The sequence below is a fragment of the Salvelinus sp. IW2-2015 genome, linkage group LG2, assembly GCF_002910315.2.
Source record: "Salvelinus sp. IW2-2015 linkage group LG2, ASM291031v2, whole genome shotgun sequence".
In the NCBI taxonomy this organism is placed as follows: domain Eukaryota; kingdom Metazoa; phylum Chordata; class Actinopteri; order Salmoniformes; family Salmonidae; genus Salvelinus; species Salvelinus sp. IW2-2015.
Window position 1 is genome coordinate 29,334,098 of NC_036839.1, and position 72,089 is coordinate 29,406,186.

At 42.8% G+C, this 72,089-nt stretch overlaps 3 protein-coding genes across 3 annotated transcripts; 2 read left to right on the forward strand and 1 right to left on the reverse strand.

The window, feature by feature from the left end:
- Positions 1-4,181: 4,181 nt before the first annotated feature.
- LOC111977876 (integral membrane protein 2B) lies at positions 4,182-22,975 on the reverse strand. Its single transcript, XM_024007639.2, has 6 exons — positions 22,674-22,975; positions 7,591-7,722; positions 7,137-7,373; positions 6,868-6,978; positions 6,502-6,652; positions 4,182-4,911 (listed from the first exon to the last, which is right to left on the reverse strand). Exons 1-6 carry the CDS (start codon positions 22,752-22,754, stop codon positions 4,823-4,825), a joined length of 801 nt encoding a protein of 266 aa, XP_023863407.1. The 5' UTR covers positions 22,755-22,975; the 3' UTR covers positions 4,182-4,822.
- Positions 22,976-23,041: 66 nt separating this feature from the next.
- med4 (mediator complex subunit 4) lies at positions 23,042-30,812 on the forward strand. Its single transcript, XM_024007652.2, has 7 exons — positions 23,042-23,148; positions 24,663-24,729; positions 29,446-29,616; positions 29,764-29,821; positions 29,923-30,009; positions 30,251-30,382; positions 30,540-30,812. Exons 1-7 carry the CDS (start codon positions 23,078-23,080, stop codon positions 30,710-30,712), a joined length of 759 nt encoding a protein of 252 aa, XP_023863420.1. The 5' UTR covers positions 23,042-23,077; the 3' UTR covers positions 30,713-30,812.
- Positions 30,813-31,813: 1,001 nt separating this feature from the next.
- On the forward strand, positions 31,814-47,505 carry LOC111977889 (succinate-CoA ligase ADP-forming subunit beta). Its single transcript, XM_024007666.2, has 11 exons — positions 31,814-31,936; positions 32,740-32,926; positions 38,221-38,320; positions 39,041-39,203; positions 39,868-39,996; positions 40,504-40,642; positions 42,528-42,689; positions 42,820-42,962; positions 45,278-45,398; positions 46,425-46,513; positions 47,143-47,505. Exons 1-11 carry the CDS (start codon positions 31,853-31,855, stop codon positions 47,215-47,217), a joined length of 1,392 nt encoding a protein of 463 aa, XP_023863434.1. The 5' UTR covers positions 31,814-31,852; the 3' UTR covers positions 47,218-47,505.
- The last annotated feature ends 24,584 nt before the right edge of the window (positions 47,506-72,089 follow it).

Sequence of the window (72,089 nt, forward strand, 5' to 3'; positions counted from 1 at the left end):
GATACCCCAATATATTATTTTCGGATATACAGACTACGCTGTAGTCAACAAAAAACAGATTGCAACTTGCAAAACATGCGGGAAGAAAATGACAGACGGAGGCGCAACAACTTCCAACTTTGTTCGACATTTGAAGCTGCACAAAGAACGGTAAGTCGTGGCTAATATAGCCGACAGCTATATATAAATTTGCTAGTATAGCATGTAGGCTAACATAACATAAAATCAATGAGCCTTCACGCAGTCAGCCAGTGCGGGAACGTGATCATTGCACCCAAGATTGAGACCAGGCAAGATTGTGCTACTGCCTCGCTCAATATTTTTTTTATATGCTTACAGATTTGAACAATACCAGATGAACAAAAGTGTCACAAGTGAACCACAACAGTCTCCAATCTCACAGTTAATGGAGACCCGTGTAGGGCAGTACAGGATTAATCATACACAGCAGAAAGCTATCAACAATGCAATACTGTCTGACCTGGTTATCGATTGCAACTTGCCTCTGTCTATTGTGGAAAACAAGAGTTTTCGTCACTTTCTGTCAGTGGTTGACAGTAAGTACAGCCCAGTGTGTCGTAGAACACTCTCGTTGTACGCTCTCGTTGGCTGGCCCTTGCTTCATACTCGTCGCCAAACCCACTGGCTCCAGGTCGTCTACAAGTCTCTGCTTGGTAAAGCCCCGCCTTATCTCAGCTCACTGGTCACCATAGCAGCACCCACCCGTAGCACACGCTTCAGCAGGTATATTTCACTGGTCACCCCCAAAGCCAATTCTTCCTTCGGCCGCATCTCCTTCCAGTTCTCTGCCGCCAATGACTGGAATGAACTGCAAAATCACTAAAGCTGGAGACTCTTACTTCCCTCACTAGCTTTAAGCACCAGCTGTCAGAGCAGCTCAGAGATCACTGCACCTGTACATAGCTCATCTGTAAATAGCCCATCCAATCTACCTCACCCCCATACTGTATTTATTTATTTATCTTGCTCCTTTGCACCCCAGTATCTCTACTTGCACATTCAACTTCTGCACATTCTACCATTCCAGTGTTTAATTGCTATATTGTAATTACTTCGCCACCATGGCCTATTTATTGCCTTACCTCTCTTATCCTACCTCATTTGCACATGCTGTATATAGATTTTTCTACTGTATTATTGATTGTATGTTTGTTTATTCCATGTGTAACTCTGTGCTGTTGTATGTGTCGAACTGCTTTGCTTTATCTTGGCCAGGTCGCAGTTGCAAATGAGAACTTGTTCTCAACTAGCCTACCTGGTTAAATAAAGGTGAAATAAAATAAAAAAGAACATTGACATCAAAAGTAGAGAACCTCGCTACAGAGAGATGTTCAAAACTGAAAACTCAGTTGAGCAACACAGACCATGTTTCAGTCACAGTGGACATTTGGTCCGACCGAAAGATGAGGGGGTTCCTTGGTGTCACTGTGCACTGTATGGAGAAAGATGGCGAGAGGATACAGATCAAGTCCAATCTCTTGGCCTGTGACCGCTTCAAAGGCCCACACACGGCCGAAAGAATCTGTGAGCAGTTTGAGGTCATATGTGATGAGTACAGCATTAAAAATAAATTGCACTATATCATTAGTGACAATGCTGCCAACATGAGAAAAGCATCCACGGTGTGCTTCCCTATTGAACAAGAAGATGAAGTACATGACGAAGATCACCTTGATGACCCAGAGCTCTGGAATGACCTAACCCTGGAAGACCAGCAAACAGTGGATGCTGCTATTGCAAAAAAACAGCGCTTGCAGTGTTTTGCCCACACTCTCCAGCTGGTGGTGGGAGATGGCTTGAAAGAAACAAAGTGATGACTCCTTCTCTTTCAAAGTTATCAAAAATCAGCTCACTGCTGCGTACAAGCACAACATTCAAAGAGGTGTTTGATGCTGAATTTGGGGAAAGAGGCATCCCTGCTGCTGTCAACACAACATGGAACTCAACACTGAGACAAGTGAAGGCAGTTATCCAATGTGACCATCTAAAGATCAGTCATGTTCTAGAAAAGGCTGGGCACAAGGAGTTGTTGGGCACAAGGAGTTGTTGTTCACAGTACGGGAGTGGAATAAGTTGAAGGAGTTGGTGGACATCCTGAAGCCATTTGGAGAAGCAACAGATATGACACGGGGAGAAGATAGTCACAATCAGTTCTGTTGTTCCCTCGGTCATGTCCTTGATTTCACCACCTGGAGCAGCGGAAGCCTCGAGTCCATTTCCTGAGTGGCCTGGTCAGAAGTCTCCAGGCATCCCTGAACAAAAGATTTCTTGGAATCTTCAATGTGAAAATGGCCAGGACACAAGATGGAATAACTGCCCCCTTTTCAGATCCAGTCTACCTCAAAGCAGCTGCCTTGGATCCGGATTTTTCTCTGATGTGGGCGGAGCACCATGTGCTGGTCAACGAGTAGGTGGCACAAAGAGTGAAAGGTAAATATTGAGTTTGAAGTAACTTTTTCTCATAATTTAATCCAATTGACTGCAACAATAATACTTTTTCAGTGTAACCCACATCACCAATACCGGCCTTTTTGTTTCTGCTATGCTTTTACATGTTTTGCCAGAACTGATTCTGCAAGATGCTACAGGGACTGAGCAAGCTGTGCCTCTTGTTAATGAGGAAGAGCGAGAGGACCATAGTTTTGGACAAGAAGAAGGGCTGTTTGCAGCATACTGTAAGAGGCAGAAGAAAGCTATTGGGACCACTCCAGCAGTACTTTGACATATGCAAAGGACAGAATGCCCTCTTGTTCTGGGCAATGAACAGGAAGGCTCTTCCTTCACTGTCCCAAGTGGCCATCAGGGTCTTGGCAGTGCCTGCCTCGTGCTCCAGTGGAGCGTGTCTTCAGCCATGGTGGCATCATACTGCGGCCTCATTGTGCACATATGACTTAGACTTTTATCAAATTTGGTCTTTTGCAAATGCAATGTATCATAGGGCCCTGAGATAAGAGAAAAAATGACTGTTTATGCATTACACAGAGACTCCATGTTCAGGTTTCATCTCCCATCTTTGGGATCTGGATTGTTTTCTCAGACATTCAGGCCAGTGTTCAAATTGTAAGCCTACTTGAAGTTCAGTATCAGTTGTTTTGATGTACCTTTTAATAAATGATTAACTTTTATGGCAGGATTGTTTTAGGTGTGTAGAGTATATCTGGAGAGAGCACTACAATATTTAGTTTTTGTTGTCATATTGATGTGTCTTTCTCATGGCTACCCATGTATTTTCCATGGAAATATAAAGTTTATTTGGAAAGTAATAAATATATATATTTGTCAAAGCATTCATGATTTGCATAAATGTAATATACTATTACTCTTAAATATGAAATGGTATTACATTTGGTGAAGAGCACATTATGACTTGTTTAGTACTCGAAACTCAACGTTTAGGACTTGATAATTGACTCGGACTTGCCTGTCTTGACTTGGGACTTGAGTGCTAAGACTTACTTGTGATTTGGTCCCACCTCTGCAGCGTTCCACTACAATCATTTAACAGGGCTTATAGTCATACTTTGTCAACTGATCCGTCACCACATTTAGCTATCAGAGGAGACACATATTGCTATGGGAGCAAACATAAGCAAATGAGACAGCGCATACAGTCAACATGTACTAATGACTCCATTCAAAAGAGTGGCTCACAGGAAAAGGGCTGCAGGTAGCCTAGTGGTTAGAGTGTTGGGCCAGTAACTGAAAGGTTGCTAGATTGAATCCCCGAGCTGACAAGGTAAAACTCTGTCGTTCTGCCCCTGAACAAGGCAGTTAACCAACTGTTTCTAGGCCGTCATTGGAAATAAGAATTTGTTCTTAACCGACTTGCCTAGTTAAAAAACRTTACATAAAAAAAAAGACAAATGGATGGCGCCAAGTTAGCAGACAAATGTGTATTTAAGAAAAGCACTCAGACTTATTTGATATGTTCTTGCCACAAACACACTGGCTATGCCATGGAGGTCTGTAGTACTGGTTTAAGATTTATTGTGGTGTTGGTCATATCTTTACAGAGGTTATATACAAATTAGTAATATAGATGGAGTTATCGAAAAAAAAAGAAAGAATTTAAACTAAATATTTTGATTCCAATATAAAAAAAAGTGTGTTTTCCTTTGATGTATGAGAAAAAAATTACTGATTTTAATTATATAGACAACTATCTTGATATTTATTTATTCTTAAAGCTAGATGAAAGAAAAGCATTTATCCACACTTATTTTAAGATGTTTTCCAGTTAAGAAATCTTAACAGTTTCAACAGAAAATGTAAAATCTATAAAACACCCTGGACTAGTCCCTTCTAAACCAGGTTCAGTGGTACAAAATGATACATTTGCTATGCCTTTGCACATTTGTTTCTGTATTCAAAAATACAAATTAGACTCGGTTTCAGAAAATCTGACTATACCATACATGATCTGCTTCAAGCCCATTAATCCCAGTATGATTACTTAAAGTAATCTTAACATAGATCTCAAAATCATCAGTGAGGTTTACATTTTTGAAAAGCTAGCAGTCCCGCCGTTGAATATATCCTCCAAAAAATAGAAACCCTCTATCGAATAATTGCATCCCTGTATAATGAAGAAGAAAAACACRGAACTGATTGACATATTTTAAGCAGAGACAAAATTGCCCCATTTCACATAAAAATGATCACACACACAACTACCTGATGTAGAATAACAAAATGGGAAAATTTAAAACAGAAAGTGAGGATTGCAAATCTCCAACTGCGCTCCCAGTGAAATGAAGAGGTTGTACAGAGACGATGTCACACTTTGCCCACGGCGACGTCACTAGGGCTCACAGATCAAGGTCTCCACCACAAATTTGCTCTCAAAGTGACGGATCTTGTGGCAGTTGAGAGCTTCACGCTTCTGCATACCTGTAATGTGGGAGATGGAAAGGTTMAAATGCTGATCTACGCCTAATAAAAACCTGTATGAGATGCCACAATATGGTGGTTGGTTGTTCATACAGGCTCAGACTCATTGGGAGAACATTCTTTTAGAAAGATATGAGTCAGATACACTACATGACAAAGTATGTGGACACCTGCTCATTGAACAGCTCATTCCAAAATCATGGGCTTTAATATGGAGTTGGTCCACTCTTTGCTGCTATAACAGCCTCCACTCTTCAGGGAAGGCTTTCCACTAGATGTTGTGACATTGCTGCGGGGACTTGCTTCCATTCATCTACAAGAGCATTAGTGAAGTCGGGCACTGATGTTGGGGGGATTAGACCTGGCTTGCAGTCAGCGTTCCAATCTAGCCCAAATGTGTTCAATGGGGTTGAGGTCAGGGCTCTGTGCAGGCCAGTCAAGTTCTTCCATACCAATCTCGACAAACCCTTTCTGTATGGACATTGCCTTGTGCACGGGGGCATTGTCATGCTGAAACAGGAAAGAGCGATCCCCAAACTGTTGCCACAAAGTTGGAAGCACAGAATCGTCTAGAACATAATTGTATGCTGTAGCGTTAAGATATCCCTTCACTGGAACTAAGAGGCCTAGCCCGAACCATGAAAAACAGCCCCACACCATTATTCCTCCTCTTCCACCAAACTTTACAGTTGGCACTATGCATCCGGGCAGGTAGCGTTCTCCTGGCATCTGCCAAACCCAGATTCATCCGTCGGACTGCCAGATGGTGAAGCGTGATTCATCACTCTAGAGAACGCATTTCCACTGCTCCAGAGTCCAATGGTGGCGAACTTTACACCACTCTAGCCAATACTTGTGATCTTAGGCTTGTGTGCAGCTGCTCGGTCATAGAAACCCATTTCATGAAGCTCCCGACGAACAGTTCTTGTTCCAACGTTGCTTCCAGAGGCAGTTTGGAACTCGGTAGTGAGTGTTGCAACCGAAGACAGATGATTTTTACATGCTCCAGCACTYGGCGGTCCCATTCTGTGAGCTTGTGTGGCCTACCACTTCCTGGCTGAGCCGTTGTTGCTCCTAAACGGTTCCACTTCACAATAGACTAGGGCAGCTCTAACAGGGCAGAAATTTGACTAACTGACTTGTTGGAAAGGTGGCATCCTATGACGGTGCCACATTGAAAGTCACTGAGCTCTTCAGTAAGGCCATTCTACTGCCAATGTTTGTCAATGGAGATTGCATGGCGGTGTGCTTGATTTTATACACCTGTCAGCAACGGGTGTGGCTGAAATAGCAGAATCCGGGGTGTCCACATACACTATATATACAAAAGTATGTTGCAATGCCCATGTGGTAGTTTTGTTAGACGTGTGTGCGCGTGCGAATACTTGTACGCGGACGTGTGTGTGAGTAGTGTGTTAGGTATGGGAGGTCTAACAGCGTGCTTAGAGACCAGTCAGTCATGATCTCAAGCTAAAAAGGGCTGAATGTAAGAGAAGCCTATTTCCTTTGGGCACGTTAGCATAGTTCTTCACTAAGAACTATGAAGCGTGCGCAAGGTGTGTGTGTGTATTTATGCAGGTGTGTACTGACCCAGGATCCTGTCTCTGCGCTGAAGCTTATAGGTGTCCTTGCCCTGGCAGAGGTTGTTGATGAAGAATCCCAGTTGTTCCACGTTGTCCAGGCGCTCTGTCACCACCATCTCCTCATGGACCAGGTAGGACTGGGGCATGTAGGCACCAGCCTGGGGAAGAAAGAGGAATAAAACATTGACTAACACATCCTATCATTAACATCATGAGATACTAAGTGGTTCATTTCAAAAACATTTAATGTCAGTCTCTCTTACAACATTGTAAAAACAGTATAAGGTTACATTGGGTGCCCAGACTAGTGCGTAAGAAATCGAATGTATTACTATCATTATTGTAACATGGTTCATAAAGCAGTTCCTGTTACCTTGATGTTGACCAAAAGCTCCAGGAAGTCATTGGGAGGCATGACGATGGAAGTGTTGAGGGGGATGACATAGCACTTGTTCAGGAACAGGTCCAGGTAGGCAGTCAGTCTCTGTGGAGAACCGCCAATAGAACAGACTAAGATAACAACCTTAAGAAATGCCACTGAACACAAACAATCCATGGTCTGTGGATTGTTATCCCCACAGAAACAAACAGGGGTTAGCAAAAAACAGCAGGGTTGAAGTTTTCAATTCAGTCAAGTCTTACCCTGTGGAAGTCGTGGACGATGTCGGCGGGGTCGCCGTCTTCGAACTCGGGCACGGGTACGTTGATGAGAGCCACATCCTGGTCCGCCAGTATGCGGATGTTCTCCTGGATCATCTTGAAGCTGGAGGGCAGGTCCAGCTCCACATCCTCCTCCTCCTGGATCATCATTGTCTCCTCATGGTACTTCACAATGTCCTCCTCACGGTACTTCACCCCACACACAAACACCCTGCCCTCCTGGTGGACGGGAGGACACAGAAAACATTTATATTCCCACTTTTCACTGCATGGAGCTCTGCCCTTCTAGCAGAATGTATCTTTTGCCATGTCAAATTAAAAAAACTCTAAAACATGTCATGTATTCAAATACAATAAATACAACATTCCAATCCTGCCAGTTACAGTATTCAATAACCCCTAGATAAACACAGGGGTCAGAGTGGTCCAGTCTCACCTCCAGGATGTAGTACCTGTAAAGGTAGGCCCCTCCCACAACCACGCCAGACAGCATCAGGGCCAAGCCCAGGCACACGCACCAGCACCAGGCCTTGGACTGCTGACGCACTGGCAGAGCCACCTCCGGATCCTGAAGAAACAGAGGGAAGAGGCAGAATGTGAGGCAGACAGACACACACACATACTGTATTTACAGGTTTCTAAGTCACTCAATCCCTCATCTTGCTCTCTTGAAACACTTCTCACTTCTGCCCATCTCTAACCTCTCCTTTCTCTGCCCTCGCTCTCCATTCATTTCTCTCACTTTCCTTTTCCACCTCACCCCTGTGTTCAAGGCAGTGTAGGAGGGATGGGCACAGCCACACCAGATATGAGAGTTTTGGCAACACTCCTGGTTCAAAACAACAAAAAGAGGTAGGGTTTGTTCAGAGGGGGTGCAGCACATTGGCAGGGGGGCTGCATGGCGAGCGGAGACAAAACAAAGGCTGTGTTTAAGGAACGGATGAAGAGGGCTTCATTCTCCCCAAAGAGGCACAGAGTAGGGTCGAGTGATGATGCAAATCAGCATAGCAAGAGAGCGAGACGAAGAGATAGAAAGGAGAAAAAAAGGTAGGTAGAGAAGGAGAACATAGAGAAAACAGAGGGTGGGGAGAGTAGACCATCTACAGTGTATATTCCTAATGCCTTGACATATTATTGTAGTCAATTTGTGATATCATAGACTAAGGCCAGGAGATGGGTTTGATCCTTGGATCTTGGTGTAATACAGCTGGTCTTAGCTCTATTAAAAAAAAAACACTTGTGAACTAAAACACTAGCACTTGACTCACCCCAGACACTCCCAAACTTCCTGATCTTTATTAGGGAATTTCAGATGGGTCAAAGATCTAAGGAGGACTGCAAACCACCCAAAGGCCCTGCTGGCTATAATGAACAGCTAAGTGCTCTGATCAACAGCCATAGATTGAGCTGATTGAGGTTGACTGAGGGAGTGAGTCATGTAGACAAACGACACAGTGTTTATCAAATCGCAAACATGGGATTTCACGATAAGGTCTCTTCTTTAAAAACCCTCCACCACCTTCGTATCCCCTTGTGAAGGGACTTTCTAGACATGGGTCGACCCCTGGTCTAGCTGACCAAGGTAATGAGTATGGGCATTGGCGGAAAATCATTAAGTCTCAACATTCTTCAGTAATGCCCTGACGGAAAATTTCTCTACATTTCAACAAGAGGAAGTTCTAGAGCTGGCTTCCGAAGAAACAAGTTTGCTGACTGAGAACATTATTGTTGTTGAGCCCATCTGTACAGTTGAGGAGTATGACTGCATGAGTAAGCGTTTCTGGGTCCAAACAATAGTGTGACAGGAAATGCCCACATTCTCAACCAAACTTCAGCAGAAAAGCTATAGCACAATGAGAAGCAAGCAATTCGCCCTTCCCAAGTAGTAAGAGCTAGCCTGACCTCAATCAAGTTAATGTCAACACAAATCTCAGAGCAGCAGGGTGGCGTTTCCAGGGAGACCCAAAGCAATAAAAAGAGAGACTAGGAGGGAGAAACACAGGGGAGTAGGCTAATAGCAAAAACCAAGAGGGAGCAAGGGGGAGAGGAACACTAACGTATATCCCATTATATCCACTCTGTTYGGAAGCCTTGGCTGCAAGTGATTTCCTAGAGAGGGAAAAAAGGGAATATTTGAGGCTTTCTGGCTGGTTTAACTTCTAATCTCTTCCCCATGAGATCAAAATGCCAGGGTGGTTTTGCCTTTGCTGACCGAAGGGGAGTTTCCAGGGATAGGCTTTGACTTACTGTAAGAGTAAATAGGGTCATATAATGCACTAAAACAGGAACTTCTGCTTCATTAGCAACAAGAATGACAACGTCTGATTCAAATGCTGTGTTGGGCCTACCTCACACCATTACACCCAGTGAAAAAAAAAAATCCCCATCATGGATGGTTTTGTAACTGAGTCTGTATGTGCATAAAGCCATGAACGGTTTGGTTACAATCGGTTTGGAGTCAGAGGCTTTATTAAAGTTTACTTTCATCCCACAACCGCACATTAACCTCAGTTTTTTTTCTCATGTTGAACTTTGATAGTATAAGGCTGCTCCACTAAAATTAAACTTGGTCTCAGTTTTGTTCCTCCAGTCTGTTCCAATTCACTTCCTTTTCCTTTTGTGTTCTTCTGCTCTGACTATGTTGGTTTCCCCATTTCTGCAGGAAGAAAGGGAAGAACATACACACATCCAGAAGCTGTATGCAGATACTGGACATCAGCGTAAATGTTATCAAGAAACATACTTTTGTCCCTGAAATAGACAATATGGGAGCATAGCTTAGTGTACACTGCAGAAAACCTAGTCAAGTGTTTTAAAGGCCCAGTGCAGTCAAACATTTTAAATACACTGAACAAAAATATGAACGCAACTGTTGGTACCATGTTTCATGAGCTGAAATAAAAGATCCCATAAATGTTCCACATGGACAAAAAACATTTCTCTCACATTTTGTGCAGAAATTATTTTACATCTCTATTAGTGAACATTTCTCCTTTGCCAAGATAATCCATGCACCTGACAGGTGTGGCATATCAGGCATAACAGCACGATCATTACACAGGTGCACCTTGTGCTGGGGACAAAAGGCCACTAAAATGTGTAGTTGTCACACAACATAATGCCACAGATGTCTCAAGTTGAGGGAGCATGCAATTGGCATGGTGACTGCAGGAATGTCCACCAGAGCTGTTGCCAGAGGATTGAATGTTCACTTCTCTACCACAAGCTGCCTCCAACATCATTTTAGAGAATTTGGCAATACGTACAACCGGCCTCACAACGTCTAACCAAGCCAGCCCAATAACAGCAAGTTTTCAGTTACCCCTCCCAGACAGTCCTATCAAAATTCATGCTTGAGAAATTGCTCATAGCTAGGAAGCTATTTTTATTTCATTTATACCATTTTATAAACAATCACAGTAAGGTACTTAATTGTCACCCAGAAATGATTTGATATTGAGATAAAAACAGCTGCATTGGACCTTTAAAAATACTGGATGTGCTGTACTTTATGTAGCCTAATATTGTCCTATACTTTAAGCATGTTTACTCTCCCCTCAGACAGAGATGGTCTTCTGCTCTGCTAAGCCCCCTCAGACCACTGGCTCTAGGCCTACATCTGGGGCTGCAATCACATCGCTCAGTCACGCTAGGGTGACAATCAATGCTTTGTCTGTGTGTCCAGTCACACCAAGGAAACCACTACACACGAACACTTGTGCTCCCTCTCAGATAAATGCCATTTCTGCCTATGGTACAATGAGACGCCACATGAACTGTGTGTTTGAGGCTTGCTGTGTCTTTATGAGCTTCAAATTGTTGTTGTGCGTGTCCTCGTCTTTCTCTCTTTGGAAAAGCCACTACAGACAAACACGTATGCATCGCCTTTGACTATGTAATCATTGTGGTTTCACATGGTATAGAGGGCACCATTTGCTATGCTACATAAGTTGGGGGCTATGTGTTTCTATGTTATTTCTCCCTAGGGCCTTGAGGGTGAACTCAGCTGCTTATGCTTCCTCTTGTAAGAAAACAAAAATAGGTTGCGTCAGAGCCTGCTCTCCCTTGGCTCAACGTCTTCTTCCAGCCTCTACCTCTGTTCCGAGGACTGTCTGTCCCTCAGCTATGGGTTCCTGCAAGTTTCCACATGCTCCCCAACCTGCTGATGCCACAGATAACAAGCATACAGCAGGTGTGGCCAAGTTTCCAGTATGCAAACTACCTGGCCTAGACTAATTCAGTGGTACTGACCGTCTTCATAAATCAAGCCATGCTGTATTACCGCTGCATTTACAACATCAAAAATAATAATCACAAACGGGAGATGAGTACAATTTGTTTTCTATAGTATGCCTCTTTTTAAACTACCTAACAAGGAGAGAAAATACTTCCCCTTCTACTTTCGCACTGACAGAACATCTTAATTCTAAAGTTCAGGAATGTAACACCCTGAAAAGAGGTAGAATTTCAGTAGCTCGGAGACAGGTAGTGTTTTACTGTGACCGAGGAAGAGCTCACATTGCACAGGCAACTAAATCCTTATCTTCTTCCTTTTCCACCCCAACATGCCCAGAATATATCCTCAGTAATGCTCAGTGAACTTATGGCCAGCACGTCTTATTTACGAACCTTTCTAACCACTTTAGGGCTAGCAAATTTGACCATTCACACACTATTTCTGCATAAAACGGTCAAATCATTGCAATATTATAGCATAAAACTGACCCATCAAAAGGTGGGCTTGTAATTTCAACCAATCACTGCACATGTACCGCATAATATGGTTCAATCAAGCACCACGAAGGTTTTCCCTCAGCGCATTTTTGCGACCAATTGCAATGAAAAATGTCAGAATTACCACAGCAAAATCAAGCATTTTTGCATGCAAATATCACACAAAAACCCCTGAAAAATCATGGGGGGACTGACTAGGCCAAGTCTATGCACTGGTGAATATTCGTCGCTCCTACTTTGCATTCACTTCCATACAACAAGCCATTTCCCTCCCATCTATAGAGACTGCTAATGACACATTCAAAACAGTCAATTTGAACTTTCATTCTATTGTACATTTGCATGCTCCATCCATGATTTACATGCAACAGTTTATGCATTTATGTACCAACGTGTTGCCAAGGTTGTCTAATAACAACTAGCTCAGTAAGTAGCTGATGTGTTCAGCTGACAGGAAAAGACTGAGGTGCTAACTCGATATCAGATCTGCTTCCGTATTCAAACAAGCCGACCAGACAGACATGCCCTTGAAAGTTGCCTAGTCGAGGCCATGCAAACTACATAGGGGGGATCTGCTGACAACCAACTCTCTTGACTTCCTAATGTCAACTCTCTGGGCAGCCATCTTGTTTATAAAGTGGCTAGTAGGCAACTTGGAAAAACAACATGCGTTTAGCTAGATCTACTGTTTCTATAACTGGCAGTCTTTTGGTCATATCTTACCCACACAGGCACACTAATAGGTTTAACCTGACAAAGGTTAAGGCAAATAACAATACCACATTCTAGGGGTGCCTCTGTGTTGTTAAGGGGTGTATGTCATTATGAAGTTGGCCTATACTTACATAATATTATTGAACTATCAAGTGGTTGCAGGGCAGACTCAGGCTTGCTCTTGGTCGAACCCTTGACAGCACATAGGACACACCCTCGCAGCTGCACTGTGCCGGCTGCCAATCACTCTGCCCCTGTAAATGAGAACTTGTTCTCAACTGGCCTACCTGGTTAAATAAAGGTGAAATGAAATGAAACCTGTTAAATCAGGCAGTGTGAACAGAGCCAACCCTCCCACTGTCCGTCTCTCACTCCATCTGATGAGCTACTGACCTACACATTCCCTTAGACGGCTTCCCTAGCCAGGCGAGCGGCATCCTGCCAGCAGGGAAGTGGTGTAAAAACACCCTCCATTTTATGGAGCATTTTTACCTGAGACTTATCCCAGTGTTTTACTAAAAAGGCTCAAACTTTTGAGTTTCCACTTCCATGGACCGTCTCCAGTCTCACGGCATCGGCGGACCTGCTCAGACTTGGTGCCACGGCCTGGCCACCGGTTCCTTTCATCTGGCTCCTACAATACAATGAATGGCTAACTGAACATTGGTAAAACACCTTGTCTTGATGCAGAGGTTGTTGATTCTGCTCGCCCAAAGTCCTGTATCACACTTCTGATGGAAACACAGTTCCCGAAAAAGAACACTAGAGCTTACATTAACATAGACACTGGCAACACACTGGTGTGGGGTAAGTCTCAGGTGAAGAATTCCCCTGAAATGCATTTGAAGCCTATGCCTGCCTAGCTAACCTGAATGCATGCTGCCTATTGGGCCCAAGAGTAGGCTACTTTGGTCATCTTGCTTTGTCTCTAAACTCATCCGAGTGAACATTTGGCCAGCAAGAAAACACTGACTACCCCAAATAAAAACAAGATAACTGTCCCCTAAACTACCCCAAAAAGTTCAAAAGAGCAAACATACTGTATAGGGTGATTCAATGCCAGCATGGGCTGATTTTTGTTGTTTTGTGGTATTAGACTGTTCTGGCAATTATCACATAGAACCTTCATTGGAAGGTTGTTTGATATTCTTTTTTTGTAACACAACCAACCATACAGACAACACCTTGGTGTCATTATACTCCTAATAGTGGGCTCTAAAATATGGAGTATCGCTACATTCTGAAATACAATTTCACATCCATATATTCAACATGAAAACTATTAATATGTTGCTATGTGCATAATAGCAAMATTTTGGGATTGAGAACAATGCCGCGGAGGCAGCAGCATCAACATCCCTGTGTTTTGAGAGAAATGTCTGGGTTTGACAGGTGTTGCTCACGGTTTGAGCAAGAAAACAATAACTGATTGGATAAATTGATCAAAGTGCTGTGCATAGCCAATATATGAAGGGCCTACATATCAACTTTCATAGCGAATGCTTTTGTTCATATGTTTTGTGCGTATTAATTGAATATTGCCAAATGCATCAGTAAAAAATATTGCGCCTCTAATGGAACCCTTGCTGTTGATAGATTGCAAAGCAGCATACAACTGACCTAAACGTTTGGAAATAAGTTCACTTTCGCATCCATAGCCTTTAAAATGCATCTCAAGTGCATTGTTCAGTTCACATCTAAAGGCTGGGGGTCATTTAGGATGTTGTTTTTTCAACAGGACAATGACCCAAAACCCAACTCCAGGCTGTGTAAGGGCTATTTGACCAAGAAGGAGAGTGATGGAGAGTGCTGCATCAGATGACCTGGTCTCCACAATCACCCGATCTCAACCCTATTGAGATGGTTTGGGATGAGTTGGACAGCAGTAAAGGGAACAGCTAACAAGTGCTCAGCATATGTGGGAACTTCTTCAAGACTGTTGGAAAAGCATTCCAGGTGAAGCTGGTTGAGAGAACACCAAGAGTGTGCAAAGCTGTCATCAAGGCAAAGGGTGGCTACTTTGAAGAATCTCATATTTGTTTAACACTTTTTTGGTTACTACACGATTCCATGTGTTACTTCATTGTTGAGGTATTCACTCATTCTACAATGTAGAAAATAGTAAAAATAAAGAAAAACCCTGCAATGAGTGGCTGTGTCAACTTTTGACTGGTACTGTATATAKATCTACAGAAATAAGATAGATATTGCTTCTGTTGGCTGTTTTAGTGTTTGTTTAATAGCCTACTGATTCCGTGAGCACCAAGCCTCATGCAACGGCAAAATGTTGGGTAAAGCAATTYCACAGATTTGGCGGTTTTTAATCTTTGCTATGCTGTAATAAAGGCTTTACAATTTTTTCCCGTTAGAACAGACTGCTATTAGGTATCATTTATTTAGTGTTGTTTACACTGTTCCAAACAGGCATAAAAAATGAATCTAACAGCACCTGTTTGTCACATAATATGCATGCAGCTCTCGCTCCTATACTCTCCTTTTTCTTGATTTCATTGTTATTATTACAATGATCATTATTATAATAATGTTGATATCATTAGTAGGCTTTGTATAGTATCCTTGTATAACCACCACCTAGCTGTTGGCCTAAGAGCATGTCCTGTTTAGTCTTAATACCGTAACKTATTTCAATATATAGGCTACTGCATCAAATCAATCATTAATTTGTTCATGCATCAGAGCATACGAGACATTCATGCTTTGAAATGCAATCAAGCATTTTAGTTTTAAAATTAAATAAGGGAGCTTTGAATTAGAGGTCGAYCGATTATGATTTTTCAACGCCGGTACCGATACCGATTATTGGAGGACAAAAAAAGCCGATACCGATTAAATCGGACAATTATTWTWWTTTTWTTTTTTATATATACAGTAGATCACAAAAGTGAGTACACCCCTCACATTTTTGTAAATATTTGAGTATATCTTTTCATGTGACAACACTGAAGAAATGACACTTTGCTACAATGTAAAGTAGTGAGTGTACAGCTTGTATAACAGTGTAAATTTGCTGTCCCCTCAAAATAACTCACACAGCCATTAATGTCTAAACCGCTGGCAACAAAAGTGAGTACACCCCTAAGTGAAAATGTCCAAATTGGGCCCAAAGTGTCAATATTTTGTCATTTTCCAGCACTGCCTTAACCCTCCTGGGCATGGAGTTCACCAGAGCTTCACAGGTTGCCACTGGAGTCCTCTTCCACTCCTCCATGACGACATCACGGAGCTGGTGGATGTTAGAGACCTTGCAAGCCTCCACCTTCCGTTTGAGGATGCCCCACAGATGCTCAATAGGGTTTAGGTCTGGAGACATGCTTGGCCARTCCATCACCTTTACCCTCAGCTTCTTTAGCAAGGCAGTGGTCGTCTTGGAGGTGTGTTTGGGGTCGTTATCATGTTGGAATACTGCCCTGCGGCCCAGTSTCCGAAGGGAGGGGATCATGCTCTGCTTCAGTATGTCACAGTACATGTTGGCATTCATGGTTCCCTCAATGAACTGTAGCTCCCCAGTGCCGGCAGCACTCATGCAGCCCCAGACCATGACACTCCCACCACCATGCTTGACTGTAGGCAAGACACACTTGTCTTTSTACTCCTCACCTGGTTGCCGCCACACACGCTTGACACCATCTGAACCAAATAAGTTTATCTTGGTCTCATCAGACCACAGGACATGGTTCCAGTAATCCATGTCCTTAGTCTGCTTGTCTTCAGCAAACTGTTTGCGGGCTTTCTTGTGCATCATCTTTAGAAGAGGCTTCCTTCTGGGACGACAGCCATGCARACCAATTTGATGCAGTGKACGGYGTATGGTCTGAGCACTGACAGGCTGACCCCCCACCCCTTCAACCTCTGCAGCAATGCTGGCAGCACKCATACGTCTATTTCCCAAAGACAACCTCTGGATATGACGCTGAGCACGTGCACTCAACTTCTTTGGTCGACCATGGCGAGGCCTGTTCTGAGTGGAACCTGTCCAGTTAAACCGCTGTATGGTCTTGGCCACCGTGCTGCAGCTCAATTTCAGGGTCTTGGCAATCTTCTTATAGCCCAGGCCATCTTTATGTAAAGCAACAATTCTTTTTTCCAGATCCTCAGAGAGTTCTTTGCCATGAGGTGCCATGTTGAACTTCCAGTGACCAGTCAGTATGAGGGAGTGTGAGAGCGATGATACCAAATTTAACACACCTGCTCCCCATTCACACCTGAGACCTTGTAACACTAACGAGTCACATGACACCGGGGAGGGAAATGGCTAATTGGGCCCAATTTGGACATTTTCACTTAGGGGTGTACTCACTTTTGTTGCCAGCGGTTTAGACATTAATGGCTGTGTGTTGAGTTATTTTGAGGGGACAGCAAATTTACACTGTTATACAAGCTGTACACTCACTACCTTACATTGTAGCAAAGTGTCATTTCTTCAGTGTTGTCACATGAAAAGATATACTCAAATATTTACAAAAATGTGAGGGGTGTACTCACTTTTGTGATATACTGTATATATACACTGCTCAAAAAATAAGGGGAACACTTAAACAACACAATGTAACTCCAAGTCAATCACACTTCCGCACAGCCCTCCATGTGCTCGCCAGAGGAAGCCTGACTGCCATTAGGTACCGAGATGAGATCCTCAGACCCCTTGTGAGACCATATGCTGACACATGCACATTTGTGGCCTGCTGGAGGTCATTTTGCAGGGCTGGGCAGTGCTCCTCCTTGCACAAAGGCGGAGGTAGCGGTCCTGCTGCTGGGTTGTTGCCCTCCTACAGCCTCCTCCACGTCTCCTGATGTACTGGCCTGTCTCCTGGTAGCGCCTCCATGCTCTGGACACTACGCTGACAGACACAGCAAACCTTCTTGCCACAGCTCGCATTGATGTGCCATCCTGGATGAGCTGCACTACCTGAGCCACTTGTGTGGGTTGTAGACTCCGTCTCATGCTACCACTAGAGTGAAAGCACCGCCAGCATTCAAAAGTGACCAAAACATCAGCCAGGAAGCATAGGAACTGAGAAGTGGTCTGTGGTCACCACCTGCAGAACCAYTCCTTTATTGGGGGTGTCTTGCTAATTGCCTATAATTTCCACCTKTTGTCTATTCCATTTGCACAACAGCATGTGAAATTTATTGTCAATCAGTGTTGCTTCCTAAGTGGACAGTTTGAGTTCACAGAAGTGTGATTGACTTGGAGTTACATTGTGTTGTTTAAGTGTTCCCTTTATTTTTTTGAGCAGTGTATATAATAAAAAATAATAAAAAAACGGCGCCCAAAAATACCGATTTCCGATTGTTATGAAAACTTGAAATCGGCCGTTTCGATTAATCGGTCGATAGCTCTACTTTGAATGCATGCAACTGTTTTTAGACTGCTATAATAAAGGTACACATATTTAGTGTTGTCTAAACTGTACCAAATGGCCAGAAACAAAATACTATTGTAATCCAACAGCAACATAACTCACAACACTTACTGCTATACCCTTGATCTTGATCTCCAGTAGTTTCTACAACTAAGTAAAATGTCTTCCATAGATCTGACTTCACCTTTCCCTCCTGAGCAACCAGTAAACATTCACCCGTTCCAAGTTGCTTTCATGTCCTCCGCATCCATTTTGCTGTCGACATTACAGTGTTTGGAGTTTGTTATAACCAATTTATTGATGTTATTATGATAGGCTATAGGKCAGGCCCTATTGGTCACATGTAAAGAGAGCAAGGGTTGAGGGAATGGTTTTCCTAAACAAATTAGGGATTTGAAATGTTGCAGCTTCAGCACAGAGAGCGCAATTAACACTTGCTGTGCTGTGGTGCCTTTTCTCTGCAGTAGGGAGGAGAGCGAGACAACATGCGCCAGTCACAAAGGCACTCGCTGTCATTATTATTATTATTWTTTTTTAACAGTGTGCCCATCGGGCTCTTAAGTTATTTGTGTCTTAATTATTTAATCAAATAGTGTGCTTAAAGCATCAGACAAGCTCAATGCATATGTAGTTGATTTTATTCAAACATAGGGTGTCTTTATATGGAAAAATAAGTTTAAACAGTTAGACCAATCGATTGGTCGAAAGAACAGAACGACTCTCGGTAGACCAATACAAAATGTTTGGGGGGGAACAGCGCTAGTTTAAAGAGTATATTGTGCCAAACCATACATCTAAAAATAAGCTAAATCAAAAAGGGTACTTTTGAGACATTTATAATAATATTTAATGTTGAATAAATTAATGTGAACATTTTATATTCAGAATATAGAAATACTCCATATTCTAGAGCACACTATAAGGAGTATAATGACACCAAGATGTTGTCTGTACCATGTATAGTGAAAGGATCATAGTCTTACAAACGGCATGTATAGGTCTAAAAAGGGCCCAAAAATGGCCACTTTCATTATATTTTTAAATGTGTGATACAATGTAAAAAGCATGTAAAGGTATGTGTGTGGCAAATTCCAAACTTTTTCCCAACAGATATTATCAATAAATACATTCCAATAAGGCATGACATAAGGTATAGATACAACATCCTGCTGAAACAAGGTTCGTATCGCTCTGTTGTTGAATGGACCAAAAGAGAAACAAATCTTTCCTACTGATGAGTCAACAGGGTCAACGGAAGGTAGGCTCTGAGGGTCAGGTCTTGACAAGTTCCTGAATAATAAAGCAACACCTGAGGAAATGGCATCTAAAACAATTGCAAAATCTTTAGGTGCTACAGGGACCTTGGAAAAGTGATAAGAATTCCTTATAACTGAGTAAAAGACTCTCTGCATTTACCAGTTGGCTCACCAATAGGATATTATTTCGGAACCAATATTCTAAAAACAAAGAAGTATTTTTATACAATATATCCCGATTATTCCATATATAATATCTGTGTGGAGAATAATTATGCTTATAAATTAAGGACCATGACAAGAAAACCTGCCGATGAAAAGCAGAAAGTTTCACTGGAACTTTGTCAATATTATAATTGCAAACCAACATGAAGTTAAGGCCACCAAAAGTAGAGAAGAGGAATAAGGAATGAGGAATAAAATTCCACATAGAAGTGGGTCTTCTTAGGAATTGTTTTATCCAATTGATCTTAAAAGTATTATTTAAGGTAGTAAAGTCCAGAAAATTCAGCCCACCATTCTCATAAGTGTTCATTACAACAGTTTTCCTAATGTAATGGGTACGGTTTCTCCACAGAATGTTGAAAAGCATCTGGGCTATCTCCTTGCTTATTTTACTGTCAAGATATAAAGATAGAGCGTCATATGTTAGTCTAGAGATTAGAGGTCGACCGATTAATCGGAATGGCCGATTAATCGGGGCCGATTTCAAGTTTTCATAACAATCAGAAATCGGTATTTTTGGGCGCCGATTTGCCATTTTTTTTTAACGCCTTTATTTAATCTTTATTTAACTAGGCAAGTCGGTTAAGAACACATTCTTATTTTCAATGGCGGCCTAGGAACATTCTGCTCGGGGGATCCAATCTTGCAACCTTACAGTTAACTAGTCCAATGCTCTAACACCTGATTACATTGCACTCCACGAGGAGCCTGCCTGTTAGCGAATGCAGTAAGCTAAGGTAAGTTGCTAGCTAGCATTAAACTTATCTTATAAAAAACAATCAATCAATGACTGTCATTGCTCCAATGTGTACTTAACCATAAACATCAATGCCTTTCTTAAAATCAATACACAAGTATATATTTTTAAACCTGCATATTTAGCTAAAAGAAATCCAGGTTAGCAGGCAATATTAACCAGGTGAAATTGTGTCATTTCTCTTGCGTTCATTGCACACAGAGTCAGGGTATATGCAACAGTTTGGGCCGCCTGGCTCTTTGCGAACTAATTTGCCAGAATTTTATGTAATTATGACAACATTGAAGGTTGTGCAATGTAACAGGAATATTTAGACTCATGGATGCCACCCGTTAGATAAAATACGGAACAGAATAAACGTTTTGTTTTCGAGGTGATAGTTTCCGGATTAGTCAAAGGTATATGGTTTAGAGAGAAATAGTCGACGCGTTATAATTCCTGTAATAACTTGCGGCTGAATTTGAAAGGGGTTCCTTCGTTATTTTACCGTTCATGTGTTCCATAGAGAATGTCTTGATCTACTTCAAATAAGATCTGTGTTTCGTGCAGGCTTAAACCGCCTCGACGTTTTGATACCCGTGTAAATCTCACTAGGATAAGGTAACGTTTGTCAACATATTTTCATAAATCCACTCTACAAAAAAATGTATCTTCGCTTATATTTAGTCAATAATGATCAGAGTTACCTTGTCCTATGGATATCTACACAGTTATAAAATTGGCACGGTGATGTAAGCCTACACGAAACACAGACCTTATTTTAAGTGAATCTAAAAATATCCTATGGAATAAATGAAGAAACCGCTTTTCAGATTTTGCTAAAAGGTGTCATGGGAATTATGACTCGCACTTTGGTTGTCAATTCTTACCATGCCCATTATTAAAATAGRATTTCCTGCATATAGAAATTAAAGTTTTTGTTTTCAACATTCATYACAGGTAACTTAAACTCTATTTTTATTCAAACAGTTGAGAGTATTTGTCTCCTAAGCAGACTCTTCAGTATCATTGTCACTTCAGAGCTGTGTGCGTGTGTGTATTTGTGTATTATATTAAGTTAAAATAAAAGTGTTCATTGTTCATTCAGTATTGTTGCAATTGTCATTATTACAAAAATGTGTGTGTGTGATATATATATTTATTTTTAAATAAATCGGCCGATTAATCGGTATCKGCTTTTTTTGTCCTCCAATAATCGGTATCGGCATTGAAAAATCATAATCGGTCAACCTCTACTAGAGATACCTTCAGCCTTGGTTATTAGGACTTCCTTTTAAAGGTAAGTCCCTCTCTAGCCATTGATTTAGCTACTTCTGGGTTTTGTTAATAAGGGGGTTAAAATTTAGTAAGCCTCTAGACTTCTGATCCTTTGTAATGGTTATGCCTAAATATGTAAGTATTTTTACTGGAATACCATAATATGAAGGTGTCACACAATCTTTGACAGCCATCAGTTCACATTTATTAGTGTTAAGGTATAGACCAGACGCTTTGGAAAAGGATTGTATCACATTGATCGATATGGGAATTTGGTTAGCATCTTTCAGAAAAAGTGTAGTATCATCAGCCAGCTGGCTTATAATAATTTCTTTACCAGATATGGAAATACCTTGTACAGGACTATTATTTWAAAAAATTGTAAGAAGTTGGGTGATTAATAAAAACAGGTACGGCGAGATAGGAGAACATTGCCTAATTCCTCTCTTTAACTCAAATCTAGATGAGGAGCCATATTTCAATTTGATAGAGCTGTTACCATTTGCATAGAGAGTCTTAATAGCCTTACAGAAAAAAATCCCCAAAGCCACATTTCTCAAGGGAGTGGAAGAGGAACTGATTCTCTACTGTGTCAAATGCTTTATAAAAATCTAAAAATAATATGAAGCTATCCTCAGTTATTAGGTCTGAGTAGTCAAGTATGTCTAATATTAGTCTGACATTGTTAGAAATATATCGGTTCCTCATAAAGCCAGACTGTGTTTCATCAATGATTGCATCCAGGACATCTTTAATTGTTTTTGCAAGTAGTAAGGCTAATATCTTATAGTCATTATTAAGAAGACAAGTTGGATGCCAGTTATCGTTAAGCGGCACTTATTTTTTAGGCTTGGGTATCAGTGTTATTAACCCCTGACTCATTGTAGGAGGGAGAATATTGTTTTTAATACTCTCTAAAAAGACTTCAAATAGGAAGGGAGCTACTTGTTCAGAAAATAATTAGTAAAATTCTGATTTAATTCCATCAACACCTGGTGATTTATTGTTCTTTAGATGTTTGATATACTCTATAATCTCTTCAACTTTGATGGGCTCATCACACTGTTTAGATTCTATATCACTGATAGAGTGAACATTATTCAGTGAGTCAAAAAACATATATATGGAATGCTGACAGTACGTATAGCTATACAATTTTTGGTAAAAATTGCTACAGTATTTAGCGACTCACCTTGTCCTCGGGAATGAGGGTTTCGCAGTCCTTTTTCACTTCCTTCTGCCCGAGGGCCGAATTAAAAGAAACCTTCACCATCGTGAAATGCACACTTTATTTGATTTCGAAAAAAAGAGAACGACTGTGTTTATCACGTCGAAATTGTTTGGTATCTTGCTGTAACAACTCCTAAATCAGACGTCGTAGTTTAACACAACTCGTACTGCTTAACTCAAACGCAATAGCAGACAGACTCTTCTCTACTTTTCTTCAGTATTTAGTATAGCTAGATGTAGCTCCGCCTCTTTCTCTTTTTGATTGAATGACCAACAGAGGGCGAGAACCGTCGCTAGCAAGCTTTCTTTCCAGACAACAAAATATTAGCTCAATTTCCTGTCCTGCGCAGTGGCGTGGCAACAACCATGGCGGTGGCTGACAAATCTACAAAAGAGCGGTTATTATTGGTACTGGACGATTTAGAGGTGTTATCCAGGTACGAAATTATTATTTTCTCACCCTTTAATAATTGTTATCTTAACAGCCATTCAAATGATCTAGTTTGTCGCTAATTCAAAAATGCCTTTGCCTACGTTTCTTGTTCTGAGTGTATTGTTAGCGACCTGAGTAGAACCAAAGATTTTTATAACTAAACCAAGAGAGCACAGCATGTCGTTTCCAATGGGAACAAATGAGCCATAGTGGGCATAATAGGTAAGGAAGGGTCAAGAGCCAGCACGAGTTAGTGAGATCCTATTGGCGCGTTCTAGCGTCATCTGCATATTTCCGTTAGGGAACGCCTACTGTGAATTACTCGTGTACAATAACTCTTAAACAACTAGATTAAAAAAACAACCAAACAAACAAAAACTTTTGCAAAGGGTAAAGTCTACAAACCTTGGTCCACTCTGTTTATAACAKATTCTAGTTTTGAGAACAGAGAACTGTATTGAGATCAAATGATTAATCGACTTCGGCCAAAATCTATCTCGTCCATCTTCTCCCACTGCCCGCCATTGGGCTTCCTCTCACTACCATATTTGGAGGTGAGGGGAAACGCCAAGCAGATGCTTCAAATTTATACATCCAGTGAAATATCTGTCTCAATATTCTATCTGTGGTTGTACACTCAGAACAGGGTCCGGTTTCCCAAAATAATTTTAAGACTAAGTTCATTTTAGAACCATAGTAACATTTTAAGGCTAAATTCAGTTTAGGATTCTAAGATTAATTTAGCCTTAAGATGCTTGTGGGAAACCGGTCCCAGAAACGTAGGCATTTATAAATGGGTTGGAYTTATTGAATTGACAACCTGGTCTCAGAGTATGTTGGATTATTCTGTAAGTAAATTCGAAACACTCTATATTGTATATGTTACGTTTCTTATGTTATGTATTAATATGTGGATGTCCATCACCCATTTATGATATGTTACAAAATACAATTCGTATTATTTTATGAATTTGCAAAATGTACATAACAAATTTGCAAAATGTACAATATTTTACGAATTTGAGAAATGTACAATATGTTCGGAATTTGCAAAACATATATGTTACAAATTCTAGCTAGGTGGCTAATGCTAGCTGGGTTATGGGAAGGGTTAGTAAACATGCTAAGTAGTTAAAGTAGTATGAAGTTGAAAAGGTGCTAAAAGGCTAAAGTTGCCCGTGATGAGATTCAAACTCTCATTTCGGTTGCTAGACATTTGCGTATTATGCCCGACAATCCCCCACCTTTCATTTTTACCTTAAGTAACCATCTGTCTTATGTAACCATATATCTGAGATACGTACAGAATAATAAGAAATGCTCTGAGACCAGGTCCGAATGGATGGTCAGGAGGACTATATTAACTCATCTTTGCAAACGCAATGTTCAAGTAACTGATTGGCAGTAATATATTATCTGGTCATTTTCTCTGTCAAGTATTGTCTTTCAAACTGAGAAGTTCTCTTTTCTCTCCATTATCATGCATAGAAACTAAACCCAATATTACTCATATTTCAGGGAATTGATAGAGATGCTTGCACTGTCAAGGAGCCAAAAACTCCCTCAAGGAGGCGAGGACACTCAGGTAACAGGCTAACCCAATAATGGACTAAAGGAGCTTAACGTTACTCCGTAGGACCTTAGATATTCTGTTTAAAGGCAAATTGGCTTTGGAAACCAAAACAGCCAAATAATCTAAACGTGAATCAATTTTGGTACGGTTCTAGAAACATAAATCCCTTTACTTTCATATCACGTAAGAACTATTTCACAAATGCAAAATACACACTTACTGTACACTGTTTTAACAGTATTTTTCAGTAACAACACGTGTCTTCCAGTTTACACACGTTTGTAGACGCAGATGTCTAATTAGCACAGATTGTTCACTCTGTCTTCTGTCTGTTTTCTGTAAAAAAGCACTAACACCGAGGGGGTTTGATTAATCTGGCCCAGGGTACACTGGGCAATGCCCGGTCACTTCAAGGGCTAGTAACAGGCATCTGATTTAGCATTGAACTGCATAACGTGTTAAATATATAGACAGGTTGGTTGTTTAGCAACAAAACCGACACGTGTGCAACTACGGGGCATAACAGACAAATTTGGCTTAGATTGACAACATGTAAACTAGATTTAGTCTCCAATGTTTATTGAAAACATAAATACATTTACACAATGGGTACTTGTTGTCTCTCAAACACACTACATGTGTCAAAAAGTATGTGGACTAGAGGTCGACCGATTAATCGGAATGGCCGATTACAAGTTTTCATAACAATCGGTAATTTTGGACGTCGATTTTGCCGATTAAAAAAAATATATATATATATATTTTTTTTTACACCTTTATTTAACTAGGCAAGTCAGTTAAGAACACATTCTTATTTTCAATTACGGCCTAGGAACGGTGGGTTAACTGCCTTGTTCAGGGGCAGAACCACAGATGTTTACCTTGTCAGCTCAAGGATTCAATCTTGCAACCTTACGGTTAACTAGTCCAACGCTCTAACCACCTGCCTCACGAGGAGCCCGCCTGTTACGCGAATGCAGTAAGCAGCCAAGGTAAATTGCTAGCTAGCATTAAACTTATCTTATAAAAAACAATCAATCAATCATAATCACTAGTTATAACTACACATGGTTGATGATATTACTAGTTTATCTAGCGTGTCCTGCGTTGGCATTAATAATCGATGCCGTGCGCATTCGCGAAAAAGGACTGTCGTTGCTCCAACGTGTACCTAACCATAAACATCAATGCCCTTCTTAAAATCAATACACATTAGTATATATTTTTAAACCTGCATATTTAGCTAAAGGAAATCCTGGTTAGCAGGCAATATTAACCAGGTGAAATTGTGTCACTTCTCTTGCGTTTATTGCACGCAGAGTCAGGGTATATGCAACAGTCTGGGCCGCCTGGCTCATTGCGAACTAATTTGCCCGAATTTTACGTAATATGACATAACATTGAAGGTTGTGCAATGTAACAGGAATATTTAGACTCATGGATGCCACCCGTTAGATAAAATACGGAACGGTTCCGTATTCACTGAAAGAATCAACGTTTTGTTTTCAAAATTATAGTTTACGGATTTGACCATATTAATGACCTAAGGATCGTATTTCTGTATGTTATTATGTTATAATTAAGTCTATGATTTGATAGAGCAGTCTGACTGAGCGATGGTAGGCACCAGCAGGCTCGTAAGCATTCATTCAAACAGCACTTTCGTGCGTTTTGTCAGCAGCTCTTCGCAATGCTTCATTGCGCTGTTTATGACTTCAAGCCTATCAACTCCCGAGATTAGGCTGGTGTAACCGATGTGAAATGGCTAGCTAGTTAGCGGGTGCGCGCTAGTAGCGTTTCAAACGTCACTCGCTCTGAGACTTGGAGTAGTTGTTCCCCTTGCTCTGCATGGGTAACGCTGCTTCGAGGGTGGCTGTTGTCGATGTTTCCTGGTTCGAGCCCAGGTAGCGGCGAGGAGAGGGATGGAAGCTATACTGTTACACTGACAATACTAAAGTGCCTATAAGAACATCCAATAGTCAAAGGTATATGAAATACAAATCGTACAGAGAGAAATAGTCCTATAATTCCTTAAATAACTACAACCTAAAACTTCTTACCTGGGAATATTGAAGACTCATGTTAAAAGGAACCACCAGCTTTCATATTTCTCATGTTCTGAGCGAGGAACTTAAACGGTTAGCTTTCTTACATGCACATATTGCACTTTTACTTTCTTCTCCAACACTTTGTTTTTGCATTATTTAAACCAAATTGAACATGTTTCATTATTATTTGAGGCTAAATTGATTTTATTGATGTATTATATAAAGTTAAAATAAAGTGTTCATTCAGTATTTTTGTAATTGTCATTATTACAAATAAATGAAAAAAATCGTCTGATTAATCGGTATCGGCTTTTTTGGTCCTCCAATAATCGGTATCGGCGTAGAAAAATCATAATCGGTCGACCTCTAATGTGGACACCCCTTCAAATTAGTGGATTCGGCTATTTCAGCCACACCCATTGCTGACAGGTGTATACAATCGAGCACACAGCCATGCTATCTCCATAGACAAACATTGGAAGTAGAATGGCCTTACTGAAGAGCTCAGTGACTTTCAATGTGGCACCGTCATAGGATGCCACCTTTCCAACAAGTCAGTCTGTCAAATGTCTGCCCTGGTCAACTGTAAGTGCTTTTATTATGAAGTGGAAACGTCTATGAGCAACAACGGCTCAGCCTCGATGTGGTAGGCCACACAAGCTCACAGAATGGGACCGCTGAGTGCTTTAGCGTGTAAAATCGTCTGTCCTCGGTTGCAACACTCACTAGCAAGTTCCAAACTGCCTCTGGACGCAACGTCACCACAAGAACTGTTTGTCGGGAGCTTCATGAAATGAGTTTCCATGGCTGATCAGCCACACACAGGCCTAAGATGCTCAATGCCAAGCATCTGCTAGATTGGTGTAAAGCTCGCCGCTATTGGACTCTTGAGCAGTGGAAACGCTTTCTCTGGAGTGATGAATCACGCTTCACCATCTGGCAGTCCGRCGAATGAATCTGGGTTTGGCGGCTGCCAGGAGAACGCTACCTGCCCKAATGCATAGTGCCAACTGTACATTCTGGAGGAGGAATAATGGTCTGGGGCTGTTTTTCATGGTTCGGGCTAGGCCCCTTAGTTCCAGTGAAGGGAAATCTTAACGCTACAGCATACAATGACATTCTAGACTATTATGTGCTTCCAACTTTGTGGCAACAGTTTGGGGAAGGCCCATTCCTGTTTAAGCATGACAATGCCCCCGTGCACAAGCGAGGTCCATACAGAAATGGTCTGTTGAGATCGGTGTGGAAGAACTTGACTGGCCTGCACAGAGCCCTGACCTCAACCCCATTGAACGCCTTTGGGATRAATTGGAACGCCGACTGCGAGCCAGGCCTAATCGTCCAACAGGGTCAGACCTCACTAATGCTCTTTTGGCTGAATGGAAGCAAATCCCCACAGCAATGTTCCAACATTTAATGGAAAGCCTTCCCAGAAGAGTTGAGGCTGTTATAGCAGCRAAGGGGGGGACCAACTCCATGTTAATGATTTTGTAATGGGATGTTCGATGGAATGTGTCCACGTACTTTTAGCCATGTAGTGTACATTTGGGAGGGGGGGCGCCCCCTTGTCAAATTGAACAGTAATCTGCACCGCTCTGTCATATCTGTTCCATAAAACAAATGTTTATTTTCTAATTAGTTTTYATTGGGAATGCAGATTAAAGCATTTTTTATCAAAAACAATCACTTTTGCATGTGAAAACACAATCTTACTTTGTACTACACGTGCTTAATTACGTCACTTTTGTTTTAAGCCGACATTGCCCTGGGCTTTGAACGGAGCACCTGGCTCATGGAGGCAGGAGGCAGCCCAGTTCCAAATCGAATGCAGTCAACTTTCAGCCGGTGCGAACCCCCTAACATTTTTGGAGTGAAAAAATGTATTCCTCGCTGATATGAAACACATTATGCTTTCAAAACCGTATCGCAAGCGATGCATGTTAATGTTCAGACCGAGCGTTGGGGGTCTTAAACTCCCCCAATCAGATGCCGTCATGACTCTTATGTGTAATGTAATGGAACTGAGAGTCAGGATCAAGGGCTAGTAACAGGCATCTGATTCAACATAAAACTGTACAATGCGTTCGCTATATAGACAGGTTGGTTGTTTAGAAAAAAAGACAAGGTTGGCTAAGATTGTTGACAACATGTAAACTATTTCATCTCCAATGTTTATTGAAAACAAAGACATTTGCACAATAAGCACTTGTCTCTGAAATACATTGTTACAGTTGTGGGTTAGCTAATGAATTGTAGCCATATTAACATAGATGTGACATCAGTCAAAACAAGACATGGTATCAAGAACAGGATGAAACTAGCTGAAACAAGCCACTTATGATTCCCCACATAGCTAGCAACAATGACAAGAAGTAGCCATCTGGCCATCCAGAATCACAACAGCACACAGACTTCTGCCCCATTGAAGCGTGCGCATCGTTTTCGTGATGTCAACTAACTCGTCTATACCTTTTTTTTTAAATGTAGCAATGTCTACAATATTCACAGAATTAAATGTACACTATACCACTAAAATGTAGTTCTTATTTACATGTATTGTGAAATAGGTTTTTGAGTCTGCCTTTTCTCCATACAACTCTGACTCAATAGTAGTCTATACATTGCAATGTGCATGCAATAGATGTCAGAAGTCTAAATGGATGTGTTTTGCTGTGGGCAGATCCTGGAGCTGCTGGTACAGAGAGACAAAGAGTTCCAGGAGCTGATGAGGGTGGCCCATGAGCAGGGCAAGGTGCACCAGGAGATGCAGGTCCTGGAGAAGGAGGTGGAGAAGAGAGACTGCGACATCCAGCAGCTCCAGAAACAGCTGAAGGAGGCTGAACATATACTGGTGAGTACAGCAGGGCTGAGGACAAATGAGAAATCCTAAATAGACTATAAAATGGGTCACATTTTATTAACATGCAATTGGAACAAAACAGCACTTTGTTTCTGACTTTGATTCAACCTAACCTTTTTACCCAAACCTCTCTTCTAGGCGACTGCTGTATACCAAGCAAAGGAGAAACTGAAATCTATTGATAAGGCCAAAAAAGGTGAGCCTGATTTTCACAGCATTCATCTGAATAGCCGGAGAACTTTATGATAAATACTACCAAAGMTAATACATGAAACTAAAAGTACTGTTGTCTTTCAGGGAGCATCTCCTCAGAAGAGATCATCAAATATGCCCACAGGATCAGTGCCAGCAATGCAGTCTGTGCCCCTCTCAACTGGGTACCAGGTATGTCCTGTTTCTGCCTATTTGAGCTTCTGTTATGCGGTCTTCGATGCCCTCTATTTTTCAACCCCCACCCCCCGYCAGATCCTCCTTCCCTTGCATGTTCCTTCTCTCCAGACTGGAAATTCTTCTCAGTACTGATGGGGAATATTTGAACCTCAGTCTCTGTCATAGCCGTCACTTGCATTCACAATACTGCTGTAATTACTCTTCAATCAACTTCATGGCATATTCCTTATAAAAGGTGATCCGCGTAGACCTTACCCCACTGACCTGGAGATGCGCAGTGGATTGTTGGGTCACATGAGCAACCTGCCAACCAATGGTGTGAATGGACACCTCCCTGGAGATGCACTGGCAGCTGGGAGATTGCCAGGTATGCTTTCGGTTTGTGTGGTTCCTCCTTTCGACAAATGGAATCAACTGTTTTTGTCTTCTCCTAGGATCTGTGTGTTTTGATATGTTTCTGTGAAATATACTGTAATACTAACCCTATCATTGTTTAATTACTCTTTCTTCCCTCCCTTCATCAGATGTGCTCACCCCCCAGTACCCCTGGCAATCATCAGATGTCTCAGTGGGCATGCTCCCCCCTCACCATGGCAATGACTTTGGGCTGGAGCCCCCCGGCCACAACAAGGAGAACGAGGACGACGTGGAGGCCATGTCTACAGACTCATCTAGCAGCAGCAGCGACTCGGACTAAGTGTGTGTGTCTGTCTCTGTCTGCCCATCTGTGTGTGTATATCTGACTCTGATTTGGGAATTGGACACACCCAGTACCTCGTAGAGCCAGCTATCCAGCTATCCATCACACCCATAACATTTACGATAAGCATCAGTTGATACAGGGTTAGCTATCCGATATAGCAAACAACTACATAGAATCCAGAGAATATTGAGAGATACTCATCTCACGGTCTTGTTTTTCTCTGACCCTCTCTATTACCGGCTTGTTGATGAGACATTTGCACAACACTATCTGTGATCCCCAATGTAATATCACCAGCTCTCAAGTCCACTGTATCAGTTCAGGGGTGTATTCATTAGTCAGATTCGGTAATGGAAAACGGTTTGCAATGAAAACAAATGTTTCTATTGACATTTTGCAAAATGTTTTGCAACAGACAAAATGTTGTGCAATGGAATCCGACTAAGGAATACACCCCAGGGAAATGTCTGGTACTACGTGACTGATAACAGACATATTCCTTTCGTTGTCTATCAGGTTCCCCTTTATTTGTTTCTTTGCTGTTTTTTTAGGCTGGCAATTGGGGAATAGTGTTGAAAAGTACATGTACCTTTGTGTAGGAAAGAATATAACAGTATTTCATAAAAATAAAAATGTTGTTGCTGATTCGAACCCAAGTGCTCCTTATCATCTCTGCTATTGCTGAAAACATGTCACCAGGAGTGAATTTTGGAATTGTTGGTGCACTTACCCGAGTTAACTTTTTTGTTTTTTTTCAAAAGTAAAAACTGCTTATTTCAGGCAAGATTCATCAAGCACACCTTATATTCTTTATATTGAAAAACTGCATATTAATTGACTGACTTGTTGCTCCATGTGTAAATAAGGCTGTATATATTGTAGTTTTTTTCAGGCTTGTAAATAAATACAACTTTTGAGTAAATACTTTGTGTGGTGCTGATATCCTTGATACCATTTGACAGGACATTGTATAGTTGTAAGTATGCGCAATGTGGAGTTGACTTGACCATATGTATTTATTTATAGCCWTGTCTTCAAATTGTAAAGACCATGGGATGTGCACCAACCCTGTGTAAGGGGCACTTGGTTTACTACGCATGCGCCCARTTTATCGTTTGCTTCAGGGAAGGAAACATGGCGGCGTCCCTGATTTGTGGCCGATTTTCGGCTAGCCTGAGAAATTCTGGGGCCAGATCGACACTTACYACTGCATCCAAGGTAAGTGTGCGTTGGAAAAAAAGGGAACGAAATCCGGCTGCCTGTAGCTGTGATTACTTTTTTGCTGCCCCATCTTCGACGTCCAAAATTCCCCAAAAAAGAGACAGGGTCATATTTGACATTAGCACATCGCCATTGAGGCTGCTAGGAAACTGGCTATGTTAGCTACCTAGACATTGCTCATGTTTATCTCACTATATAGCTAGTTACTTTCACTTGTTMGCGATGGCAAAATGAATGTATTCATAAACAACTAAATGTATTAAAAGACGAGCCATTTTGGGGGTTCAGGGATTTGCGTTTGCTAACAAGAGATTTTCCGCTCACAGTTCTAAACACAGTGACCTCCAACACCAAAGCGCCGACGTCAGAACGGGATGAATGGAGGCTATGCGACATCGAGGCTGTCGGCATCTGAGATTTARCTAAATAGATTAGCTACAATAGCCAGCTAGCTAACTGTCCGATTTATAAGAGTTAGTGGGCCTTTATACATTCGAAAAACGTTTTTGGTGTCGATTCAATTGACGCCCAAATGACATGTTTGATGTATTCCTCGTTCATATCCGCAAACTTCCACTATTGACACACACGTTACTYCACATTTGTGTTGTGTGTATCTGTGTGTGCCCTCTTTTGTATGGATGTAACAATTCTCATTCAGTGTCCTTGCACAGACGATGTACTCCCCCTGACATGAGTAGGTACTGTAATTTCACTGCTTCACTAGTGTTAATGTACCCTCCTCCCTACATCACTTTCTCTCTCCTCTATCCCCTTCTCACTCTACTCCCTCTCTCAAGGTGCTGGGTGGTTCCTCTGGCCTGCTTGGGCCTCAGCAACAGTCCCCCCACCTGCAGCAGCAGCAGAGGAACCTCTCCCTGCATGAGTACATGAGCATCGGTCTGCTCAAAGAGGCTGGCGTCTGTGTGCCCGAGGGCAAGGTGGCCAGCTCACCCGATGAGGCCTACTCTGTTGCCAAGGAGATTGGTAATCTATAGCCTAATAGGATGTGGGCAAATAAATTGCAGTAGAGTAAATTGAGGATAAACACTTTGAATTGACAGTAGGCCTATATTATGTCAGACCAGGTAGTAGTGAGTCTGTATGCATTAACTAACCAATCTTCTTTGATGTTTGACTGAGTCAGGTATGGTCAGAGAGTGGGATGTATACTGTAATCTAGGGATGCCCCAGTATCATYGTAGTGCTATACTGAGAGCTCCGATAGAATGACTGGAAGTTCATAATACCTCATAAGAGTTCAAAAGACAGTAGGGCCAGGACGATACCAGGATCGCAATACTCGTGGAAACAAAACACAAAGTGGATTTGACTTCTTTAGGAAAACAGCCCTAATGTTGTCTGTCATCCACGGTCAGATTTATTTTCAAAAACTGTAGYACACAATATTTTACGTGCTGCAGGTTTTTAAAGGACCAAAGAGTTTGGTCTGCTTCGTGTTTTCATTTTTTCCATGTAAAAAAATATTGCTATACTGRTATCGTCACAGCTCTATAAGACAGTGCAGTTTAGGGCTGTCCCCAACTTATACTTTTTTTTTGTATATTTTTTAGCTTACGAGCTATGACTGCTAACGATATCTAGGGATGGTTCACTGAGTGCTCATATCCAAAATATACACATTTCACCTSACATGACCATTACGCACATTACACATGGTGGGTGTGGAAAAAATGTACTTCAATTCACTTTTGCGCATAGTCAATCACGGTSRWKSAAAAAGTACCCAATTGTCATACTTCATTTAAAGTAAAGATAATAATAGAAAATGACTCAAGCAAAAGTGAAAGTCACCCAGTAAAATACTACTTGAGTAAAAGTYYAAGTATTTGGTTTTAAATATACTTAAGTATCAAAAGTAAATGTAATGACAAAAATGTACTTAAGTATCAAAAGTTAAAGTATTAAACATTTCTAATTACAAATATTAAGCACACAAGTAGGCACAATTCATTTATTTATTTATTTATTTTATTTACGGATAGCCAGGGGTACACTCCAACACTCAGACGTGTGTTTCGTGAGTCCGCCAGATCAGAGGCAGTAGGGATGACCAGGGATGTTCTCTTGATAAGTGTGTGAATTAGACAATTTTCTGTCCAGCTAAGCATTCAAAATGTAACGAGTACTTTTGGGTGYCAGGGAAAATGTAGAGTAAAAAGCACAATATTGTCTTTAGGAATGTAGTGAAGTAAAAGTTGTACAAAATATTAATAGTAAAGTACAGATGCCCCAAAAACTACTAAAGTAGCACTTTAARGTATTTTACACCACTGCTTAATCATAATCAGAGGTACACTACATGACCAAAAGTATGTGGACAACTGCTCATTGAACATCTCATTCCAAAATCATGGGCATTAATATGGAGTTGGTCCTCCCTTTGCTGCTATAATAGCCTTCGCTATTCTGGGAAGGCTTTCCACTAGATATTTGAACATTGCTGCGGGGACTTGCTTCCATTAAGCCACAACAGCATTAGTGAGGTCGGGCAATGATGTTGGGCGATTAGGCCTGGCTCACAGTCTGCGTTCCAATTCATGCCAAAGGTGTTCAATGGGRTTGAGGTCAGGGCTCTGTGCAGGCCAGTCAAGTTCTTCCACACCGATCTCGCTTTGTGGACGGGAGAATTGTCATGCTGAAACARGAAAGGGCCTTCCCCAAACTGTTGCCACAAAGTTGGAAGCACAGAATCGTATAGAATGTCATTGTATGCTGTAGCGTTAGGATTTCCCGTGACTGGAACTAAGGGGCCTAGCCCAAACCATGAAAAACAGCCCCAGACCATTGTTCCTTCTCCACCCAACATTACAGTTGGTACTATGCATTGGTGCAGTAAGCGTTCTCCTGGCATCCGCCAAACCCAGATTCGTCTGTTCGACTTGTTGTGAAAAAATTCTTACACAGAGACACTCAGTCAGTCTTAAATGAATCATTGTTTGTCAGCGTGCTGGAGAAGTTCCAACCAACTCAATGCACCATAGTACACATGTCAACCAGGAGCTCTGCCTGGGCAGACTCAGCAGTTGTCTTATGTAGAACTATACACAGACAAGTTATTTTTGCATGATTTAGCATAATTCATTAATCATTACCGTTTTGTTTCATTCATGTGACCGACCAATACTGTTTCATAATATGTGACAGACCAACACCTCACAAGGCTTCTCCTCTCTAAGCTGAGACCTTGAAACTGATAACTTTCGTTTGTTCTCAAAACAACGTCTCGGCGTACTGCCAAATTGCAGCTATTGATAAGTGAGGATTTGTACAGTCAGCCACTTGCATGAACACAGAGATTGGTTTACATAAATAGGACACACAAATTAGTTACAAGAAAAGCACCAACATTCAAATTCCCATTACAGACTGCCAGATGGTGAAGCACCAGAGAACACGTTTCCACTGCTCAAGAGTCCAATGGAAGTGAGCTTTACACCACTCCAGCCGACACTTGGCATTGCGCGTGGTGATCTTAGACTTGTGTGCGGCTGCTCGGCCATGGAAACCAATTTCATGAAGCTCCCGACGAACAGTTCTTGTGCTGACGTTGCTTCCAGAGACAGTTTGGAACTCGGTAGTGAGTGTTGCAACCGAGGACAGACGATYTTTACGCGCTATTCGCTTTCCACTGCTYCATTGGACTCTGGAGCAGTGGAAACACGTTCTCTGGAGTGATGAAGTCTGAAGGACAAATCTGGGTTGGGCATATGACAGGAGAACGCTACCTGCCCSAATGCATAGTGTCAACTGTAAAGTTTGGTGGATGAGGAATCTGGGGTTGAGGTCCATATGGAAAGGGTTTGTCGATCGGTGTGGACRAACTTGACTGGCCTGCACAGAGCCCTGACCTCAAYCCCATCGAACACCTTTGGGATRAATTGGAACGCYGACTGTGAGCCAGGCCCAATCGCCCAACATCAGTATCTGACCACACTAATGCTGTTGTGGCTGAATGGAAGCAAGTCCCCACAGCAATGTTCCAATACACAAGGTCAACTTACTAAACTAGTCTACAATGTGTATTACCATGAACTTCAAATAGGCCTACCGGTAGACATTTACGTGTTAAAATAAATATGTGGGTGAACTCCGATTGCTGGTCGCAGTGAAAAAGGCCATGCKCCCATTACTTTCAAGTGCATTTTTTTTTTAAGGTGGGTAAATGCCATTTACCTTACACTAGGCCTACACCACTGCCGGTAGCCTATCCTCTCAGCCAAGGCAATTTTAAACACATGAACACACGYAGAATAGGTATCCTACATACATGAGTTGAATCAAAGCACATTTTACACCCTAAAGTTGTCCATAATTCATGAGTTAATGCTTGTTCACAGATTGTGTGACATAAAATACTACTTTTCTTTCCTTACATTAATGACATTTATGAGTGTTTGTCATTATTAAGCATTTTCATGAAAATTACAATTAAATTACAACATTGAACTTCAACCCTGTACRAATTATGGGTCTTGAAGATCTCTGAAAATGCACTGTAAATGAAACTATGCCTACGTAAAATGTAATRTTTCGCTGTGAAAACCGTTCTCATGGGCACATAAATCCCAAATAATGTAGGCCTATGTCATTGCAAAATTGAATGCTTCTAACCCAAAGAGTTAACTATAGGCCTACTTTCATTAATGTAAACTTGTTGGATTAATTGGATGTGCAATGGTGTCTAGCTCTAGACTAATTGTCTAGTGACATCATCAATCATCATCAGCTGATCCAGGAAAGAAAACAAGTATTGATAGAAAATAATGATGCTAAWTAAATGCTACTACTTCTGGCCACGGATGTCACGGAGAATGCGTAGACCTGAAAAACAAAGCAATGAGCGCTCTAAACAGCTGACTGACAAAAGCAAATAATGATAAATCAACGGATAAATCGAATGCATTGGAATAAAGGCTATTTTTATCAAATTTGAAAGTATGCCTTCAAAGGAAAATCTATGCAKGAAGGAGCTGAGGCCGAAATTCAACGTTTTTAAATTTATTTGACAAGGCAAGTCAGTTAAGAACAAATTCTTATTTTCATTGACGGCCTAGGAACAGTGGGTTAACTGCCTTGTGCAGGGGCAGAATGACAGATTTKTACCTTKTCAGCTCGGGGATTCGATCTTGCAACCTTTCGGTTACTAGTCCAACGCTCTAACCACCAGGCTACCTGCCRCCCCCATTACTGGATGGACAGTGCCGCCACAGAAATAAATGGTTTAAACCATGACAGAGAGCTGGGGGTGTTCGTTTCATTGGGAGATTTTCCTATTTCCCACTGTAAAACATATTTCCCACTGCATTTTAAACAAATAGGAGAATGGTTAGATTAGCATTATCTCAGGGGAGCTGAGCCCCCCCCCCCTTTTCACCCCCGTAGTTCGCACCATGATGTACAGTTGAAGTCGGAAGTTTATGTACACTTAGTTTGGAGTCATTAAAACTCGTTTTTCAACCACTCCACACATTTCTTGTTAACAAACTATAGCCGGTTAGGACATCTACTTTGTTTACAGACAGATTATTTCACTTATAATTCACTGTATCAGAATTMCAGTGGGTCAGAAGTTAACATACACTAAGTTGACTGTGCCTTAAAACAGCTTGGTAAATTCCAGAAAATATCATGGCTTTAAAAGCTTCTGATAGGCTAATTGACATMATTTGAGTCAATTGGAGGTGTACCTGTGGATGTATTTCAAGGCCTACCTTCAAACTCAGTGCTTCTTTGCTTGACATCATGGGAAAATCAAAAGAAATCAGCCAAGACCTCATAAAAAAATTGTACCCCTCCACAAGTCTGTTTCATCCTTGGGAGCAATTTCCAAACATCTGAAGGTACCACGTTCATCTATACAAACCATGTACTCAAGTATAATCACCATGGGACCACGCAGCCGTCATACTGCTCAGGAAGGAGATACGTTCTGTCTCCTAGATGTGAACGTACTTTGGTGCGAAAAGTGCAAATCAAACCCAGAATGCGTATGACCATAAACTTTTCTAATGAGTAGGACTAAACGATTCACTAAGTACTCATTGCTAACACAGTTTGTTTGGTGGTGGATACAGATGAACTTGACAGCAACAGTCTAGTCATTTAGGGGCTTATGAGTGCATACTTCTGCTAAAATGGTTGTTAGACAGTTTGACAATGTTTTGTGTAGTTTGTTACACACATTATCTCTGTGTATAAGTGGAATGTCCGGCATATCTGTAACAGTTACTGTCGCTCTCTCTCTCTCTGTGTCTCAGGCACCAAGGATCTGGTGGTGAAGGCCCAGGTGTTGGCTGGAGGCCGAGGCAAAGGCACATTCGAGGGAGGGCTGAAGGGAGGCGTGAAAATTGTTTACTCGTGAGTGTCAGAGACATCTCCTTTCAAACTGCACCCATTTTCTACTCTGTCTGACCATGGCAATGTCAATTCTTCTTCACCTTTCTTACAGGCCAGAGGAGGCCCGGGACATCTCCTCTCAGATGATTGGCCGTAAGCTGTACACCAAGCAGACAGGCGAGCAGGGCCGTATCTGTAACCAGGTTTTCATCTGTGAGCGCAGGTACCCCCGTAGGGAGTACTACTTTGCCATCACCATGGAGAGATCCTTCCAGGNTGCGTATGACCATAAACTTTTCTAATGAGTAGGACTAAACGATTCACTAAGTACTCATTGCTAACACAGTTTGTTTGGTGGTGGATACAGATGAACTTGACAGCAACAGTCTAGTCATTTAGGGGCTTATGAGTGCATACTTCTGCTAAAATGGTTGTTAGACAGTTTGACAATGTTTTGTGTAGTTTGTTACACACATTATCTCTGTGTATAAGTGGAATGTCCGGCATATCTGTAACAGTTACTGTCGCTCTCTCTCTCTCTGTGTCTCAGGCACCAAGGATCTGGTGGTGAAGGCCCAGGTGTTGGCTGGAGGCCGAGGCAAAGGCACATTCGAGGGAGGGCTGAAGGGAGGCGTGAAAATTGTTTACTCGTGAGTGTCAGAGACATCTCCTTTCAAACTGCACCCATTTTCTACTCTGTCTGACCATGGCAATGTCAATTCTTCTTCACCTTTCTTACAGGCCAGAGGAGGCCCGGGACATCTCCTCTCAGATGATTGGCCGTAAGCTGTACACCAAGCAGACAGGCGAGCAGGGCCGTATCTGTAACCAGGTGTTCATCTGTGAGCGCAGGTACCCCCGTAGGGAGTACTACTTTGCCATCACCATGGAGAGATCCTTCCAGGTGAGGCCATTCTCCGCCCCTCCACGCCTCTCAGGTGACAACAGGTGACACCGTCAGATTTGACAGATTGGTCARTTGTGTGAATCTTGATTTAAGAATGTTGTTGGTGATGTTACCACTAGATGGTGTAGTGGTAAAGGACATGGGTATGGACATGTTGGAAATGCTTGTGCTCCATGGGACTTGGTTGTCCTGCTGTATGCAGTTGGTCTTTTCACTCAAAAGGTTAGAGATACCAGTTGTCATTCCAAATCAAACTTTATTTGTCACATGCGCCGACTACAACAAGTGTAGACCTTACTGTGAAATGCTTACTTACAAACCCTTAACCATCAGTGCAGTTCAAGAAGAGTTAAGAAAATATTTACCAAATAAACTAAAGTAAAAAATAATAAAAAGTAACACATTAAAATAACAATAATGAGGCTATATACAGGGGTACTGGTACCGAGTCAATGTGCGGGGATACAGGTTAGTTGAGGTCATTTGTACATTGAGAACTTGATGACCGATGGATCAATTCAATCTTTTGTTAAATTTGTCATATTGCTGTGAGAATTATGTTCTATTAATTTGCTCCGTTTCAGTTTGATTGCCACTTGCCACTCAATGACGGTGTAAAATTACTGGTACTAATAATCTATCGGACCCTCCCTCTGAACAGGGCCCCGTGTTGATTGGCAGCTCTCAGGGGGGTGTGAACATTGAGGATGTGGCGGCGGAGAATCCCGACGCCATTGTGAAGGAGCCAATCGACATCATGGATGGAATCAAGATGGAACAGGCTGTTTCGGTACAGTTGGGATCGGGTTGTAAAAATACCTAGTCAGACAAGACAAAGCGCGTGTCAAACTCTTGATTTGTAGCTATTTTGGAGCACGTTTAAACAAATGACTTGTKGCAACATTTACTGTATATTAATATTTGGTCTGTCTCGAGTTTCTATCTCAAGAGAATGGCCCCAGAAGCCTCAAAAGGCCTCAGAATCATGTTAGTTATCCCCTCACGCAATGTCTTTCAAAGTCAGGGTTGACTTTGATACAGTCTGTGATGCTCATTCAACATGCCATCTCACTTACTACATGTCACATGTGCCTGCAGTGTTTCCATGAACTGACACCTCCTGTCTCTCACATTCACTCTACCTCTTATTKTATTTTGTTCCTCCTCTCCCTCACGTCCTCTCACCTTCAATTGAATTCAAAGTGTTTTACAAGCTGGGAATACATTACTTAGTGTTGCCAAAGTATATATTTTTTCGGTCTCTCACATTTTCTCTCTCCGCTTTCTCTTTCTCCAGATTGCCACGAAGATGGGCTTCCCTGCTGCTCTGATCGACGACGCAGCGGCTAACATAATCAAGCTGTACAACGTCTTCATGAAGTACGATGCCTCCATGCTGGAGATCAACCCCATGGTGGAGGACGCCTCTGGCCAGGGTACACACACATACTTGCTTTTCGTTCCCAGTGATGTTGTTTGTCACGCAAGTGTTAAGTGCTGGGTGAGAGCGTTGCCAGTCAGTGTTAAAATCTTGGTTGGAGGCTTCTCCCGTCGATCTATTACTCACTGTCAATCATGCTCGCTAATGCACTCCCAGTGAACAATCACAGTGGGAATTGCAGTACTTTTAAGTGATGGGCCAATTAGGCAGCTAAACCCAATAGTACTGAAGGAATGAGAGGGTGTTATTGCACAACCAACTGTCATCACCATAGCCATATATGACAGAGTATGGTGGCTGATGAGGGTCAAGTAAGAGGCACTATTTTAGCTTTGAAATGTGAAAAGCTTTCAAGTGCTTATATGTACTTCTAAGGACTTTGTAGTTATGGACTGAATTTACCAACCCTACAAGAAGAGTTGATTGACAGCAGGAATTGCCAATGATGGCCCTTTGACGCTACTACGTCAGTAAACCATACTTTTGGTGATATAGTGTATGTGTACACCACTTCAAATKAGTGGTTTTGGCTATTTCAGGGACACCCGTTGCTGACAGGTGTATAAAATCAAGCACACAGATATGCCATAGACAAACATTTGCAGTAGAATGGCCCGTACTGAAGAGCTCAGTGACTTTCAATATGGCACCATCATAGGATGCCACCTTTCCAACAAGTCAGTTTGTAAAGTTTCTGCCCTGCTAGAGCTGCCCCGGTCAACTGTAAGTGCTATTATTGTGAAGTGGAAACATCTAGGAGCAACAACGGCTCTGCCGCAAAGTGGTAGGCCACACAAACTCGCAGAACGGGACACTCACTACCGAGTTCCAAACTGCCTCTGGAAGCAATGTCAGCACAATAACTTTTCGTCAGGAGCTTCATGAAATAGGTTTCCATGGCCGAGCAGCCGCACACAAACCTAAGATCACCATGCGCAATAACAAGCGTTGGCTGGAATGGTGTAAAGCTCGCTGCCATTGGACTCTGGAGCCGTGGAAACGCGTTCTCTGGAGTGATGAATCACGCTTCACCAACTGGCAGTCCAACAGATTAATCTGGGTTTGGCGCATGACAGGAGAAYGCTACCTGCCCCAATGCATAGTGTCAACTGTAMAGTTTGGTGGAGGAGGAATAATGGTCTGGGGCTGGATCGGGCTAGGCCCCTTAGTTCCAGTGAAGGGAGTTCTTAATGCTACAGCAATCAATGCCATTCTAGACGATTCTGTGCTTCCAACTTTGTTGCAACAGTTTGGGGAAGGCACTTTCCTGTTTCAGCATGACAATGCACCCGTGCACTTAGTGACGTCCATATAGAAATGGTTTATTAAGATCGGTGTGGAAGAACTTGACTGGCCTGCACAAAGCCCTGACCTCAACCCCATTGAACGCCTTTGGGATGAATTGGAACGCCGACTGCGAGCCAGGCCTAATCATCAGTGCCCGACTTTACTAATGGTCTTGTGGCTGAATTAAAACAAGTCTCTGTAGCAATGTTCCAACATCTATTGGAAAGCCTTCCCAGAAGAGGGGAAGCTGTTATAGCAGAAAAAGGGGGACCAACTCCATATTATTGCCCATGAWTTTGGAATGAGATGTTCGACGAGCATGTACTRTATGGCCATGTAGTGGTCTGTCTATCTTATCTATACCTCAACCCACTGAACCCAGATTCATCCTTGACATGTACAGTACAGCCAACAAATGTTACACAGTAAAGCTATGTCACCTTGGACCAGGCATAACAAAAAGTTCCCTCAAAGTATAAACGGATATCTGCCTCTGGCTGTGTCGTAATGAAGTTACAGGGTCATTGGTTTTGTCGTCCAATGATGGTCAGCCATTTTTGGCTCAGCCTCTTTCTCTTGTGTTCCTCTGACAGTGATGTGCATGGACGCCAAGATCAACTTTGACTCCAACGCGGCGTATCGCCAGAAGAAGGTGTTTGACATGCAGGACTGGACCCAGGAGGATGCCAGGGACCGACAGGCAGCCAAGGCTGACCTCAACTACATCGGACTGGACGGATCCATCGGCTGTCTGGGTGAGTGCCACAACACACCCACCACTGGTTCACTGCACCACACACCTAGCTTTGGTTCACTGTAGTAACAGTAGTGATAGAAATATTTTGTTATTTGTGTATTCATTCTATACACTGTGTGCGTGTGCAGTAAACGGGGCTGGTCTTGCCATGGCCACCATGGACATCATCAAGCTGCATGGTGGCACGCCCGCCAACTTCCTGGATGTGGGGGGCGGAGCTACAGCCCACCAGGTGATGGAGGCCTTCAAACTTATCACCTCCGACAGGAAGGTAAGGACTGAGAGTGGGGGACACTTGTCACTGTAACTAGCATTTCTCATCTCTGGTGGTCATTGAAGACCCATTAAGCTGCAGTAGGTATTCACTGTGGCACAAGCAGGCACAGACATGTCACGTATTCCACAGGCCTTCACCCTGACTTCTAACCCCTGACCCCAACTGGAATGAGATGGCTGGGTATCAGGATCATGAGCAGCCTGCAACTTATACTAATGATGTTTTGATGGGGGTAGTGGTAGGGATTAATTACGAATTCCTGATGTTTGGACCTTCAGGAAGGTCATGGTTATACAGTTGAAGTCGGAAGTTTACATACACTTAGGTTGGAGTCGTTTTTCAACCACTCCACAAATTTCTTGTTAACAAACTATACTTTTGTCAAGTCGGTTAGGACATCTACTTTGTGCATGACACAAGTAATTTTTACAACAATTGTTTACAGACAGATTATTTCACTTATAATTCACTGTATCACAATTCCAGTGGGTCAGAAGTTTAAATACACTAAGTTGACTGTGCCTTTTAAACAGCTTGGAAAATTCCAGAAAATTATGTCATGGCTTTAGAAGCTTCTGATTGGCTAATTGACATCATTTGAGTCAATTGGAGGTGTACCTGTGGATGTATTTCAATGACAACCTTCAAACTCAGTGCCTCTTTGCTTGACATCATGGGAAAATCCAAAGAAATCAGCCAAGACCTCAGGTGGACCTCCTCAAGTCTGGTTCAGCCTTGGGAGCAATTTCCAAACGCCTGAAAGTACCACGTTCATCTGTACAAACAATAGCACGCAAGTATAAACACCATGGGACCACGCAGCCGTCATACTACTCAGGAAGGAGACGCGTTCTGTGCGAAAAGTGCAAATCAATCCCAGAACAACAGCAAAGGACCTTGTGAAGATGCTGGAGGAAACAGGTACAAAAGTATCTATATACACAGTAAAACGAATCCTATATCGACATAACCTGAAAGGCCGCTCAGCGAGGAAGAAGCCACTGCTCCAAAACCGCCATAAAAAAGCCAGACTACGGTTTGCAACTGCACATGGAGACAAAGATCGTACTTTTTGGAGAAATGTCCTCTGGTCTGATGAAACAAAAATAGAACTGTTTGGCCATAATGACCATCGTTATGTTTGGAGGAAAAAGGGGGAGGATTGCAAGCCAAAGAACACCATCCCAACCGTGAAGCACGGGGGTGGCAGCATCATGTTGTGGGGGTGCTTTGCTGCAGGAGGGACTGGTGCACAAAATAGATGGCATCATGAGGGAGGAAAATTATGTGGATATATTGAAGCAACATCTCAAGACGTCAGTCAGAAAGTTAAAGCTTGGTCDCAAATGGGTCTTCCAAATGGGAAATGACCCCAAGCATACTTCTAAAGTTGTGGCAAAATGGCTTAAGGACAACAAAGTCAAGGAATTGGAGTGGCCATCACAAAGCCCTGWCCTCAATCCTAAAGACAATTTGTGGGCAGAACTGAAAAAGTGTGTGTGAGCAAGGAGGCCTACAAATCTGACTCAGTTACACCAGTTCTGTCAGGAGGAATGGGCCAAAATTCACCCAACTTATTGTGGGGAGCTTGTGGAAGGCTACCCAAACATTTTACCCAAGTTAAACAATTTTAAAGGCAATGCTACCAAATACGAATTGAGTGTACGTAAACGTCTGACCCACTGGGAATGTGATGAAATAAATAAAAGCTGAAATAAATCATTGTCTCTACTATTATTCTTACATTTCACATTCTTATAATAGTGGTAATCCTAACTGATGTAAAACAGGGAATTCTTACTMKGATTAAATGTCAGGAATTGTGAAAAACGGAGTTTAAATGTATTTGGCTAAGGTGTATGTAAACTTCCGACTTCAAATGTATAAGGAAACTTTTCAGTAGACCCATCCCCTAGTAGGTGTGTCTTGACAGACATGTCTGGAGATACCTGTAGGAGGGCCCATTCTGGGGGTGAGGTTTAATACTGGTGGAAGCTATGGGGTGACATTTATCTGGGAGATTTTAAATGGGGGATGACTTAAGGGAACACCTATGGGCGTACACATGCTAGTTTACGTAGCCTGAGGTGTGAGGTTTGTTAGATGGTTAAAAGCTCTCTGGTAGTAGATTTGTGGGTAATGTTGATGCTTATGATTCTGTTGATGCTATATGATTTTTAGGTTTTGGTTGTTAATGGTCCTTTATGGATTTGTGATCATGCTTTGTGATTGGTTGGTTTTGTCTTGTTTCTACGGTCAATATCTTCAGTCATGTTTTCATGGTCAACATCTCTGCTTGCGGTCCTCAGGTGCAGGCCATCCTGGTGAACATCTTCGGTGGCATCATGAGGTGTGACATCATTGCTCAGGGCATCATCATGGCTGTTACAGACTTGGACCTGAAGATCCCCATTGTGGTACGGTTACAAGGTGAGACTGACCTCCCTCATGGAGTCATCGGCTACTGCACTGACATTTTGTCACGGGTCACCCAGTGACACACACACACACACACACACAGTGGGCCGGGAGAGAAGGAAGGGGTGACACCAGGGCAACATTGGAGCGTGGCCTTTTAAAGGTCAAAGAGCAAGCTGCCTGTCAGGATTTGGCTCTTCTACTACTTCCACACACAACCTGTGCTGTGGGACCCTGTAGCTCCCAGCTTTATTCCAGATGTACTCAAATAGATTGTGTGTATTTATACAGAACTCGGTCACTCAGTTAAACTAAATGTAATTGGACTAAAATGATTGCCTTCACAAACAAATCATAGACTTCTATTTTACTGTATGTCGTCTTGAGCTATTTTTTCCAGTCATGCAGCCCAGGGATCATCAACTAGAATTTTTTTCATTTTTCTTGAATGGATGATTTACAAATAATTTGTAGACTGTTAATGGACCGCAAGAGGCCTTAACAGATGTAATGTTTAACCTTCCTTACATTTTTATACAATCACATCTCCTTTATTATGCGAGGGAATACTTAGGAACAGATTTCCTAATTGAAAATCACTTGTAGCCGATTTCCTGTTTTTAGTCTTTTATATGATTTATTATGWTGAAATAGAACCAGTTGGGGAACCGTATGTAATGTTCAATGCCTTGCATGTATTGAGGCTCTTTCTACTTTCTGCAAAATGTCCTTATCAATGATGATCACCTACTCTAATATGAAATGTAATCTAAACCACATTTATAACAAACGCTATCAGCGACTTACATGAGCAATTAGAGTTAAGTGCCTTGCTCAAGACCACATTGACAGATTTTCTTTACCTAGTCGGCTCAGGGATTCAAACCAGCGACCAATGCTTTCAACTGCTAGGATACCTGCCACAATATAATAGGACTGAAATKATGAAATTGCAGATTAAAAGCTATATAAAAGAGAACCAAAGAGCTTTGGAAAAGATAGAGGCTGAAGAGAGACTGCTGCTCTGCTGTGTTTCAGGATCTAGAGTGGACGATGCCAAAGCTTTGATCGCTGCTAGCCCACTGAAGCTCCTGGCATGTGACGATCTGGACGAGGCCGCTAGAATGGTGAGACACACACCTCTCTCCCTTTCTCTACCCCCTTCGGCCCCTMTAAGCACCTTGGGTGTTGTGTGTTTGGTACAGTAGGTCTATGTGAATGTGGAAACTAAGGAATGTCAAGCTTTGTTTGTGAGGGTCCAGAGTAATGGGGTGTGTTTGAGACAAGGGGCATCAACAGGGTAGTGTGTGTGTCCATTGGAACTGTCAGGGTATAGTGACAGTTTAAATGCAGCTCATCGCCATCCTGCCTGGCTGAAGTGACACAGCCTGAGTTTTATAGCTTTGATTTCTGGCGGAGCTAACAGCAGTGGCATTGAATCAGAGCAGAGGCCCCCTTCCTCTTATCTCTCCCCTCACTCTCCCTCAACCTCTAGTCTGGCTTAGGGCTCTCACTGACTCCCACCATCTCTCTCCCTTGTTTTTGGACTGATCTACTCCAGAGATGAGCATCAGTTAGCCAGCACAGTGGCAGCTTGGCATGACCACCTCATGGAAATTACAGCCCCTCGCAATCAAAACCTTTGTTAGTTTTTTTGTTTGTTTTTTTGTTTGTTTTGAAATGAGACAACTCGTATTGTTCCCTGCTACTGTTTAGCTCTGTGCTTGTGTTAAACTATCCTCTTTCTCACTCTCAGGTTGTAAAGCTTTCTGAGATTGTGTCGTTGGCTCAGGAGGCTCATGTGGACATCTCCTTCCAGCTGCCACTCTAAGCCACTCCCCCTGAACCTCGACACCCCACCCCCAGCCTCTCGAACAGCAAGAAGAGCCTCTCACTACTGAGCGAATACTCCAATACAACACGGCCCACCAACTTCTCTGTTAGCTCTGATTMTCTCTCTGTGGCAAGGCTCCAATATACACATGTGCATACACACCACTAATGTGGGAATTTTTGCTCTCCTAATCTTGACTTTCCTCCCTCTGTTTTGTTATGTATGCCATGGCTAGTGTGTATTGTCTGTTCAAATGCAACACATTAACATGCTTTTCAGATCAGACACGGGGGCGTTCCTTCAGATTATTCCATTATTACTCGCTCTGTTTTCACTTTCTTTCCGTAAGGAGAGACAATGATTCCTAGTTACCTCCTCTTCCCCCACCTCTCTCCTTCAGCTCCCAGAATGCCTAGCTCTAGTCATAATGCACAACCCCCCCAACCTTGCTCTTTTCTTTGAGAGGGTGATAGACCTATCTATTTACCGGTACATTTTGGGAGAACTTGTGCTGTCTGTAAAGGTACAGCTAATTCCCCTTAGGCTTCATTCTCCTGGATCACTGGGCTAGAGAGAGAGTTATGTCGCTGTCAGTCATAGTCCTCTCACCCTTTAAATCTCTTCCATCTGCCCCTACAGGAGAGGCATTTACTGAGTGCTTCTGAGAATGGGAGATGAGATGGGGAAGTTGGCCACTATGCAGAATTTAGCTCATCAGAAGCTAGGGGATAACACTTGGGCTTGTACATTGCTGTTAGGAGGACCTCTTATGTCACTCATTTAATTTCCATGCAATTTTGAATGCATAGCTGGATAAAAGCTTTCTAGTACTCTCGTTTTGAACTAGTAAGAGTTCTATTCTTTGTGTGTGTTATCGAAACTACTGCCTATCTGGTTGTCAGCATGTTTGTGTATTTGTCTCTTCCTTCTCCTCACTCTCCCCTATAAGAGCCTGCTACAGTGTATGTGTAGTCTGCCACTGTCATGGGGAAAAACCTTTTTCACTTCATGACAACACAAATGGGTGTGTGCAGTGTCCTCTCAACTAAACTGTTAAAAGATTGTAATTAAGTCCTCTCCATATCTCTCTCTCTCTCCATTCCTATCTATCTCTGTTACTCCCTAGCCCTCAGAACACAGAAACAGTTATTGTGAGTTGTCAAGACATTTATTATATCTTGTAAATAACGAGACCGCTGTTATCTTCTGTAAAATATTTATGCTTCTCTTGGGGAGTAAAAAAAAGAAAAAAGAAATGTTTGTTTTAGTTTTGTTGCACGGTACTTACAATGTGAAAGTTGTCTGCATCTTGTATGGCTGTTTGGCAACAAATGACAACAAAAACAACAGAGGAATTCCTCATCTCCTAGTCCACTGTGTGGATACGTACTATGTTAAAAGTTTAGAAACAGGATTGTGTCAGAGCAGGGTTACCTCCTGTTGCCAGCACCGTCTGTCTCTGTATTGCGCATGTGGACTGTGGCATTGGTTTTGACACGCTTCAAGGATACATTCGCCTTGAGCATCCTTGAAGCCAGGGGCCACAGCATATCAGGAGCTAAAGGCTGTGACTCAGTGGGTTATCGCTGTGTGGGTGGACTGAGTAGGTATACACTGTACTGTAATAAGGTCTTGTGGGTCGCAAGGTAATGGAAGTTTGATTGCTGGAGAGGATATTTTGCATTGCTTTAAGTACGTAACCGCCCCCCCCCGGATCCTTTTCCCCAGAGCTGAAGATTTGAATCACATTCTGCGCAAGTGTTTCTTTACAAATCAAATCAAATGTATTTATATAGCCCTTCGTACATCAGCTGATATCTCAAAGTGCTGTACAGAAACCCAGCCTAAAACTCCAAACAGCAAGCAATGCAGGTGTAGAAGCACGGTGGCTAGGAAAAGCTCCCTAGAAAGGCCAAAACCTAGGAAGAAACCTAGAGAGGAACCAGGCTATGAGGGGTGGCCAGTCCTCTTCTGGCTGTGCCGGGTGGAGATTATAACAGAACATGGCCAAGATGTTCAAATGTTCATAAATGACCAGCATGGTCAAATAATAATAATCACAGTAGTTGTCGAGGGTGCAGCAAGTCAGCACCTCAGGAGTAAATGTCAGTTGGCTTTTCATAGCTGATCATTAAGAGTATCTCTACCGCTCCTGTGGTCTCTAGAGAGTTGAAAACAGCAGGTCTGGGACAGGTAGCACATCCGGTGAACAGGTCAGGATTCCATAGCCGCAGGCAGAACAGTTGAAACTGGGGCAGCAGCACGGCCAGGTGGACTGGGTACAGCAAGGAGTCATCATGCCAGGTAGTCCTGAGGCATGGTCCTAGGGCTCAGGTCCTCCGAGAGAGAGAAAGAGAGAATTAGAGAGAGCATACTTAAATTCACACAGGACACCGGATAAGACAGGAGAAGTACTCCAGATATAACAAACTGACCCTAGCCCACCGACACATAAACTACTGCAGCATAAATACTGGAGGCTGAGACAGGAGGGGTCAGGAGACACTGTGGCCCCATCCGATGATACCCCCGGACAGGGCCAAACAGGAAGGATATAACCCCACCCACTTTGCCAAAGCACAGCCCCACACCACTAGAGGGATATCTTCAACCACCAACTTACCATCCTGAGAAGGCTGAGTATAGCCCACAAAGATCTCTGCCACGGCACAACCCAAGGGGGGGTGCCAACCCAGACAGGAAGATCACGTCAGTGACTCAACCCACTCAAGTGACGCACCCCTCCTAGGGACGGCATGAAAGAGCACCAGTAAGCCAGTGACTCAGCCCCTGTAATAGGGTTAGAGGCAGAGAATCCCAGTGGAGAGAGGGGAACCGGCCAGGCAGACAGCAAGGGCGGTTCGTTGCTCCAGAGCCTTTCCTTTCACCTTCACACTCCTGGGCCAGACTACAYTCAATCATATGACCCACTGAAGAGATAAGTCTTCAGTAAAGACTTAAAGGTTGAGACCGAGTCTGCGTCTCTCACGTGGGTAGGCAGACCATTCCATAAAAATTGAGATCTATAGGAGAAAGCCCTGCCTCCAGCTGTTTGCTTAGAAATTCTTAGAAATTCTTTACCTCTACTTTACTCACACATTTTTGTGGTGACCCTCCCTTCACATTTCTCCCTGTCGATCGTGAATGATAAGTATTTGTTTTACCAGTGAAACGTCCATTCAGCATCTGAACACCAACCATTTGATCGCGGTTTCATGGAGTTATGCATTTAGATCTTGAGTTGTACAGTGTTGTTTAGAAGCAGTCCACAGTTTTTTGAATGATGTTCAGTAGATACATTTTAGAGCAGATGGTGTTAAAACGGTACCGTACCTTTTGCTTTGTTTCTATCAAAGCACATATTTGGCCTAGTGTTATGCTCTGTTGAGTTTTGGCCACGAGAGAAATGCGATCATTCTCACAATCATCCTAAAATCTCATGAGGTTGTTTTTTTGTTGTCTTGCAGTGTCATTATACTATGCTATTGTATTTGGTTCTGTTATTCAGCTTTGATGCAACTTTATTAAACAAGCACCATTTGCCAGAGTAGCCTGTTTTCTAGAAGTAGGGCGCAGAAGCTTCGGGACCTTTAGCTGTCAGGAAGATGGGCCCAGAAAAGTCGGATCCGCAGCCACTCTGTTGCTGGACGTTTCTTTAGATGTTGAGAAGGAAGATGAAAACGATGTAGGGTCTGTTATTGTTTACTTACTGCTTCAAAAAACACACACACCATGATATTTTTCCAGAGCTAGCAGTTGAAGATTGGACTGCCTGGTCCTGATATAAGGACACTCTATATTTGTCCTTCATAAACCTGTTCAAGCTTGGGATAAGAATATGGGTAGACGGAAGGCAAGAACAACACAAGAATTATGGAGATGTTCCCATATTTTAAAGGTAGGGGTGTGTCTCTCATGGCTTCATACATGTGACAGTGGCTGCCAGCATAAAAAGCTATTGATGTAAAATGCATGAATTGTCTTATTTCTATGTGAAGGTGATTGAACACAACCAACATGAAGGTGAACAAATGCTTTGGGTATCATGTAAAATACCTATAGTATACCTGATGATGCGCATGTGTTTTCTGTTCAGGGAAAGTTGCATGTTTGAACATTGAATTACCTATTCTACATACAGCCTTGGTTCAGTTAGCAATGTTCCCCTCTAGCCTTGATCATAGGTTGGCTTGTCAGTGTTAAAAATATCAAAAGCTGACTTTAATCATACAAAGACCCCTGGCAGACGCATTGAATTTATACCTGTAAAGAATGATGCTGGCACGCACACACAATCCCTAACGCCCATCATCGAAGGCACTGCTTTGAAGCCTTTGCAGTAAAAGAAAAAAAAAGCTGCACTGGATAAATTGGTGAAAGACCCCTGACAGAGACATGTCTCTCTCTCCTCTAATCGCCTCTCTCCTCTAATCGCCCCTCTCCTGCCCTCCTTCCCTCTAGCCCGTTTATACATGGTTCTAACATGCGGCTGTTGTCCTGATCTTGTCCACATTTTGATTGTGCCCATTTGTCGACAGGTGTAGACAATCAAAAGACACATTGTGAACAGATTGTGGTTAGATTTTCCTGAGCACCTCCGGAGGTACTAGAAGACGCATCTGATATGGATAGCCTTGAAGTATAAAATAATCATGACAATGAAGGCATACAAATTTGGCCAACCTCCCCAAAAAGAAGTCACATCGGCCAGGTAAGGTAGTAATTATGGACAACGATAACTCCAGACTTAAGATCACGGTCTTCATTAAAAACCAAATGCCTGCTGGCACTGTGATTGGATGCCACAATCCAATCAAAATTAGATGACGCAGAGATATTGACCYGAATGACAGAAAAAGGGTTCCCACGTCCAACGCCATCACAAAATTCAGCCAATGTCACTCAAAGCAAATTAACTCTAGGTCAGGCTTCTACTGAGGCCTGCCTTTCTGCCATGTAGTGGGAAGAGGGACACATTGGGGTTGTCTGGGGTTAAGGCCCTAACTCTAGCTTCATGCCCACATCCTGGCTCATCCCCTAAGCCTCAACCCTAACCGTAGCTTCATGCTCCCAGCTCAACCCTCGCTTCATCTCCACATCTTGGATCAACCCTAATCCTAGCTATATGCTCTAGCTATAACGTGACGCATATCTTTTCACATTAAATGCAATGTATTGACTTATTCGTCACGCCTAAAAAGCTTACCAGACTGACTCTTATCAGTTGGTAGCAGGCTGACAAGGAACAGGCCCGACCACAGACTGTGAACACATTTAATGCAGACAAATATCTCCCAGACACTTCTATTCAACTGTCTGAACCAACGACTCAGCAAAGAACAGCACCATTAAGTAGACAGTGGAGTGCATTATCCCTGCTGGTCTACCGGTGCATTCAACTAAACTAAATAAACCCAGACACCTTGGAACATTGTCTTGTCCTTATCTGAGGGTGTGGAGAAGCAGTGTCACATCTGTCTTTTGAAGTGATATCTCCCAATAGGATAAACTCCTGCTGGCTACATCATAACAGCTGGGTTGTCTCTGAGGGGCTACAATATTTCCCTGTCTCCTGGTGTCATGGGTAATCCTAACCGTGCATGGTCACCAGCCTTGTGTTCTGTTCCTTGGCACACTGCGCTCTGTGAGGATCATGGAGTTGTGCCCTAGTCAGCAGACTAAGCTCCATGTGGGATGGCATTTGGTTTTCCAGAAGGCCTGGGTATGCCAGGGTTCCCAGAGAAGCCTTCATGTGGGCTACTCATACCCGTCAGTCAAAGTCAACCTCATTCACTGTACGTACATGGTGTACTAACTGCAGCTTAGTGGCTGGGAGAGAGAGAGGGTGTTCTTTTTTCTAGTTCTTTTTTCTCATCCTCTTCACCTCTCACACATCTGTTTTTCACCCCCACCCCATATACACAATCACTCCCTTTCCATTTCAATCTCTCACTCCTCCATTCTCTGTCCCTCTGTGTGTATGTCTCCCCCTCTCCAATGCTATATGACAAGAGTGTATAAATCTCTGCTGGGGATGAGTGATGGCGTCCAGTGGGAGCAGCGGCATAGTGTTTCCTTCTGTTCTCTTATTTGTGTGTGATAAAGGGCATCAATCTGATCCTGTCTGTCAGGAATGATTGGGTGGGTGGGGAGATGGGTGGGTGGGTGGGAGTAAGGAGATAAGGTGTGTTCTAATTTTTCATACACTAATGTCTTAGTGTATGAAAAATAAGTTTTAGTCTTACCTCATAAACCCAGTGACAGCTTTTGATTGAATACAGTAGGACCTAGAGCTCTGAAAAACCAACAGACTGGTAGCCAAGCTGCTGATTATTTTGTCCCAAGAGATGGTCTATGATGTGTTGTTTTTATTGTTTTCTATTGGCCGCAGATGCTGACCAAGCCAATTCACAGTTCAGGACCTTTAATCTCACTGCCACATGCAGTAGCTGCACTCAATATCACATATTAGATACTGTCTGGAGAGTCCACACTAGGAGCTTTCAGCCTTGTATTATGTTTTTCTAGGCAGGTAATCTAAAGAAAAGAATCATCCACATTCATCTGTTGTTGTTTGGGCACAGTTATTTCAAACAGTTACAGGGAGATTAAGTCAAGAGCCTATTTTTAAACATGCAGCATCTTCCTCTCCTCTCTTTAAAGTAGAAGCTCTGTCTAAAGAGTTGTAACTTTTTTCCTTTCGTTGTGTCCTTTCTTCCACATTCAATGATATAGCTAAACATGATAGGTGAAAGCAACATGGTGTGTCAACCTATCCAGTCCTTTCATCAATCAGTGGTAATGAAGGCATTGATCGCGTGCAACTTCATCCTACTCAGAAACGCAAATCTGACCTCATATCAGTCAGTGTGTAAGGGGAAACTGCCTCCTCCTCCAAATCAGTCACTCCACCAACCTCATTAGGTTGACCATCTCTCAGTTGGATATGGACCAAGGTCATCGGACCTGACTGGACCTGTTCGCCTCCCAACGTTTAGTTCTCTGACCTTTTCTGTCCTGTCAGCCACAGGAGTTCCGCCTCAATACATTTGCATGACATTGAATCGGCGTCCTTCGTTAGCTCTCTCCCCCCTGGCTAGTGTCTCTATGTGTTGGCTATTCTGCTTTGAGGTGTGCTCTCTCTCTCTTGCTCTCTTACACTCATGCACGTACTCACTCACTGACAGAGTGAGTGCAGAGTTGCAAAGAAAAAGCCATATCTCAGACTGACCAATAAAAAGAAAAGATTAAGATGGGCAAAAGAACACAGACAGAGGAACTCTGCCTAGAAGGCCAGCATCCTGGAGTCGTCTCTTCACTGTTGACGTTGAGACTTGTGTTTTGCGGGTACTATTTAATGAAGCTGCCAGTTGAGGACTTGTGAGGCGTCTGTTTCTCAAACTAGACACTCTAATGTACCTGTCCTCTTGCTCAGTTGTGCACCGGGGCCCCCCACTCCTCTTTTTATTCTGGTTAGAGCCAGTTTGCGCTGTTCTGTGAAGGGAGTAGGACAGCGTTGTACAAGATCTTCAGTTTCTTGGCAATTTCTCACATGGAATAGCCTTCATTTCTCAGAACAAGAATAGACTGACAAGTTTCAGAAGMAAGTTGTTTCTGGCCATTTTGAGCCTGTAATCGAACCCACAAATGCTGATGCCCCAGATACTCAACTAGTCTAAATAAGGCCCGTTTTATTTCTTCTTTAATCAGGGAAACAGTTTTCAGTTGTGCTAACATAATTGCAAAAGGGTTTTCTAATGATCAATTAGCTTTTTAAAAATATACATTTGGATTAGCTAACACAACGTTCCATTGGAACACAGGAGGGATAGTTGCTGATAATGGGCCTCTGGACGCCAATGTAGATATTCCATTAAAAAATCTGCCATTTCCAGCTACAATAGTCATTTACAACATTAACAATGTMTACACTGTATTTCTGATCAATTTGATGTTATTTTAATGGACAAAAAATAGCTTTTCTTTCAAAAAACAAGGACATTTCTAAGTGACCCCAAACCTTTGACCGGTAGTGTATACTTTTACTTTTGATACTTAAGTATATTTGATCAATTACATTTACTTTTGATATTTAAGTATATTTAAAACCAAATACTTTCAGACTTTTACTCAAGTAGTAATTTACTGGGTGACTTTCACTTTTACTTGAGTCATTTTCTATTAAGGTATCTTTACTTTTACTCAAGTATGACAATTGGGTACTTTTTCCATCTCTGGTGAGTGATGGCTAGTACAATAAAGGCCTAGATTCAATCAGATCCTGCGTTAACAGGGGATAGCCGACACCCGCATAGCTGATGTTTTGGCGGTGTCCGAGGTGTAACTGGATTTGGAACTGTGAAATCAGTGAGCAGCTGTTCTTGGTTATTGTCACGCAACCACACCCATCCCACTCATGTTGGAAGTTCAGAACAAGAAAGTATAGAAATAAAAATAATGACCCTCATATTTTAAATAATTAAATTAAATGAGGATTTCTATCAGCCTAATTAAGGTGTAGATTACATCTCACATTCCAGTGTTTTAAACTTGTAAACAAGGTTGCATGGGATTTCTCTTAATGCGACTCCGTGCAGCCAATGGCCAATGTCCGCTTTAGCTATGCCAGGAGCCGCTTGTGTATTTGACAGATCTAACTCGACATTGACACCTCCAAAACAACCGCTAAGTGGATGTTGGCTATAGCGGATCTGATTGAATAGAGCCCTACGTCAAGTGGCTTTATTCTGCTCGTTGATATATGTGCACTCTATAAACAATTCTACTCTCTTGTGAAAAGGACTGTTGATTTTCTTTCTCTCTATCTCCCTGTCTTCAAACAGGAGGAAGAGAGCAATTCTCTGGAGAAAGTCTATGAGACGATGACACTCTGGAGAGTCATTATTCTCTCCTCCACAATGAAACAGCAGTAAATGGAGCTTCTTGCTCTCTGGGTTTATAAATGTGAAATTGCCAGTAGATAGAGCCGTCACACTCTAACCCGCGCACGCACACACACACACACACTCCACCAGTGGTGACCCACCCATGGTTCCGGCTTTAAGTTAACATGAAGAGAAAATGTTAATAGGAACTAGCAGGTTACCTCTCCCCCTGAGTCCTTGGATCCACGCCACAACAGCAGCATTTTTAAGAACCTGAAGGACATAATTTTGGAGTGCACACACACACACCAACTCATGAGGTCTGGCGAGGCTCTTCCTTTATGATGCCTTTGTTTTTCTCCCTGCTGTATGTGTGAGGCATCCTGTTACCTTGGTGCTCCTGGGTAGAGGATCACTTCTAACTGAATCACATCACAGCAGGATCTCTCTATGAAGGTGTTTTTGTTCACAGGTGGGGGTTTGGCTGTGTGGATATGTAGACAGATTTCTCGCCTTCTCTCTCGTTCTACTTCCGTTCTTCATGCTAAGGGCTCTTTTCAATCCGCATCGCGGAAGTTCCTCTTTACTGCGTGATTGAAATTGAAAGGCAATCTCCCCGCTTTAGCGGAGACTGCATTCATGATAAACGCTGCATATGTCAGCTCAATTGGAAAGTACCTTTAAATTTATATTGCGGAATCTGTAACACTTCAGCTTTACAGATTGAATAGATCCCTAAACATATATTATGATGKTCGTTTTGGTGTGTTGCAGCGTTCGGCCTGTTTTTTCCCGGCTGTTCGAGGACACCATTTTATTTATTGTGGCTTGTCGAAGTTTGGTAGCCGAAGTCTACGCCCCTTCGTCAGTGATTGGTCAACAATCAATGGAGTGTTTCTTGTCATTCAACGACAGACAACTAGTTTTCATGTACATTTTTTCACTTGAGAAATACTGCACCAAACATCTTAGTTACATGTAAAATTGCGTGACTAAGAACTCCTCAGCAAAAATGTCAAAATGAATTACAGATTTCTTCAGTTGAGGAAGTGTAATGTTGTTGATACGGCGTCTCAAGAGGGACAGACAGAAAAAGGGATTATGCAAGCACAGACGTTCACTTGGCCTAGCCTTGTTCTACTACGAGCAAACCGGACCTATGTATGTGGATGTCTAAATTTGGGTGTCATTTTAGGCGAAAATTGAAAAAAAGTGTTGGATCCTTAAGTTAACACATGCACATAGAAATGAAACCACATACGCACTTCAAAGGCTGACTCCGTGACTACCCCCAAAGGTAGAGCCTGTCCCACTTCTTCAGCCTCGTGTGGCTGTGGCAGAGCCCAGACATTCAGAGATCAATCTTCTGAAGCTTTAGAAAGTGAGTAGTGGGAGTATTCTGTAGGTCAGAGATTCTTGGTGTGAAATGATCTGTTTTTAAGAACAACCGTCAAGCTCTCCTATTGCTTTACTTCACTCAGCGTTAGAATGTCACTATCAAGTGAGAAAAAAATTGAAAGAACAAAAAGGTTGTGTATAGTAAGGCCTGTTGTTTTTTCTTGTGGTTCGCATATGATTACAAGTGTCATAATAAATGTTTTTGTCTTTTTTTTGTCTCATTAACAGAATCACTATTGTTCCTGCCTTGTCTCTGGCCATCTCTGCACCAGGTAAGCAGGGGTCTTTTGTATTTAAAATTCCTCCATTTTAGGAAGTCTAAATATAGCTTGTGTCCTGCAGCACTCTGTCTGAATTGATTACCTCATGGATCAAGCCTGGCTTCTTATTTTAGACCACAGATTACTGTTCAGAAGATTAACAGTACAGAGTGAGGTTTAGAAAGTGGGATAAATAGCTATTGGAAGCTATTGTAATAAATGGAATGTATYAGTGTATATTTAGATACCACAAGGATTAAGAAAATTGTGTTTGTATTGGTCTTGCTTATGTAAAGGTGGTTGATGTGTAAGGTTATGATTAGATATCAAAACACATTATTGTTATGTGTCTCAGTGTCTTTGTGATGTGATTTCCTGTATCCCAGGTTTAATGCTCATTAATTATATTTCTGTACATCCTCATCTATTAATTTTTCCTGAATGGAATCTCATTACTGTAGCCTTGCTTGGTGAGGGATGAAAACGGGTGCATTGACAAGACCCTAACCTTATTTTTACATTGCGATATCATTGCTGTATTTATGATTTTCCTCCGCTTCATTATCTTCATTGAATGAAACCAAGATCACCCCGTAATGGCAGCACATTTCCTTCTAATGCCGCCCTCTTTTACATGAGATATTGGGAAATAATCCCAGTTGCTGCAGTATTCTTCTTCGTTTGTTTGTCTGTGTTTATTTATTTTCTCGTCAAAAGGTTTCTGAAGGTTCAATGATCCCGATGGTAACAACAAGCACACAGGACTCAGATTCCATTCACAGTTATGTACATCTATCCAYTAAATGTTGACCTTCAGAAACCTTTAGTCCAATATGACCAAGCACAGGGACTTGAGTGGTAGGTTGTCTCTTTCTGCTGAATGTGATAATGTGCTAAAGTTCTCAAGGTTAAGTTTCACCTCAATGAGTTTAAGGACAGAGTACATTGCATCCTTGGCTGCATCTATATCTGAAAAGCACAGTAAACATAGAGAMCACAGGTTTTTTAACCTTAAGATTCTTCACTTTCTACATATTTCATACCATTTGGGGAAAAGTCTTTACAGCTCAACTTAAAAGTCAATAAGAAAGTATAATTTTCATATTCAGTTCCTTTTGCAGGGATTAATAGGAAATCGAAATGCCACACATTCTCCACATATTCTCAAATGCCCAATTCTCTCAGTTCGGTTGAATTAGGGAGCTCCTCAGCCACAACCCATCCACGCTCCGTGAAACCTCCAGAGCTTTTGTTAAATGAGATTATTTGGCCTAGAGAAGGCCATCCCTATTTAAACAGCAGCCATTTTCTCTCAGTAGAATTATAGAGGACTCATATATCATTGACATTGTCACTGAGCTATAGCCTAATCTGACTACTGTGCAAATTGTTACTTTGATGGGCCTTTATGTCTTTTCACTTTGATGAACTCTTACACTTCCACAGTAGCTACCTTTCCTCCGTCTTCTTCCCAGGGCAAGCACAATAGTTTCATTTGGTCCTGGTTAAGAGGATTTGGGCAGCTTTTCCTTTAAATTCATTCACTGAAGAGGATTTGAGTAGGTTTTCTATAGATACCATTTTTGTAGTAAATAAATAAGGGTAAAAAACTTTTTGGGCGACCTGACCAAATTCAGATAGAACTGTGGGTTATAGACCTACCAATCTACTTACATTTTTTTAATGTAAGCATGATTAATTATAGGTTAGATTTATGGATTAATATACAGTACCAGGCTGTATCACAACTGGCCGTGATTGGGAGTCTCATAGGGCGGCACACAATTGGCCCAGCGTCGTCCGGGTTTGGCCGGTGTAGGCCGTCATTGTAAAAAAAGAATTTGTTAACTGATTTGCCTAGTTAAATAAAGGTTGCAGAAACAAACAAACCAGTCAAAAGTTTGGACACACCTACTCATTCAAGGGTTTTTCTTAATTTTTTACTATTTTTCTATATTGTAGCATAGTAGTGAAGACATCAAAACTATGAAATACCACATGGACTCGTAGTAAAAATGAAAATATATTTTATATTTGAGATTCTTCAAAATAGCCACCCTTTGAGAGTTTTGCACACCATTTTTTCTTTCATCTTTCAAAATACAGATCAACAATTCACGATGTTACATCATACAAAACAGAACTCAAGTATTAACAAGAAAACACTAAAACATGCAAAGAATATCAATGAAATAATAAAAAAATAAACAATTCTAGTGCAATTGCAATCACTCTGAAAAAATCTTATTATAATGATTCAGGAAAATGTTATTCTTGTTGTTATTCACTAGGGTTAATGTTTTAATAAGATAGTTAAATTCAATCAAAATATGTGTAGTTTTGGTATAAGTCAATTCTTCATGATATTATCTGTCTCTTTCTTGGAAGCTTGTTTATATGAATATTAGATTTTTTTTTATCTGTAGCTATATGAATAATGAATGAAAAGCACCAGATGATGTAAAGGAGGACTAATGAAGTTTGCAGTTTGAATAGGACACACAACACAGTGAGTAAATGCCTCTTTACCATACAAATACATTAATGTCCACTCCACCTCAGCTCAACATTCGTTAATGCGGCTATGCCCTATACCAGCCAAATAAAATCCTAAATAATACACAGAGTTACAGGAGTATTTAAGGCCAGTTGTTAATTGCCTGCAGGTTTCCACCCTTGCCTTATAAACAACTATTGATGGGAAGCGCAGATGAGAGTGAATGCAATTGTTAGCTCTCAGGCCAATCAATGTTATCTATTGAACAGTTAAGTCAATCTGAAGCGAGAGATAGCAGCTCTCCACTACACTAGATTATATGGCAGCACAATATAATATAAAACCTTAGTACAGTGTATTGTCTTTGGACAGTATACCATAGTTTAATAGGTTACACAGCAGGACACAACATTACATAGGCCTGTATGTCCCAAAATAGCATATCCAACACTTTATTTTCAAACAATTCCCTTCATCACACTTGACTTATCAATATTTTACCATATTCATCTTCTAAGAGACAGAAGGTGAGTCTGTGGACTAGAGAGAACATCATGCACCACACACACTCCCACATAGCCACACCACATGTCCTCACAGCCATGTGTGTCTGATGTTCTGTACATGTACAGAAAAATTCAACAGCTGCCCGCAATTTATCTATTTTTATAGATTTGTTTGTCAAAACAAATAAGACGTCTCTGTCCATCTCTCTATCCTATCTCAAGCTCCAGTCAGATGAAGGAGGCAGCAGACTGAGTGTTTCCACTTTCCATCTGTCACTGTGCTTGCGTAATCGTTCCAGAGGACAGCGYTGAGCAAGATGGGGGACCCAGCACCATGCAGCAACATGCAGCACCAGCTGTGACTYATGATGAGCAGGACTCTGTCTCTTCCTCTTTCTCAGTCTCTCTGAGCTTGTCTGTTTGTGTCTATGGGGAGATGCTGGACCCCAGCTCCCCCTGGAAGCAATACGTCCCACTTCCACTAAATGTCTACAGGCCCATGTGCCAACATCCCCAGGACCTGTCACTGCCCCACCTCCTCCAGGAACAAGGTGTGAGGTCACCCTGGCCTTTTGGGATTAGCTCCCGGCTGTTTTTATGAAGGAGGAACAAAGTAGCCTAKTTTTTTCTGGTAATTACCGTGCAATCAGTTTGTAATTCATGTACCTTTTGAACTGAGAAGAGCAGGAGGGTGTCACAAGTTGTGGTAACTGTGCAATAATTCATGTGTACATGGTTTTAGAAGTGGGGGGGCATAATATTAATATTATTGTCACGCCCTGACCATAGAGAGCCCATGGTTCTCTATGGAGTTGTAGGTCAGGGCGTGACTAGGGGGTGTTCTAGTTCATTATTTAGTTATTAGTTCAATATCCCACCAAACAAGGACCAAGCAGCGTGCAACGATGGGAAATATAAGTTGGACCTGGGAGGAGATCATGGGAGGACATGAGACCCTTCCTTGGCGGGAGTCGCAGAGGACGCAGGAAGGACAGCGACGATGGGGGGGGGGGGCACATGGAGCCGGTGGTCGAGCAGCGGGGAGTGCCAGAGCCTGTTTGGGAGTCTGAGGAGGAATTTGATGAAAGATTCCGGAGAGAGGTGGTAGCRATGAGAATGCTGCAGCACAGGCGTGCTGAAGAGCGGGACACCAGTCCGGTGCCATCTGCACCGGTTTTACGCATCTGGCCTCCAGTTTGCGCCTCCCCAGTCCAGGTATGTCCTGTGCCAGCTCTCCGCACTAGCCCTGAAGTGCGTGTCACCAGTCCGGTGCCACCTGTGCTGGCTCCACGCACCAGGCCTCCAGTGCATCTCCCCAGTCCGGTACGTCCTGTGCCTGCTCCCCGCACTCGCCCTGAAGTGCGTGTCACCAGTCCGGTGCCACCTGTACCGGCTCCACGCACAGGCCTCCAGTACGCATTCACAGTCCAGAGCTTCCGGCGACGGTTCCCAGTCCAGAGCTATCCGGCGACGGTTCACAGCGCAGAGCTTCCGGCGACGGTTCACAGTCCAGAGCTTCCGGCGACGGTTTCACAGTCCAGAGCTTCTCGGCGACGGTTCCCAGTCCAGAGCTTCCGGCGGACGTCCAGTCCTGAGCTTCCGGCGACGGCTCACAGTCCAGAGCTTCTGGCGACGGTTCACAGTCCAGAGCTTCCGGCGATGTTTTACAGTCCGGAACCTCCAACGACGGTTCACAGTCCGGAACCTCCAGCGATGGTCCACAGTCCAAAACCTCCAGCGACGGTCCACAGCCCGGAACCTCCAGCGACGGTCAACAGTCTGGAACCTGCAGTGACGGTCAACGGTCCAGTCCCGCTCCCAGTCCAGGCACGGTGTCCAGTCCCAGCTCCATGGCCGGAGCCCTCCTTTGCGCCGATGCCCAGTCCAGGCACGGCGTTCAGCCCGGCACCTTGGCCGGAGTCCTCCTTTGCGCTGATGCCCAGTCCAGGCACGGCGTTCAGCCCGGCACGATGGCCGGATCCGGGGTCTGGGCGGGGGTTACGGCCCGCACAGGAGCCGCCACCGACACTAGTCACCCCCCCTACCCTCCCCATTTGGTTTCAGGTTTTGCGGCCTGAGTCCGCACCTAGGGCGGGGGTTCTAGTAATTTTGTTTCTATGTTTTGGGATTGAGTATGGTTCCCAATTAGAGTCAGCTGATAATCGTTGTCTCTAATTGGGGATCATACGTAAGGGTTCCCTGTTCTCACCTGCTTGTTGGGATATTGTTTCCGAGAGAGTACTGCACGGTCGTTGTTTGTTTCTTAGTTTGTTTAAGTTTCACTATAATAAAGATGTGGAACTCCAATCACGCTGCAMCTTGGTCCGTCTCTCCACACGACCGTGACAATTATATATTTATTTTTTGATCCAGTCGGATAAACACTCCAAACGGCCTACCTCACACTCGGAGGCGTCCCCATGGTCCTAAAGCACACCGTTGCCYTGTTTTGTATCACATTCCAATGATAAAACTGGGGGGGACAAAAAAWTTATTTCAGAATGTTCCATCCCCAGTGAAAGTTTCGCCCCTGTGTAATTGTGTAGCCTAATTACATTGTTGTGAAGGAGCATCAATCCACCCATTGTTAAAACTCATAAATGTGACAATTAAATAAGTATGAAATTAAATAATTAAAAATTATTGAGTGTGTCTCTCTTCATTCAGTAAAGGACATGCCATTCCTCCAGCATCTATCAAGTGCTTGTCAACACCTTTAAAATACACCATTACAGAGCTACATTGTAGAATAATAGTGAAGACATCAAAACTATGACATTACACATATAGAATCATGTAGTGAACATCTCTCTGAACCTGCTTCATCTGGAATGCTTTTCCAACAGTCTTTTAAAATATATATATTTTTAAATTATTTATTACAAAAAACACAAGGAAGGGGTAACATTAAAGTATTAGAACATGAAGGACAAACAATACAGCATCAAGACACTATCAAACATGTATCCGTCTTTCCGCAACAGAGCCATCCTTATGTGTGTGCATGATAGTGATATAAAATATATGTCATAGTTTCCTTTTTCATGATCAAAATCTTGTGAAACCCGAATCCTCCAAGATCCCCCCACAGTTCCCCAATAGCTGTCCCTCAACCATTTGAGACCCCTCTCACAGTCCCCCCTGAAAAAAAAAAAATACAATTAATTCCATTCCCCACCCCCAAGAACCCCCTCAATGCACTAACAACCAAGAGAATGAATTACAGAGAAAAAAGGGAAAGACAGAAGAAAACAGAAAACAACAATGCAAAAAAAAAAGTTAACATCAAGGTTAACTTTTCCAACAGTCTTGAAGGAGTTCCCACATATGCGGAACTCCTTCAATTTGGTTGAGGTCGGGGGATTGTGGAGGCCAGGTCATCTGATGCAGCACTCCATCACTCTCCTTGGTAAAATAGCCCTTACACAGCCTGGAGGTGTGTTGGGTCATTGTCCTGTTGAAAACAAATAATAGTCTCACTAAGCCCAAACCAGATGGGATGGCGTATCGCTGCAGAATGCTGTGGTAGCCATGCTGGTTAAGTGTGCCTTGAATTCTAAATAAATCACAGACTGTGTCACCAGCAATGCACCCCCACACCATAACACCTCCTCCATGCTTTACGGTGGGAAATACACATGCGGAGATCATCCGTTCACCCACACCGTGTCTCACAAAGACAATTTGGACTCCAGACCAAAGGACACATTTCCACCGGTCTAATGTGGTCTAATGTGTAACCAGRGGGGRAAACATTCTAGATCACCTGTACTCCACACACAGAGACGCGTACAAAGTTCTCCCTCGCCCTCCATTTGGTAAATCCGACAACAACTCTATCCTCCTGATTCCTGCTTACAAGCAAAAATTAAAGCAGGAAGCACCAGTGACTCGGTCTATAAAAAAGTGGTCAGATGAAGCAGATGCTAAACTACAGGACTGTTTTGCTATCACAGACTGGAACATGTTCTGGATTCTTCCGATGACATTGAGGAATACACCACATTTGTCACTGGCTTTATCAATAAGTGCATTGAGGACGTCGTGCCCACAGTGACTGTACGTACACACCCCAACCAGAAGCCATGGATTACAGGCAACATTCACAATGAGCTAAAGGGTAGAGCTGCCGCTTTCAAGGTGCGGGACTCTAACCCGGAAGCTTACAAGAAATCCCGCTATGCCCTGCAACGAACCATCAAACAGGCAAAGCGTCAATACAGGGCTAAGATTGAATCATACTACACCGGCTCCGACGCTCGTCGGATGTGGCAGGGCTCGCAAACTATTACAGACTACAAAGGGAAGGACAGCCGCGGGTTGCCCAGTGACAAAAGCCTACCAGACGAGCTAAATCACTTCTATGCTCGCCTCGAGGCAAGCAACACTGAGGCATGCATGCATGAGAGCATCAGCTGTTCCAGACGACTGTGTGATCACGCTCTCCATAGCCGACGTGAGTAAGACCTTTAAACAGGTCAACATACACAAGGCTGCAGGGCCAGATGGATTACAGGACGTGTGCTCCGGGCATGTGCTGACCAACTGTCAGGTGTCTTCACTGACATTTTCAACATGTCCCTGACTGAGTCTGTAATACCAACATGTTTCAAGCAGACCACCCTAGTCCCTGTGCCCAAGAACACAAAGGCAACATGTCTAAATGACTACAGACCCGTAGCACACACGTCTGTAGCCATGAAGTGCTTTGAAAGGTTGGTAATGGCTCACATCAACACCATTATCCCAGAAACCCTAGACCCACTCCAATTTGCATACTGCCCAAACAGATCCACAGATGATGCAATCTCTATTGCACTCCACACTGCCCTTTCCCACCTCGACAAAAGGAACACCTATGTGAGAATGCTATTCATTGACTACAGCTCAGAGTTCAACACCATAGTACCCTCAAAGCCCATCACTAAGCTAAGGAACCTGGGACTAAACACCTCCCTCTGCAATTGGATCTGGACTTCCTGACGGGCCGCCCCAGGTGGTGAGGATAGGTAGCAACACATCTGCCACACTGATCCTCAACACTGGAGCTCCCCAAGGGTGCGTGCTCAGTCCCCTCCTGTACTCCCTGTTCACCCACGACTGCATGGCCAGGTACGACTCCAACACCATCATTAAGTTTGCAGACGACACAACAGTGGTAGGCCTGATCACCGACAACGACAAGACAGCCTATAGGGAGGAGGTCAGAGACCTGGCCGGGTGGTGCCAGAATAACAACCTATCCCTCAATGTAACCCTCAATGTAACCAAGACTAAGGAGATGATTGTGGACTACAGGAAAAGGAGCACCGAGCACGCCCCCATTCTCATCAACGGGGCTGTAGTGGAGCAGGTTGAGAGCTTCAAGTTCCTTGGTGTCCACATCACCAACAAACTAGAATGGTCCAAACACACCAAGACAGTCGTGAAGAGGGCACGACAAAGCCTATTCCCCCTCAGGAAACTAAAAAGATTTGGCATGGGTCCTGAGATCCTCAAAAGGTTCTACAGCTGCAACATCGAGAGCATCCTGACCGGTTGCATCACTGCCTGGTATGGCAATTGCTTGGCCTCCGACTGCAAGGCACTTCAGAGGGTAGTGCGTACGGCCCAGTACATCACTAGGGCAAAGCTGCCTGCCATCCAGGACCTCTACACCAGGCRGTGTCAGAGGAAGGCCCTGAAAATTGTCAAAGACCCCAGCCAGTCATAGACTGTTCTCTCTACTACTGCATGGCAAGCGGTACCGGAGTGCCAAGTCTAGGACAACAGTTTTTACCACCAAGGCATAAGACTCCTGAACAGGTAACCAAATGGTTACCSGGACTATTTGCATTGTGTGCCCCCCCCAACCCCTCTTTTACACTGCTGCTACTCTCTGTTTATCTTATATGCATAGTCACTTTAACTATACATTCATGTACATACTACCTCAATTGGCCCGACCAACCAGTGCTCCTGCACATTGGCTAACCGGGCTATCTGCATTGTGTCCCACCACCCGCCAACCTCTCTTTTTACGCTACTGCTACTCTCTGTTCATCATATATGTATAGTCACTTTAACCATACCTACATGTACATACTACCTCAATAAGCCTGACTAACCGGTGTCTGTATATAGCCTTGCTACTCTTATTTTCAAATGTCTTTTTACTGTTGTTTTTATTTCTTTACTTACACACACACACACACACACACACACACACACACATACACATACACATACACATACACATACACATACACATACACATACACATACCTTTTTTTCGCACTATTAGTTAGAGCCTGTAAGTAAGCATTTCACTGTAAGGTGAAATGCTGTTGTATTGTACAACACCTGTTGTATTCAGCGCACGTGACAAATAAACGTTGATTTGATTTGATGTCCATTGCTCATCTAATGTCCATTGCAGCTTGGCCCAAGCAAGTCTCTTCTTCTTATTGGTGTCCTTTAGTAGTGGGTTTTTTCCTTGCAGAAATTCGACCATGAAGGCCTGATTCACATAGTCTTCTCTTAACAGTTGATGTTGAGATGTGTCTGTTACTTGAACTCTGTRAAGCGTTTAATTWATTTTATTTAACCTTTATTTAACTAGGCAAGTCAGTTAAGAACAAATTCTTATTTACAATGACGGTCTACCAAACGGCAAAAGGCCTCCTGCTGGGACGGGGGCTGGGATTAAAATAAACATTAATTAAATAAAAATATAGGACAAAACACACATCACGACAAGAGACAATGCAACACTACATAAAGAAAGACCTAAGACAACAACATAGCATGCCAGCAACACATAACAACACAGCATGGTAGCAACACAACATGACAACAACATGGTAGCAACACAACATGGCAGCAGCACAACATGGTAGCAGCACAAACAGGGAACAAACATTATTGGGCACAGACAATAGCACAAAGGGCAAGAATGTAGAGACAACAATACATCACGCAAAGCAGCCACAACTGTCAGTAAGAGTGTCCATGACGGAGTCTTTGAATGAAGAGATTGAGATAAAACTGTCCAGTTTGAGTGTCTGTTGCAGCTCGTTCCAGATGCTAGCTGCAGAGAACTGAAAAGATGAGCGACCCAAGGACGTGTGTGCYTTGGGGACCTTTAACAGAATGTGACTGGCAGAACGGGTGTTGTATGTGAAGAATGACGGCTGCAGTAGATATCTCAGACAGGGGGGAGTGAGGCCTAAGAGGGTTTTATAAATAAGCATCAACCAGTGGGTCTTGCGATGGGTTTACTGAGATGACCAGTTTACAGAGGAGTATAGAGTGCAGTGATGTGTCCAATAAGGAGCATTGGTGGCAAATCTGATGGCCGAATGGTWWAGAACATCTAGCCGCTCGAGAGCACCCTGACATGACAATCTATAAATKATGTCTCTGTAATCTAGCATGGGTAGGATGGTCATCTGAATCAGGGTTMGTTTGGCAGCTGGGGTGAAAGAGAAGCTTTTACGATAGAGGAAACCAAGTCTAGATTCAACTTTAGCCTGCAGATTTGATATGTGCTGAGAGAAGGACAGTGTATCGTCTAGCCATACTCCCAAGCACTTGTATGAGGTGACTTCCTCAAGCTCTAAACCCTCAGAGGTAGTAATCACACCTGTGGGGAGAGGGGCATTCTTYTTATCAAACCACATGACCATTGTTTTGGAGGTGTTCAGAACAAGGTTAAGGGCAGAGAAAGCTTGTTGGACACTAAGAAAGCTTTGTTGAGTAGCGTTTAACACAAAATCAGGGGAGGAGCCAGCTGAGTATAAGACTGTATCATCTGCATTTAAATGGATGAGAGAGCTTCCTACTGCCTGAGCTATGTTGTTTATGTAAATTGAGAAGAGCGTGGGGCCTAGGATCAAGCCTTGGGGTGCACCCTTGGTGACAGGCAGTGGCTGAGACAGCAGATGTTCTGACTTTATACACTGCAGTCTTTGAGAGAGGTAGTTAGCAAACCCGTCCAAAGACCCCTCAGATACACCAGTACTCCTTAGCCGGCCCACAAGAATGGAATGGTCTACCATATCAAAAGCTTTGGCCAAGTCAGTAAAAATAGCAGCACAACATTGCGTAGAATCAAGGACAATGGTGACATCATTGAGAACTTTTAAGGTTGCAGTGACGCATCCATAACCTGAGCGGAAATCAGATTGCATACTAGAGAGAATACTATAGACATCAAAGAAAGTCAGTCATTTGATTTTTCCAACACTTTTGATAAACAGGGCAAAATAGAAATCGGCCTATAACAGTAAGGATCAGCTTTAACTAYCCCTTTAAATAAAGGACGAACCATGGCTGGGAAAAAGAGAGAGGAGCATTCGGGCTAGTCGCATTAGAAGGGGTGGGAGATGAGGAAATGTTGGACGGGCAAGGAGGCATGGCTGAGTCAAAAAGGAATCATGACTGAAGTGCTGATTAAATCGCTCAGCCATGTGCTTCTTGTCAGTAACAACCACATCATCATATTTAAGGGACATGGGCAGCTGTGAGGAGGAGAGTTTATTCTCCAGTTCTTTAACCGTTTTCCAGAACCTCTTGGGGTTAGACCCACAGAGAGAGAACTACTCCATAATGTAACTAATTTCTGAGGTAACTTTGGGTCTTCCATTCCTGTGGCGGTCCTCATGAGAGCTAGTTTCATCATAGCGCTTGATGGTTTTTGCGACTGCACTTTTTAAAATATATATATATATATTTTTATTTATTTATTAACCCCTCCCTCTTTGGAGGACAAATATCTTTGTCTTTTTACAGCTTTTCAACTACATATACATACATTTTACATATACATTCTACATACACATTTTGCATACATGGTACTTTTATATAAAGCAGTCACAAAACAATACATTACCAAACATAAGCCACTCTCAGCCCATCCCACCTATCACCATAGACCACCCTCGTTTGGTTTCCATATGCCATATACTGCTCAAAAAAATAAAGGGAACACTTAAACAACAATGTAACTCCAAGTCAATCACACTTCTGTGAAATCAAACTGTCCACTTAGGAAGCAACACTGATTGACAATAATTCACATGCTGTTGTGCAAATGGAATAGACAAAAGGTGGAAATTATAGGCAATTAGCAAGACACCCCCAATAAAGGAATGGTTCTGCAGGTGGTGACTACGACCGTTCTCAGTTCCTATGCTTCCTGGCTGATGTTTTGGTCACTTTTGAATGCTGGCGGTGCTTCACTCTAGTGGTAGCATGAGACGGAGTCTACAACCCACACAAGTGCTCAGGTAGTGCAGCTCATCCAGGATGGCACATCAATGCGAGCTGTGGCAAGAAGGTTTGCTGTGTCTGTCAGCGTAGTGTCCAGAGCATGGAGGCGCTACCAGGAGACAGGCCAGTACATCAGGAGACGTGGAGGAGGCCGTAGGAGGGCAACTACCCAGCAGCAGTACCGCTACCTCCGCCTTTGTGCAAGGAGGAGCAGGTGGAGCACTGCCAGAGCCCTGCAAAATGACCTCCAGCAGGCCACAAATGTGCATGTGTCTGCTCAAACGGCAGAAACAGACTCCATGAGGGTGGTATGAGGGCCCGACGTCACAGGTGGGGGTTGTGCTTACAGCCCAACACCGTGCAGACGTTTGGCATTTGCCAGAGAACACCAAGATTGGCAAATTCGCCACTGGCGCCCTGTGCTCTTCACAGATGAAAGCAGGTTCACACTGAGCACATGAGCACATGTGACAGACGTGACAGAGTCTGGAGACGCCGTGGAGAACGTTCTGCTGCCTGCAACATCTCCAGCATGACCGGTTTGGCGGTGGGTCAGTCATGGTGTGGGGTGGCATTTCTTTGGGGGGCCGCACAGCCCTCCATGTGCTCGCCAGAGGTAGCCTGACTGCCATTAGGTACCGAGATGAGATCCTCAGACCCCTTGTGAGACCATATTCTGGTGCGGTTGGCCCTGGGTTCCTCCTAATGCAAGACAATGCTAGACCTAATGTGGCTGGGAGTGTGTCAGCAGTTCCTGCAAGAGGAAGGCATTGATGCTATGGACTGGCCCGCCCGTTCCTCAGACCTGAATCCAATTGAGCACATCTGGACATCATGTCTCGCTCCATCCACCAACGCCATGTTGCACCACAGACTGTCCAGGAGTTGGCGGATGCTTTAGTCCAGGTCTGGGAGGAGATCCCTCAGGAGACCATCCCCACCTCATCAGGAGCATGCCCAGGCGTTGTAGGGAGGTCATACAGGCACGTGGAGCCACACACACTACTGAGCCTCATTTTGACTTGTTTAAGACATTACATCAAAGTTGGATCAGCCTGTAGTGTGGTTTTCCACTTTAATTTTGAGTGTGACTCCAAATCCAGACCTCCAAGGGTTGATAAATTTGATTTACATTGATCATTTTTGTGTGATTTTGTTGTCAGCACATTCAACTATGTAAAGAAAAAAGTATTTAATAAGAATATTTCATTCAGATCTAGGATGTGTTATTTTAGTGTTCCCTTTATTTTTTTGAGCAGTGTATATTTTTAACCTTTATTTAACTAGGCAAGTTAGTTAAGAACAAATTCTTATTTACAATGATGGCCTACCCCGGCCAAACCCAGACCGCCCTATGGGACTCCCAATCACAGCCGGATGTATTTGTATTTATTATGGATCCCCATTAGCTGCTGCCAAAGCAGCAGCTACTCTTTCTGGGGTCCAGCAAAATTAAGGCAGTATGTGATACAGCATGTGATACAGCCTGGATTCGAAACAGGGACTGTAGTGACGCCTCTTGAGATGCAGTGCCTTAGACCACTGCGCCACTCGGGAGCCCACACTCACACTCCAAGCACCATTATTGGATGTTTTTATATCATTATCCACAGGGGAATAAATGTTTTGTTAGGATAGTTACATCTGATAATGTTTAATGAAATTACAATTATTTGGATTTGTTTAGCCATGACATTGAATAGCTTGTTATATAACATGTATAATCTTTACAAGAGAACGCAATGTGTGTCATGACAAGATAGACCATGTTACACAAGGCTATAGTTCTGTTTCTCTCTGTATCTCCTGGTGTCCTTAGCCTCAATGTCCCCTTACCTGTGTCCGACACTAGTCCTTGGTTAGCATGATCTTGTGTAACCTATGGGTGGGATGCAGTAGGTCTGCGGTGCACTATTCACATCATCACCCAAAGAGATTCATGGTTCACCCAATTAGCCAAAAATCAACATCTCACAGCATCCTGTGATCTGAAATACCCTCATTCATCTTTCAGTATCATTAATCATTCAGTTGTTTTCACTTTTAGAGTGAAGCTATTTATCATTGAAAT

What these genes read in the sequence shown, in the direction of transcription:
- LOC111977876 (XM_024007639.2), bottom strand. Translation starts at nt 22,754, where the DNA reads ATGGTGAAGGTTTCTTTTAATTCGGCCCTCGGGCAGAAGGAAGTGAAA. An exon ending in ACAGGTACTACATCCTGGAG is followed by an intron (nt 7,374 to 7,590) that starts GTGAGACTGGAC and finishes CCCGTCCACCAG; the next exon opens with GAGGGCAGGGTGTTTGTGTG. An exon ending in TCGTCCACGACTTCCACAGG is followed by an intron (nt 6,979 to 7,136) that starts GTAAGACTTGAC and finishes GGTTCTCCACAG; the next exon opens with AGACTGACTGCCTACCTGGA.
- med4 (XM_024007652.2), top strand. Translation starts at nt 23,078, where the DNA reads ATGGCGGTGGCTGACAAATCTACAAAAGAGCGGTTATTATTGGTACTG. An exon ending in CCCTCTCAACTGGGTACCAG is followed by an intron (nt 30,010 to 30,250) that starts GTATGTCCTGTT and finishes TCCTTATAAAAG; the next exon opens with GTGATCCGCGTAGACCTTAC. An exon ending in GGCAGCTGGGAGATTGCCAG is followed by an intron (nt 30,383 to 30,539) that starts GTATGCTTTCGG and finishes TCCCTTCATCAG; the next exon opens with ATGTGCTCACCCCCCAGTAC.